Here is a 72,089-nt window from a genome sequence, read left to right on the forward strand (position 1 = left end):
TTCATGAAACTTGACATCTCTGGTATAATAATTTTCTTGGTGTGTAAATGAAGAAGTTTGTAGGCTTTTTGATGTGGGGGGTATCCAATGAAAAGACAAGGTTCAGATCTTGTATCAAACTTTGTTCTACCTTGTTTGATGGTAGAAACAAAGCAAAGACAGGCAAAAACCCTTAAATGGTCTAATGAAGGAGATTTGTGAAAAAGTTTTTTCATAAGGAGAAATATAGGAAAGAACTTTCAAGGGTGATATGTTAATAATGTGTACAACACACAAGATACACTGTCCCCAATAACTAGGTGGAACATGGGACCGAAAGAATAGAGTCCTAACAACCTCCAAAAGATGCATGTGCTTTCTTTCCACAAACCCATTATGTTGTGGAGTTTCAGCACAACTCTTTTGATGAAGAATGCCATGTTGAAGAAAATATTGCATCATCTTGCCTTCACAAATTTCCTTTGCATTATCAGACCTCACACATTCAACCAAACAATGAAACTGAGTGTGAGCATATGCAAAGAAATCTTGGAATATTTGAACAACATGTGGTTTATGTTTAAGCATATAAACCCATGTATGCCTGCTGAAAACATCTACAATGGTTACAAACATCTTACAACCATTATGAGTGGATACTTTGTAAGGCCCCCACAAATCTACATGGATCAATTGAAATGATTTAGAAGTTTTTATTGAACTGTTGGTAAATGGGAGTATAGTTTGCCTTGCTGCAGGGCAAATTTGACATATACAGTAAGATATATCTCCTAAATCAAGACTAAGACAAGCATTTTTGATAGCATGAAATGGTAAATGACCTAATATGAGATGTCATAATTTGGCTTGTCCAGTACATGTATTGACAGAAGAAGAAATTGAAGCAGAAGCTATATGAGCAGTTGAACTTGAAGCATTGAAAGAAGACTTAGATTGTTGAGGAAGGTTGGTACAATATGAGCCATGCTGCAAGTTACGAAGAACCAGAGGATGGGTCAAGGTAGGTCCCTGAAGAATACAAGAAGTAGATGTGAAACTCACAGAACAATTCATATCTTGACAAAGTTTAGGTATAGAAATCAGGTTGAACTGGAAATGAGGGACATGTAAAACATCTTGTAGAATTATTTCTGAGGAAATATTGATTGTGCCTTTGTTCATGATTTTTATCTTTCTTCCATCAAGAACAGTGATAGTATTATCAGTTTTATCAATGTTTGCAATAACATAATAAGTATCAAACATATCCAAATTGTGATAGATATGATCAGTGGCACCACTGTCTAATACCCATGACAAACCAGTACTAGACATGAGGCAGAATTTGCCTGTCATAAAAGCATTTCCATGATCATGAGATGTAGGTGGAGGAGGATCAAAAGACTGAGATTGTTGTTTGCTCAACATGGACATCAGTTGATTATATTGTATGTTCGACAGAGATGGTTTTAGCTTCTGTGTACTCAGAATCATCAGAATCAAGTTCAGTGTTTGTTTGCGCTAGCAAGATTGACAGTTTTCTTGTCTTTATGTCCACTGAGATGTGAAGGTAATCCATGTAGTTTGTAACAACGACCAATGCCATGACCAGGTTTGTTGTAGTTGTCATAGAACCAACAAATGATCTCTTATTACCAGACAAAGGTGGTTGAGATTGTTGCTTGTAAAGAGATTGATTTCTCTGAGCAGTCTTATCATATTGCCTTCTTCTATCATAGGCAACAAATGCCATAGTTTCATGTGTAGCCACCGCATTTCTTACTTCTTGATGCCTCTCCTCTTGTACCAGAAGCCTATAGGTTGTACTTAGTTTAGGCAAAGGCTGCATCATTAGTATATTTGTCCTGGCTTGAATATAATCCTCATTCAGCTTCATAAAAAACATTATTAATCTTTGATCTTGTTGAGTCATCAATATCTTCTTAGTCCGAGTGCAAGAACAATTAGCACCACAAATACACACAAGTAAAGGATCCATATCATCCAACTCATCCCACAAAGCTTTCATATTAGAGAAAATTAAAGAAATAGATGTTTTCCCTTGTTGCATTTCAAAAATTTGTTATTGTAATGAAAACAACCGAGTACCTGATGCCTGTCCAAATATGTCTTCAAGATCTTTCCATAGATCTTTTGCTTTCTTGCAGTACCAAACACTTTTGGTAATATGTTTTTCAAGTGAAAACAACAACCAACCAGTTACCAAGTCATTGCACCTATGCCAGGCTTTGTAACTTGCATGAGTCATAGCAGGTTCTTCCAAAGTTCCATCAATAAAGCATAACTTGTTCCTAGATGACAACACTAGCATCATGGAACGCTTCTAATATCCATAATTGCTACCAGAAAATAGATCATTTATTAGTTTTGTGTTTGAAGAATTAGAGGGATGGATATAGTAAACACTCCCTAGACAGTAGTAGGTTCAGGTGTTTGTGTTTGTATTTCTCTTTCAGACATTTTAACCAACTTAAGAAGATCAACAACAAATATTCTCAATGAATAATCACCAATAATCACAACACAGTAACACAACAAGAATCAAGCAACAACAACAATGATTCAATCAATCAAGAAAAACTTCAACACCTTTGAAGTTTTCATAAATTCCAAAATTCTCAACAATTTCTCCAGATTTCGAAGAAATTTTCTTCACACTTTCTTCGAATTTTCAATAGAAATTGACAACATTCAATCACGATCTTCAAAAACAATCAATTACTAATTTCAAGAACTCACAATTTTGAAAAAGAAGGAAAATCAAGAACAACACACCTGGATTTAGGCATGACCAGATTAACAATTGTACGAAATTAAGCTTTAAAGCTCTGATACCATGTTAACACTTTCAGTTTGAAAGTAAAGAAAGTAAACAACTCATAGAAGAGAGAAAGTAGAGAAAGAGCAGTATGCTTCACTTTATTATTTTTGAATGAATATGAAATACAATCAGCTGAGTAGTATTTATAGCTGTAGTAATAGTAGGATAAACCCACGTGCTGTAAGAGAAAGATTAGTTATTCTATTATAACAGAATAACTAATTTATAACAGAATATTTGGAAGCTTAAGACCTCAACTTATTTCATTATTATTACCATTATGCATGAAATAACTCCAAGTGTAGTTGAGAGGAACAACTGTTAAGATAACAATTGTTCAAGGGCTTGAATTTAGGAATTCAAGTTGTGGCGGCCCCGAGTAAAATTAGATTGTAACAAAGTTGTTTGACCTAATTAGTGAAAGAGTTGAGTTTAAAATCCCTAAGGGTCGAAGTTGTTTCTTCTTGTTGGGTCCAATAAATTTTTCCTCGTAAAAATCTCTCGTATTCCTTTAGCTTGTTTTAGTTTTATAATTCCGCAAAAAGCATGTTTGTTTCTACACAGTCACCACAAGTAGCCCCTGATTCCCTCCTCGATCGCTTGTTACTCTTTCAAGGTCAGATTTTCAATTTGAGTTAGGGTTCACTAGTAGAAAAAGTACGATTTGCGTCGGACCTGGGACCCCTATTTGCGCCGGACATAGGTCCGACGGCACAGGTCTCGACGCAAATTACAGATAGAGGATGTGCGTGGGATGGGGATCCGACGCAAATCGTAAATCATTTTCGTCGCATGTGATGTTGTCCTACGCACATGGCTTATACAAAAACCCAAAAAAAGGAAGATTTGCGTCGGATATAGTACTACATCCAACACTGTTGAACCCTAGTTTTGATAATGACAAAGAAACAAAGGAACAAACTAAGTAGTGAACTAATGAGTTATTTAAGTGTATGGTGTTTAAGGTATCAAGGAACTGGGAGAATACGAAGTCAAGGAAGAAGTCAAGAGAGGATTTCAAAGGCTAAGTAAAGAAGTTTCTATGTTGATACTGGAGCAAGCATTGGATCAAGAAGAATAGAAGCTAGGTTTTATTTTCTAGTTCCAATGTAAAGGAACAAAGAAAGAATGGTAAGGAACAGTGGCAGTCTATTTGAGAATGAGAGTTTGTTTCTTGGAACAAACTAAGTGGCACTAAACGAATATGTTAAAGGAACTTAGTTAATAAAAGGAACTAGACTTAGGCGTGCAACATATAACGGTTAAAAATATATTGAGTAAGTCATGCCTAAATTATAGGAAATTAGTTATATCTAATTTCAAATGATAAAATCAGTTTTAAAAAAAGTTTTTTGAAAAAAGATTTTATTTTTCGGAAAATTGAAAAACGGTTGTTAAAAGATTTGTTTAAGTTTATTTTAAAGATTAAAAATTCAGTTTTAAAGATAAAAAGGTTTTTAAATGATTTTCGGATAAGCTGGATCCTATTATTAGGAGTAATGGCGATTCCACTTCTTATAGTTCATGGGATCATGGGACATGATGTAAACGTGTTCCTTAGGGGAAGGAACATCATGGGTTAATGGACTAAACATGTACTCTAGTTTAATCCCACGTTCTTATGATTAACACTATAAATAGAATCTGATAAGTTCAATTGTGTCTGACTAAGTAATTAAGTGAGTTTAACTAATTAAGTGTCAGTGCCTTCATTCTCTCATAATAGCCATTTGTTCTTTGCCTTCTTACTCTAATTCCACTAAGCTTATTTCGATCAATTGTATTTTGGTTTTTGGGGTAAGGGAACTTTGAGTGAAGTTCTGTAAGAGAGGCTTTGAGTGAAGCTTGTATGTGTAGAAAACTTCGAGTGAAGTTGAGAGGAACTGCTGTTAAGGGAACAGTGGCTCAGGAACTTGAGTTTAGGAACGTGTGGCTCGAGTTAGAATTAGGTTGTAACAAGTTGTTTGGCCTAATTAGTGAAAGTGTTGAGTTTAAAATCCCTAGTGGTCGAGGTTGTTTCTTCTTGTTGGGCCCAAGAAGTTTTTCCTCGTAAAAATCCCTTGTGTTCCTTTAGCTTGTTTATTCGTTTAAGTTTTAATTTCCGCAAAAATTACGTTTATTTCTACACCTACAATTCACCCCCCTCTTGTAGTGTTCCTAGGGAAATAACAATTGGTATCAGAGCTAGAACTCACGTAAGATAGGAAACCCTATTGAGAAAAAAATCCAAGGAACAATGAATACCACCGAGAAACTTGAAGAAGGTTATTCCACTCAAAGGCCTCCTATGTTCAATGGGAAGTACTACAACTATTGGAAGAACCGCATGGAGATATTCATCAAAGCTGAAAACTATCAGGTATGGAGAGTCATTGAAGTTGGTGATTTCGAAGTCACAACTACAAATGACAAAAATGAGGTAACTCTTAAACCCCTCTCTGATTATGACAAATCTGATTTTGAAAAAATGGAAGTAAATGCCATGGCTATTAAACTTTGCATTGTGGACTTGGACCCCATGAACATAATAGGATCATGGGATGCAAATCCGCAAAGCAAATATGGGATTTACTAGAAGTAACCCACGAAGGAACTAATGAAGTTAAAAGATCGAAAATTGATTTACTTATGAATCAATATGAACTGTTCTGCATGAAATCCAAAGAAAGCATCCGAGACATGTTTACTCGTTTTACTAACATTATAATGAGTTGGCTTCTCTTGGAAAGTTTATTTCATCTGAGGAACAGGTTCGAAAGGTTCTTAGGAGTCTTCCTAAGGACAGATGGATGGCTAAAGTCACTGCTCTTCAAGAAACAAAAGACTTCACTAAGTTCAACTTAGAACAGCTGGCAGGGTCACTTATGACTCATGAGCTTCACCTTGATACTGAATATGGTGAAAGCTCCAAATCAAAATCAATTGCTCTCAAAGCAGATGATGAAGATGATTCGGACTCAGAAGAAGAAGAAGCAGCCCTCATGGTTCGAAAATTTCGAAAGATGTACAGGAACATGAAGAATGGAAACTTCAAAGGTAAAACTAAGAAATTTTCTAACAAAGCTGCTTGTCATAAATGTGGGAGTACAGATCACTTCATCAAGGAATGTCCTCTTTGGGAAAATGACAAAACCAAAGAAAGGAACAAGGAACGCTTTGCTGAAAGGAACAAAGAATCAAAAGCACCTTTCTCTAAGGCAAATGTGCGCAAAGCTATGATAGCTGCTTGGGGAGATTCAGAGACGGAAGAAGAAGAGGAACAACCAACTGAAGAAACAGCAAACCTTTGCCTCATGGCAAACACTGACGAAAAAGAAGATGAAGAAAAATTGAGGTAAGTCAACATGGACTTGAGTCAGAACTAGATGGTAAAACTAGGCTGAAATATATGATCTTCTTTATGATGCAATTCTTGAATGTAGAGATGAACGTGAAAAACGTGAACAAACGGAACAAGCCTTACAAGTTTGCAAGGAACACATAGAATGGCTTAAGAAAATGAGAACAGATGTTGAAACAAGATTCTTTGATTTATTTGATAAAAACTTAAAAATCAAAGAATGTTATGAAAGTTTGAAAAATGAAAATTATCTAATTAATTTAGAGATTTCACACTTGAAGGAATTTGTCCCTGTTCTGAGTTCCTTTGATATAAGATCAACCCCTTTGAAAGGATACAGATCTGAGATTGAAAAAATGAATAAAGAGAAAAATTATTTTAAAGGAACAGATCTGTAATCTTAAAAAGGAACTGGTTGTCGCAAGGAACAGAGGCAAAATCATGAAAGTTCCTAAGTGGATTGAGAAACCACAGACCAAAGGAAGGAAGGTCTTGGTTTTGAAAACTACAAGAAAAGGAACAAGACAAAGAAATATGTTGATCTACCTAGTGATAAGTTTGTATGTATTGTGGCAAGGTAGGTCATTACATAAATTAATGTCAATTAAAGTCTGAAATGATTGGGAAAAAGTGACAATAAGTAAGAAAAAATGGGTTGTCAAAACAAATCCTAGTCAAGAACAGGAACCCACGAAAGATGGGGTTCCTTCAACTAACAACTAGTTGATTTTTGCAGGTTGGAGTGAGGGGGAACAACACATGGTATCTCGATAGTGGTTGTTCCAAGCACATGACAGGAGACAAAACGAAGTTTCTCTCACTCACAACCTATGAAGGTGGAAGTGTAACATTTGGTGATAATAAGAAAGGTAACATAGTTGCTATGGGTAAGGTCGGTAAGTCACCACTACACTCCATTGAAAATGTATTTTTAGTTGAAGGTCTAAAACATAATCTATTAAGCATTTCTCAATTCTGTGACAAAGGAAATACTGTAAAATTTGATAAAGAAAATGCTTAATGCTATCATCAACATTAAAACTAAGAAGGTTATCTTGGAAGGAACAAGGAAAGGGAACACATACATTGTGGATCTAGACCTTGTTCCTCAAATCAATTTAACTTGTCTTAGTGTTATTGAAGATGATTCACTTCTATGGCACAAGCGTCTAGGACATGCTAGCTTTTCATTACTTGAGAAACTTAGATCAAAAGACCTTGTTTTAGGATTACCATCCATAAAATTTCATATTGATCAAGTTTGTGATGCATGTGCACGAGGTAAGCAAGTAAGATCCTCTTTCAAATCTAAAACGATTGTAAGTACCACTAAACCATTAGATTAATTCATATGGACTTATGTGGACCCATGAGAATTCAAAGCAGAAGTGGAAAGAGGTATGTACTTGTGATTGTAGATGACTACTCTAGGTAACTTGGGTTATTTTTCTCACTAGTAAAGATGAAACTTATGATGAGTTCCTTGTCTTTGCTAAAAGAGTTCAAAACCTAAGTGGACATAAAATAATGCACATTAGATCAGATCATGGCAAGGAATTCGAAAATTATAAATTTGATGACTTAAGCAGAGATAATGGCCTAGATCATAATTTTTCTGCCCCTAGAACACCACAACAAAATGGTGTTGTAGAAAGGAAAAATAGAACTTTGGAGGAAATGTCTAGAACCATGTTAATTGCTAGTGAACTTCCAAGGAACTTTTGGGCTGAAGCTGTTAATACTGCTTGTCACATAATTAATCGTGCCATGATGAGACCTATCATTAATAAAACTCCTTATGAACTTTATTTGGAAAGAAACCAAAACATCACCTATTTTAGAACATTTGGTGCAAATGTTATGTGCATAATAATGGAAAAGATAATCTTGGAAAATTTGATGCAAGGAGTGATGAAGCAACATTTTTAGGATACTCCTCACATAGTAAAGCTTATAGAGTATATAACAAGAGAACTATGTGTGTTGAAGAAAGCATTCATGTAATCTTTGATGAATCTGACAAAAATAATCCAAGCATACAGGTTGATGACTATGAGATAGGGTTAGCACAACCAAGTACAAGGAACACAGATTCACAAGAAGAAGAAGAAGTGAAAGAGGAAAGGAACGAGGAATTTGAAAATAATGACATCAATGATGTTCCTGTTCCTCAAGGAGGAGAAGATGTCCTGTTCCCCTAAATGAAGGAACTGAGTCCACCGAGGCTAACAGAGGAACAACTGAGCAGAGTTCCTCATCTACTCAAGGAACTCATGAGGAACAACATGTTCCTATAAGAGAGTTTCAACCAAAACCTTGGAGATTAAAAAAGTCACATCCTGTGGAACTCATAATCAGCGACATATCCAAAGGTACGCAAACTAGATCTCAGTTAAGGAACTTTTGTGCATTTCATGCGTTCCTATCAATGATGGAACCAAGAAATCATGAAGAAGCCTTAACTGACTCTGATTGGATTACTGCAATGCAAGCTGAATTAAATGAGTTTGAAAGAAACAAGGTATGGCATCTAGTTCCTTCATCTAAACAACAAAAAGTAATTGGCTTAAAATGGGTGTTTAGAAACAAACTAGATGAATATGGAACCATTGTAAGAAACAAAGCTAGACTTGTAGTAAAAGGTTATAACAACAAGAAGGAATTGATTATGAAGAAACCTTTGCTCCTGTAGCTAGATTAGAAGCCATTAGAATTTTAATTGCATTTGCTGCTTACATGGGATTTAAATTATATCAAATGGATGTTAAGTGTGCATTTTTAAATGGCTATCTAAACGAAGATGTATATGTTGAACAACCCCCTGGTTTGAAAATAATAATCTCCCAAATCATGTCTACAAGCTTGATAAAGCTCTTTATGGGTTAAAACAAGCACCTAGATCATGGTATGAGAGATTATCAAAGTTCCTTTTAGAAAACAATTTTAAAAGAGGAAAGGTTGATAAAACCTTGTTCCTAAAATCTAAAGGAACTGATATTTTGCTTGTTCAAATATATGTTGATGACATCATATTCGGAGCTACTAATGAAACATTGTGCAAAGAATTCTCAAGTCTCATGAGCAATGAATTTGAAATGAGTATGATGGGTGAGTTAAATTTCTTTCTTGGACTACAAATCAAACAAACTGAAAAAGGATAATTGTTCACCAACAAAAATACATAAAGGAACTATTAAAGAAATATGGCCTCGAAAATTCAAAGATAAATCACACTCCTATGGGAACTTCAACTAGATTAGATGAAGACTCCATAGGAACAAGTGTTGATCAAACAAAATATAGAGGAATGATTGGTTCACTTTTGTATCTAACTGCTAGTCGTCCAGACATAGCTTTCAGTGTTGGTTTGTGTGCTAGATTTCAAGCAAATCCAAAGGAGTCTCACCTCACTGCTGTGAAGAGAATTCTTAGATATCTTAAAGGAACAGATGATCTTGGACTCTACTATCCAAGAAGTGATACATTCGAACTAAAAGGATATGCAGATGCAGATTATGCTGGAGATCTTGTAAATAGGAAAAGCACCTCAGGTATGGCACAATTCCTTGGTCATAGTTTAGTTTCTTGGAGTACCAAGAAACAAAACACAGTTGCTTTATCCACTGCTGAAGCAGAATATGTAGAAGCTGCTGCATGTTGCTCTCAAATGCTTTGGATAAAACAACAACTTAGTGACTATGGAATAAACTTTGAATGTGTTCCTATTTATTGTGACAATACAAGTGCTATAGTATATCTAAAGATCCAGTGCATCATTCTAGAGTAAAGCATATACATATAGACATCACTTTTTAAGAGAAAATGTTGAAAAAGGTTTGATTAAACTTGAGTTTTGTCAAACTGATTATCAGATTGCTGATATCTAACTAAGCCTTTGCAAAGGATAGATATGAAAAATTAAGGCTTGAGTTAGGGTTAATAAAAATTAAGTGATTGTTCCTATGTCATTCCCCCATGTTTGAATCAATTTGAGTGACTTTGTGTGCTAAAAATAATTGTGTTTAATTGCCTAAGACCATTGCAAATTGGAATGTTGCAAAACATAAACATGAATTCAAAGAAATTAAACAACTCACAAATGTCACATAATACTCCCCTTACTGTTCCTAAGGTAAGAAACATGCATGATATGAAGGCATTGATATGTAGCATTAGTTGTTCCTATAGCACAAGTTCCTTAGCATTTATTTTCTTTCAAAAATTAAAATTCATAAAAATCCGAAAAATCCGAAAAATCCGAAAAATAAGGGAACAGTTTAATTAAATCTTGGTTCTTATTTATCTTTTCGTTTTCTTCTTTTTATTTTTATTTTATTTTTTGCTTTATTTCTTTCCCGCGTGTCATAATTACTATTACATGCAAAACTTCCTTCTTAATTCATCTAAGAAACCGTGTTCCTCTCAACTCTTCATCTTCACCATAGCCGAAACCTCATCACACCCTTTGATACTCCATAAAAACCTCCAAACCTTCACAAATCATGGCAAAAACTTCAAGAAACTCTCCTTTTCCAACATCAAAAACAACCCACTTCAAAAATGGAAATCTTCATCTCCAACCAAAACCCTTGAAACCGACATAATTCAAGAAAACCCCATGAGGAACAGCAATTAGAATCTCCTAGAAGGAGCATGCGAGAAGAAATTATTGGGGAAGATGATGAAGAAGAAACCCCGGAACAATCTCAGGGGGAAGAAGAAGAAATCACCTGTTCCTTCCAAAGGAACTGTTTCTTCGTCTTCCAAGAAAGGGTCGAACGAAGTGAATCTAGGTATGTTTGGGTTTTTGCGTCGATTTAGAATGGGCAATAAATAGAATTTCTAGAATTAACCTCCATTCTAAAGGAACAAGGCATGGAATTCTTGTTTGAATTCGCCTTTAATAATGCTCTTGTTCCTCTAGCTATGGATGATTTGTGCAAATTTGTTAATACTAATGGAACTTGCACAACTGAGGTTAGAGGAAAGAAAATAAGGTTTAATCAAGCACTTGGGCAAAGTATGGGAAGTTCCTTGCAAAGGAACTGATTTGTATTTTAAACGGAAAGGAACTGTCTCCTTTCCGAATTTTCCTCAAGACAAAATCTTAGAATATTTTGGAGGAACAGCTGGCCAAAACAAACTTAACCATAACCTACTCTCTCCCCTTCACAAAGTCTATTTAATTGGTTTGGAGAGCACTCATTCCTCGAACTGAAAAGAGGAATGAAGTGGGTCTCTTGGATATGTGTTACATGTTTTGCTTGGACCACCACATACAAATCAATTTCCCTTCCCTCTTCATTCAACATTTAACCACTGTATTGAGAAACATTGTGTATTGGGTACGGTGCCTTGATAACTTCTTACTTCATCACTTTGAAGTAAGACTTACGGTTGGACCACAATAGGAGTCAAACAAGGGAACATCTTGAATGAGAAGACCCTAAATGGACTTGGCTTGTCTGTCCAAGAAGGTGTTCTCATTCAAGGAGAATGGCTTCCAGTTCCTCAGAAAAAGAAAACTGCCTAAACTGACTTAGAAGAAGATAATGATGTTATCTTGGATAACCCTGTTCCTAACCGGAGGAACCGAAACCTAAGAGGCGCAAACACATTGCCATAAGCCTAAACCCTCTGTTCTCTGAGAGTGAGAAAAGCACTCGTGAAAAATTGCTCCATGTTCCTGTTCCTTCCAACAGGACTCTCCTTAGTCCTTTCGGATAATGAGGAACAGGACCCTCCTCTCAAGGAACCTACTCCACCACCATCTCCAAACTCTCTGTTCCTTTCACAAAATACCCTCCATTTCACCTTCATCCTTCTCTGTTCCTTCCAGTTTTGAGCAGTTGAAGGATGAAATAAAAGGCCAAATCCTTTTGCTTCCACCTCCACAACTCTTCCACCCACACCACCATTTCTTCCTCCCATTTATCACCCTTCACCTTCTGTTTCCATTCCGGAACAGATGAGCCTTCCATCAAACCTCCAGTTCCTTCACAAATCCCCATCTGCCTCAGTTCCAAGGGTAAGGAACAGGAAACTCCGGATGATGCAACTGGGTTAATGAAGTTGCTTCCTGCCAACATATGATAAAATTTTAAATCATCTTCATTGGACTTTGGATGCCAAAACTGATACTATGTAAGTCTTATGAAGACTTGAGTGATACGTGGTTGCGCAACAAAAGAAGATGGACTCTATGGCCGTGCCTTGGAGGAGCTGAAGGAACAGGTTGGACTCAACATGGGGTGGTGATGAAAAATTGAGGATGTGGTTGAAGAAGAAGTTGTAGAGGAACACCATTCCCCTTCCCTTTCTTAGTTTTTTTGTTTTGTTGTTCCTGTTTCTTATCAAGGAACACAACTTTTGTTTAATCCTTTTCTTTTTCTTTCTTTGTTTTGTTATAGAACAAGTGCTATATAATCAATGACTTTTGCTATTATGTCTATGTTCCTAAATGATTTGCATAATTTCTTCCTTGGAATGGCTAGTATTATGTGATTGATGTTTGAGCAAGTTTACTCTTTGATTTTCTAACTTAACCACAATGGTGCTTGTATATTGGTCTTAAGGTGTTAAATCAATTCATCAATACATGCAGAGTCTATTCTTTTTGAGGATGACAAAGGGGGAAAAGATTTAAGGAACAAACTGTACATAAACTTGAAAAATTAAAAAAAAATTAAAATAAGGTAAATGAAAAATCAAAAAATAAGGTAAATGAAAAATCAAAATTCAGTTACTTACATAATTGTGTTTTATTTTTCATTTTCTTCTTTATGTTTTTATTAATATTCACTTATATTATTTGTTATTTTCCTTAGTTTGTACCTTTGTTGTCATCATCAAAAAGGGGGAAATTGTTGAACCCTAGTTTTGATAATGACAAAGAAACAAAGGAACAAACTAAGTAGTGAACTAATGATTTATTTAAGTGTATGGTGTTTAAGGTATCAATGAAGGAACTGGGAGAATACGAAGTCAAGAAGAAGTCAAGAGAGGATTTCAAAGGCTAAGTAAAGAAGTTTCTATGTTGATACTGGAGCAAGCATTGGATCAAGAAAATAGAAGCTAGGCGTTTTATTTTCTAGTTCCAATGTAAAGGAACAAAGAAAGAATGGTAAGGAACGTGGCAGTTATTTGAGAATGAGTTTGTTTCTTGGAACAAACTAAGTGGCACTAACGAATATGTTAAAGGAACTAGTTAATAAAAGGAACTAGACTTAGGCGTGAAATATAACGGTTAAAAATATTGAGTAAGTCATGCCTAAATTATAGGAAATTAGTTATTCAATTTCAAATGATAAAATCAGTTTTAAAAAAAAAATCTGTTTAGAAAAAGATTTTATTTTTCGGAAAATAAGAAAAAAATTCCGGTTGTTAGAAAGATTTTTTTAAAAGATATTATTTTCTTAAAGATTAAAATTCAGTTTAAAGATAAAAAGGTTTTATAAAAATGATTTTCGGATAAAGCTCAAGGAACCTCCTATTACTTAGAAGTAATGCTGAAAAATATCAGTTCATTTATAGTTCATGGGATCATGGGACATGATGTGAAACGTGTTCCTTAGGGGAAGGAACATCATGGGTTAATGGACTAAACATGTACTCTAGTTTTAATCCCACATTCTTCTTGATTAACACTATAAATATAGAAGTCTAGATAAGTTCCAAATTGTGTCTGACTAAGTAATTAAGTGAGTTTAACTAATTAAGTGTCAGTGCCTTCATTCTCTCATAATAGCCATTTGTTCTTTGTCTTCTTACTCTAATTCCACTAAGCTTATTCCGATCAATTGTATTTTGGTTTTTGGGGTAAGGGAACTTTGAGTGAAGTTCTGTAAGAGAGAGGCTTTGAGTGAAGCTTGTATGTGTGAGAAAACTTCGAGTGAAGTTGAGAGGAACTGCTGTTAAGGGAACAGTGGCTCAGGAACTTGAGTTTAGGAACTCAAGGTGTGGCTCGAGTTAGAATTAGGTTGTAACAAAGTTGTTTGGCCTAATTAGTGAAAGTGTTGAGTTTAAAATCCCTAGTGGTCGAGGTTGTTTCTTCTTGTTGGACCCAAGAAGTTTTTCCTCGTAAAAATCCCTTGTGTTCCTTTAGCTTGTTTATTCGTTTAAGTTTTAATTTCCGCAAAAAGTTACGTTTATTTCTACACCTACAATTCACCCCCCCTCTTGTAGTGTTCCTAGGGAAATAACAAACACAAATTGATTTTTTTTCAAAAAAAAAACATCATTTGCGTCGGATGAGGCTCAATACACGACACAAATTTGCGATTTTTTAACAAAAAAAATAAATTTCGTTGAACTGAACACACCAAACAGATATAGATACTAAACTAAAACAGAATAGATACAACAAGATGGATAGTCACACCAACATCATCAATTCTAAATTTCTACACTTAAAAGGCGAAAAAAATATATAAAAAATGATAAGCTAAAAAATATGTTGAGCAGATACATAAACAACTGAAAATTTGACATAATATGTACAAAATGAAGAATAAACAACAACAAAAAATTGAGAAAAGAAGCTTGCAGATCTGAAAAAATGTAGAAATACAACACGAATTGATGCACAATTCGTTAATTTAAAAAAATGCTCTAAAAATCCTGAAAAACAAATCTCCCAAATTACAACAACTGAAAATCCTAAAAACCTGAGATCTGAAAATACAACAACACGAACCAGCGCCGACGAACCAGCGCCGACGAACCAGCACCGACGAACCAACGCCGACGAACCACCGCGACGAACCACAACGACGAGGAGAGAGAAGAAAGTGCCCACGAACCAGCGCGACGAAGAGAGAGAAAGGAACCAGATGCAGCGAGGCAGCAGTTAGAAAGGAGAGTGAGGAACTTAGGAGGGAGAGAGGATATTGAAGGGAGCGACGTTAAGTCAGAGAAGGAGAGAGAGAGAGGGTGAGAGACGCGTATAGTTTTAGGGTTTGGGGGGAGGGTGAGAGACGCGTATAGTTTTAGGGTTTGGGGGGAGGGTGAGCTGAAATTTAAAAGGCGCTAGTTTGGGCTTTTGGCTGATGTGCGTCGGATGGTCCAAGGGGTCCGACGCACAGGAGCCTTTTGCAACGCACATTGCTAAAGTGCAACGCAGATAGGACTTAAAAATTTGTCAGCTTAATACAGGGACGTGCGTCGGATGGGCCTCAATGTCCGACACACATGAGCTATATGCAACGCACATCAATAGGGTACGACGCATATAGCTCGTATGCAATGATGTTTTGCGGCGCATGCTGCATATCATGCGACACAAATTATGGTTTTGTGTCGTTTTGCCTTTTATGCAATGCAAATGGGGGGACGCAAATCCTCATTTTTCTACTAGTGGTTCCTTTCATGAACTTCCTTACAAATGGAGTTCGAAGTCAAGAACTCCACTTCATTGTTTTCATGACATCATAACGCATAAAGCACTACTAGTAATTAATACACCTTGCAAACATTATCAACACAAGCAATACTAAGTCAAGAATGTGATTACAATTTACATATCTCACTTCAGAGGCCACTCCTAGTACACATGTTACATATATAGCTTGTCAGAAGCAGTCAATTCCATCGATATAGCCCATCACGAAAGCACCTTAATAATTCATCATACGCACCATTGCATTTTGGTATTTGAAAGGTGGAAGATATTAGTAGTCATACACTTCAACTAGCATAATTAAGAGGATGGGAAATCCTGAAGTTTACATGGAACCCAATAAAAGTATTAGATAAGGTAAAAGTAGAAAGTTGAAGTCCTAAAAAATAAATAGCAATATTCATAAGAATAATCCATATTATGGACGGTTTTTTCATAATAGTCTAAAATAATTCCAATTATGGAGGAGTGCATTCTCACGATGATCCCAAGTGACCAATAACATGTTTAATTAGTTGTTTTTATTGTTTGATTTTTCTAGTTTTTCTAGTTTCACTTTTGCAAATTTGTACCTCTATCTAGTCTCAACTAAGGTTTAACAAATCATTATATGACCTTCTAAATCAGTCTTTTCAGGTCACTGATTTAAGAAGACACTACCCATAGTTGGGATATTTTTGAGAAAATCAGTCATATTTCAAATTATTTGTCAGGTAAAATTGTTTTCCTAAAAAAAAGAAAAATATAGTCTCCATCTTTGGAGCAGAAAATTATATCTTACCTTTTTCAAGAGAACTCCGATAGATTCGAGGTTACCAGTATAGTGCCTTCCAAAAACACCAACAATAGGGTCGTCATTTAGAAGCGGCGATGTAAATTCACGTATATTATTGACATTCGATCCTAATCCATATGGGCCATATCCTGTCGGGCGTAAATTGGTGTGCATCTTCAATGTGGCGATAACTACTTGCTTTTGATCTCCATCATATCCATATGTCCCACTAATTCTTGTTACGAACTCACGAGCCTTGAATATAATCTATATATGAATATGCATTGGACGTAAAAAGGGGAAAAACTGAATCATTAATTCAAAATAGGCAATTAAAGTAGGAAAAAATTGTTTTAAATAAGTCAACTTTTGCACACGATCTTACCTTTATAAGTCTACCTTTTGATTACCACTGATTGAGTTAAACTTGTATGTTTGTTTTCTTCTTTGAGTTTTAACTTGTTTGTTACTTGTTTAGTAAGTTACTTATGATACGTGTTACAATGTCCCACCCCCACCCTTGCTTGTTTTAGAAGAAGGAACATTGTAACACGTATCATAAGTAACTTACTAAACAAGTAACAAACAGGTTCATACTCAAAGAAGAAAACAGACATACAAACCTAACTCAATCATGGATAATCAGAAGGTAAACTTATAAAGAGAAGACCGCACACATAAAGGTTGACTTATTTAAAATAATTTTTCTATTAAAATATTAATCTCCAAAAAAATTAAGATTTACGGTGTATATTAACCTTAGATTCCTGTTGCCCATTGCCACCAAAGTTCACAGTAGTGGAACCCACTTGTGGCTTATCTATTACAAATCCAATTGCGTTCACAATATATCCATGCGTTAATCTTACTTCACTGATACGTTCATCACCTCTAAGCTGCATGCGATAATTTTGAAGCATCTGAGAACCATACGGCCCGTACGAATCGATCACTTGCCCCTGTGAGCAAACAATACAATTATAGATAAATAATATTAATGCGAAGATTACAACTTACAAGAGGGTGAAATTGACTAATTGAGAAACCGAGTGTATTGTTGGGAAAAGACTATATCTATTGAAAACATTCTTAAACAGAATCATAAAGGTAGCAGCATAATGTCTCTCTTTCATACATTCTTCGTTAACCTTTATTACAACCTTTACTGAGCCTTATATAGACATCAGCACACTAGGGAAACTTCCTAGGAAACAGCCAAGAACAACATCTATAAAGCTGAGCTGGAGGTTTTAATTACAAGGAGACAAAATAACGATATCCTAGTACATAGTACACTGACAGTTAGTACTAGGCACAACTGCATAGGTAGTGGAGGCATTTCATTTTGTGCCAAGGAAGGCAGTCATTCCTTGCACGCATTCCTTGGTGCTTTTCACTCCCCCTTAAGCTAGGAGTGAGGGAGGAGGTTGAACTCCTAGGTTGGACAATAGAAACTGATGTTGTTCTATAGTCAATACCTTAGTGAGAACATCAACAATTTGTTGACATGTAGACACATAGGTGGGATTGATTTGACCTTCAGCCACCTTCTCCTTAATGAAATGACAATCAATCCCAACATGCTTTGTCTTCTCATGGTGTACAGGATTGGCAGCAATGGCCAAGGCTGCTTGATTGTCACAAAAAATTGGTGTGCTTCCCCACTCTTTGATTCCAAGCTCTTTCAGCAGTTGTTTTACCCCGATTACTTCACAGATAGTCATTGCTAGAGATCTGTATTCAGCTTCAGCTGTAGATCTTGCAACCACAGTTTGTTTTTTAGACTTCCAAGCTATTGGAGACTGGCCTAGGAGAATGCAAAACCCTGTAGTGGATCTTCTAGTGTTAGGACAGCCTGCCCAGTCACTATCACAGTAGGCTTGAAGCTTAGCAGCAGACTTAGAAGCCAGAAGTATGCCTTGATCTAGGGAGCCAGCCAGATATCTTAACACTCTTTTTGCAGCCTGGTGATGAACTGAAGTAGGGCTATGCATAAATTGACTCAAGACATGCACAGTATATGCTATATCTGGTCTGGTGAGTGTTAAATAAATCAGCTTCCCAATTAACCTTTGATATGTTTCAGGTTGTGTCAAAGGTTCACCACAGGTAGAGAGTAGTTTAACATGAGTGTCCATAGGCAACTTGAGTGGTCTACACTGAGTGAGTTTATATTCTTCTAGCATATCTTGGACATACTTTCTTTGTGAAAGGAAGATGCCTTGAGAGCTTCTGTCTACTTCAATTCCAAGGAAATACCTTAGTTCACCCATGTCCTTCATCTTGAATTCTATGTTGAGAAACTCTTTTGCTTTCTTTATACACCCTAGATTGTTTCCAGTCACAATCAAATCATCTACATATGCCAGAATAGCATTGAATGAGGTTGCTTCTTGCTTCCATCAGCCTTCAATACAGAACTTAGTTTTGCAAACCACTGTCTAGGGGCTTGCTTGAGACCATAAAGAGGTTTCAAGAGTTTGCATACTCTTGTCTTTTCATCATTGTGAGTGTGAATTTCCTTTGTCAACCCTGTGTCAAATCTGAATCCTTCTCCTTCATATCCAGGAGGGAAGGTCATGAACACAGTTTCTTCTAACTCACCATGTAAAAAAGCATTTTTTACATCCATTTGGTGAGTATACCATCCTTGTATTGCAGCAACAGCCAATAGTGACCTTATGGTTGTCATCTTTGCAACTAGAGCAAAGGTCTCTCTGTAGTCAATACCATACTGTTGTCTGTTATTCAGAATGACCAGCCTTGATTTGTACCTCGTACTCTCTCTGTGTGGATCACACTTAGTTGTATACAGCCACTTGCACCCTATTGCCTTCTTTCCTGGTGGCAGATGAGTGATCAACCAAGTATTGTTTCCTTCAAGTGCTTCCAATTCTTCATTCATAGCTTGTAGCCAGTGATTGTGCTTCACAGCTTGTTTAAAATGTCTAGGATCAGGTGCTTTGCCCACATTACTTAGTAGACAAGTGTATTGACTACTAACAGCAGTCACACCTACCTTTTGCACACAATTAGCACTAACTTGATAATCTGAGTGCCATGTAGGAGCTTTATGGTCTCTTGTGGACCTTCTCTGAACAACCTGAGTGTGTTATTCTTCTCCAGTTTGCTCTGTCACTTGTTCTTCAACTTCTTCTCTCCTGGTTAACACAGGTTCACCTTCATCACTCTCATTCCATGTTTGAGCTCTACCTGACTCTTCATTTGGTTGAGATGATACTGAGTGAAATATGTGATATGGATATACAGATTCATAGAATCTTACATCCCTTGATACAAATGACACTCCTGTGAGAAGATTGTGCATTTTGTAGCCCTTCTGAGTATGAGAGAACCCAATAAAGATACAGGGAACACCTTTAGCTTGAAACTTGTCTTTTCTTCTCTTAGGATTGTAAGAAAAGGTTAAGCACCCAAAACACTTCATAAAGGTGTAGTTAGGAGCCTTTCCATAGAGGACTTTTTCCTCTGTTTACATCAGCTGGCAGTCTGTTTGTAATGTAAGTAGCTGTCATAACACAGTCCCCCCAAAATTGTAGAGGTAGGCCAGCTTGAAATCTTAAGGCTCTTGCCATTTCAAGAACATGTCTGTGTCTCCTTTCAGCCCTCCCATTTTGCTGTGGTCTATCAGGACAAGAAGTTTGATGGATTATACCCAGTTTGTCAAAGAATGGCTTGCATTTCTTATCTTCAAACTCTAGGGCATTATCAGATCTTATGATCTTTACACTTTTATTGAACTGAGTTCTAGCCATGTTTACAAACCTTTGTATGGCATCAAATGCATCAGATTTCAGTTTCAACAAGTGTATCCATGTTACTCTTGACTTATCATCCACCAAAGTGAGAAAATATCTAAATTTCCCTTTATAACTTACCTTATATGGCCCCCAAGTATCCATATGTATAAGTTCAAACACATCTTCTTCTCTAGAGTTACTTATTCCATAAGGCAACTTGGTGAATTTTGCCAATGGACAAGTCATACACACTTCTCCCTTCTTTCTTCTTACATCAAGATTCTCAATTAGAGCAATCCTTTTCATTGGAGCATGTCCAAGCCTATGATGCCACAATGTTGCTTTACTAAGCTTTGGGACATCTCTTAACACACTAGGCACTTCAGAGCATGTGTGAACATTCATGGTTGTCTTTGCTTTTTGAGCACTCACAATGTTAAGACTCTGGTCTTTAAACTTCTTTAGAGTGCTAGCAACAGGCTCATTAATAAGATAGTAGAGACCATTCTCCCCCTTTCCCACACCCTTTACTTCATTGCTTTCACAATCATGTATTATACAGTACTTGTCAAAGAATACAACTTTGCAGTTCATGTTTTCACACAACTTATTTATAGATAACAAGTTGTGTTTAAAGGCAGGGATGAATAGAACATGTTTAAGACTCACACCATTCAAGAGTAAAACAGTTCCAATATGAGAGATTTTAGAAGTCTCACCTATGGGTAAGTTTATGAGTGATGTACTTCTGCATTCATGAGCACTTTCTAAAAGAGAATAGGTGCCAGTCATATGGTCTGAGGCCCCAGAATCCAAGATCCACTCATTTTTTCTTGAATTAGCAAAGCAACATGAGACCATGCCTGAAAAACCATAATCCATCTCTTCATCTGTATCTCCTCCTTTAGATGGAGGTGGGAGTAATCTTAAGAGTTGTTCCAGCTGTTGTGCTGTGATGGTGGTGGATGAGCTTGCTGTAGACACTGCATCCTGTTGAGCAGTAGCAGCAACTTGTACCCCACTTTGTTTTCCTCCTTTGTTCCATTTCTGCTGCCCAGTTGCTTTAAACCTTCCTTTACCTGCACCTTGATACTTCATTTTATTAGGTTTTGCAGGAAAGCCTATTACAAACCAGCAACCATCCTTAGTGTGTCCTATTTTTCCACACACTGTACACTGATTGAGGAGCTGAGTATTGTTAATGGCTCCCCCTGTGCCTTTAGAGAACATGGCAACAGTGTCATTTTCTTCCTTAACCTGTCCCAATACTTCTCTCTGAGCTTCTTCTTGCTCCAGATAACTACATGTTGTTTCAACATTAGGTAAGGTACCCATCATGAGTAAATTACTCCTTTGTGTTCCATAGGACTCATCAAGTCCATTCAGAAACTGAAAAAGTTTTTGTTCTTCTTGTTGCTGAGTCAGGACTTCCATAAACTTTGTGATTTCTACACTCACATTTGTTATGGGTGGTAACGTATTGAGAGCTTCAAGCTCTTCCCAGTAGCATTTCATATGAGTGTAATACTCACTGATCTCTCTTCCTTGCTGCTTGGTTTCATAAATCTCTTTATAGAGCTTATATTTTCTAGTGCCATTTGTAAGAGAGAATCTCTTCTCAAGTTAGTTCCATATTTCTCTTGAATCACTAACAAACATGATGGACTTTTTGATTGATTCATTCAGAGAACCAAGAATCCAATATATAATCATGTTGTTACATGTGTCCCAGGCATCTTGCGTAACTATATCTTTCTTATCTCTTTTTATAACTCCTGTAATAAACCCTAACTTCCTTTTGGAAGCTAATGTTATTTCCATAGAACGTTTCCAAGATCTGTAATTTGAAGATCCTTGGAATTTATCTATGAATGTGAAGTTGTTCCCATCTGAGGGATGAAGGTATAAAGGATTTGTTTGTTCTATTACAGTAGGAGTAGATGAAGCCATAATTTAAGGAATCAGATTTTAGTTAAAACAAGAAAAAATTTGTGATGTGTTTGAGAAGAAGAATGTAATGTGAGTGAGATTTAAAGAGCTGTGACCATGTTAAATTTCATATTATATGAAAATGGGCCTGGGTAACCCAATAAGGAGGAGGAGAGTTTAGCCCACTTACAAGCTAGGAGGTTCCATCATAAAACCAATTGGTGATAGGAGGAGTAACTCCTAATCTTATAAAGTGGTTTATTCTCTCCTCTTTCTCCAATGTGGGAAACTCACAAGTGGTCATTTAATGGGTTTTAACACACACCCCTCACTTGTGAGTGTCTTTAGATTTTTTTTTTTTTAGAGCTAACTGGAAAGGTAATCAGAAATAATCCTCTTAGGGGCTAGACATCCTGTTGAGGTAAACCCTTACCCAGTTGCTTGATTAGAAGCCCAGTTTAGAAGAGACCCACAACCCGGGCTCTGATACCATGAAAACATTCTTAAACAGAATCATAAAGGTAGCAGCATAATGTCTCTCTTTCATTCATTCTTCGTTAACCTTTCTTACAACCTTTACTGAGCCTTATATAGACATCAGCACACTAGGGAAACTTCCTAGGAAACAACCAAGAACAACAGCTATAAAGCTGAGCTGGAGGTTTTAATTACAAGGAGACAAAATAACGATATCCTAGTACATAGTACACTGACAGTTAGTACTAGGCACAGCTGCATAGGTAGTGGAGGCATTTCTTTTTTGTGCCAAGGAAGGCAGTCATTCCTTGGTTCTTTTCATCTATACATCGTATCAGCTAGTTTACTATAATAATATTTCAAGTAACCAGTCCAGCACATTTGTTTTTGTTGAAACCCATTAAGTGCCCACTTGTGAGTGTCCCACATTGGAGAAAGAGGAGAGAATAAACCACTTTATACCTCCTAGCTTGTAAGTGGGCTAAACTCTCCTCCTCCTCTTTATTGGGTTACCCAGACCCATTTCATTTAATCTGAAAATTAACATGGTATTAGAGCCCGAGTTGTGGGTCTCTTCTAAACTGGGCTTCTAATCAAGCAACTGGGTAAGGATTTACCTCGACAGGATTTCTAGCCCCTAAGAGGATTATTTCTGATTACCTTTCCAGTTAGCTCTAAATTCTAAAGACACTCACAAGTGAGGGGGTGTGTTGAAACTCATTAAGTGCCTACTTGTGAGTGTCCCACATTAGAGAAAGAGGAGAGAATAAACAACTTTATAAGATTAGGAGTTACTCCTCCTATCTAGGGATGGCAATTGGGCGGGGCGGGTGCGGAGGATGGTACCCCCACACCCGCACCCGCATTAAATTCTCATCCCCATCCCCGCCCCACCACCCATTGCGGGGAAAGATTCCATCCCCATCCCGCCCCACCACCCATTGCGGGGGGAAATTCTAGACCCACCCCGCCCCACCCCACACCCGCGTCGTCCCGCATCATCCCCGCAAAAAATCCACCATAAGCCCATTATAGTTGTCTACTTCACAAAATCACAATATAATATAGTAAAAGAAAAGTTAAAATACATTAACAAATGCAAATATTTTATTACATTTCAGAAGTGTCTTCAAATACGATAGTAATATATGTATATAAATAGAATTTTAATAATAAATATGCGGGGCGGGTGTGGGGCGGGCGGGGGTGGGGCGGGGCGGGCGGGGATGGGGCGGGTATAACATAAAATCCACACCCGCTCCACCACCCATTGCGGGTACAATTTCAATCCCCATCCCCGCCCCATCCCCGCCAAACCTAGACCCATCCCCGCCCCAATTGGGCGGGGATGGGGCGGGTCTCCTACTTGACCCGCCCCACTGCCATCCCTACTCCTATCACCAATTAGTTTTAGGATGGAACCTCCTAACTTATAAGTGGGCTAAACTCTCCTCGTCCTTATTGGGTTACCCAGGCCCATTTCATCTAATCTGAAAATTAACAGTTTTCTTCTTAATTAAAGGTTTAGAAACTAGATTGCAAGTATATGTTTACTCTTAGAATTTTTTTTTCTTTTTTTTGAGGAGATGTTTACTCTTAGAAATTAATGTATTAAATTTTGATTGAAAAGACTAAAAGATAGAGGAATGATGTAAATACATGTCATAATTCTTGATTTGCCTCGGATAAAAGCTACAATAGAATGATTGAGCATATATTAGAGGGTTTGACCCATTTCATAGAATCGACCAATGAAATCCTCTAATGTTGGTTTTTGGTAAATTAAACAAAATATTGGGAAAGTTGGTTGGACCCAAAAATAGCTTTAATATATATTGAAAGGATGAGCTTTTTGAGGTGAGCGAGGATCGGGAAGGTTGAAGTGATCAAGTGAATGCTAATTATGTAAATGTTGAAGAGTAGAAGCAGTGTGTGCTGCCGCCACTGCTGTACAATGAGAGTGATGTAGCCACTACCTCTCTTAGTGATGTCATTAAGAGTTTTGTTTTACTCTCTTTAAAGCAACAGGTGTCCAATTATGTATTGTGGTTCCTGACTTTTATTTTCCAGCTTTTATCCTTTTTTCTCTCATCTGTACTGGTGGTTAGGATACCTAGGAGGATCCTCCACTATTTAAGGACCAGAGGTCCCATTGTAGCTATTATGACTGAATGAAAGAAATACAACACTAAAAAGGTTTTGCTGGAACTTTGTGTGCTATGTGATTCTGTATGTTTACTTCAAATGAAATAACTCATATGTTATCAATAAAAATGTAATCAGTTATATATCATCTATTTATTAAAGTATAATACAAACAACTAATACAAACATCAAGTCAAAAAACAAGGACAAAAACTTAAAATAATTGGCAAAGATCATATGGGGTAAGAAAAACACGAGTTTAGAGTGAATCATTTCTCACCTTTTTGTAGAGAAGTCCAATGGACTCTATAACAGTGTTTGCTCTTCCAAAAACTCCGATAATAGGACCATCAATTAGATGTGGCGATGAAAAATCAACTTCAGTTTTAACATCGTCCAATCCTGATCCATATGGTCCATATCCTGCCGGACATATATTGGTGTGTATCTTGAGTGTGGCAATACATTCTATATCTCTTTCTTTATCGTATCCATATGTACCACTAATTCTTGTTAAGAACTCAACATCCTTGAGTACGATCTATGTACAGGCGTGGGAAGTATAAAGTGCAGGGTAGAATGTTAGAGCAATCGAATATGTATATTGTTTAGACCATGAAAAAGCACCAAACTAATAGCTTCTGGTAAAAATAAAGATCTATTAACCTTGGATTTGTCTTCGCCATTGTCTCCGAATATTACAGTAGTGGCATCCTCTCCTGGCTTAGCTATCACAAACTCTATTGCCTTTATAATCTGTGCATGCGTTATGCTTACTTCTTTTATACGGTCACCATCTTCAAGTTGCATGCAATAGTTTTTTTGCAACTTAGGACCATAAGGCCCATACGACTCAATCACTTGCCCCTATGATAAAGTAAACAAAACAATAGACATAGGGATTAAATCATTAAAAGCTACTCCATTCGATCTTTATTAGTTTACCCCTTTATTTTGCACAAAATTTTAGGAGAACTTATGTTATTGTGGGTTATAGAAAGAAAGATAAACTATTATTTTATATTAAAGTTGAATATATGAGTGACGAAAAGTTAGTGGTCCCATTCCAAAAATAAAAACAAAAGGAAGGGGTAAACTAATAAGGGACATCCCAAAAAGGAATACGAGTAATAAACTAATAAAGACCGGAGGGACTATATATTATGCAATGTAGGGATGGCAGTGGGGCGGGTCAAGTAGGAGACCCGCCCCATCCCCACCCAATTGGGGCGAGGATGGGTCTAGGTTTGGCGGGGATGGGGATTAAAATTGTACCCGTAATGGGTGGTGGAGCGGGTGTGGATTTTATGGTATACCCGCCCCATCCCCGCCCCGCATATTTATTATTAAAATTCTATTTATATACATATATTACTAATGTATTTGAAGACATTTTTGAAATGTAATTGCCTTTGTTAATGTGTTTTAACATTTCTTTTAGTATATTATATTGTGATTTTGTGAAGTAGACAACTATAATGGGTTTATGACTAGGGATGGCAGTGGGGCGGGTCAAGTAGGAGACCCGCCCCATCCCCGCCCAATTGGGACGGGGATGGGTCTAGGTTTGGTGGGGATGGGGTGGGGATGGAGATTAAAATTATACCCGCATTGGGTGGTGGAGCGGGCGTGGATTTTATGTTATACCCGCCCCATCCCCGCCCGCCCCGCCCCACTCCCGCCCGCCCCACCCCGAATATTTATTATTAAAATTCTATTTATATACATATATTACTAATATATTTAAAGACACTTTTGAAATGTAATAAAACATCTGACTTTGTTAATGTATTTTAACTTTTCTTTTGCTATATTATATTGTGATTTTGTGAAGTAGACAACTATAATGGGCTTATGACAGATTTTTAGGTGGATTTTTTGCGAGGATGAAGTGGGTATGATGCGGGTACGACGCGGGTGCGGGGGTGGGGCGGGGGTGGGTCTAGAATTTCCCCCCGCAATGGGTGGTGGGGCGGGGATGGGGATGGAATCTTCCCCCGCAATGGGGTGTGGGGCGGGGATGGGGATGAGAATTTAATGCGGGTGCGGGTGTGGGGTTACCATCCTCCGCACCCGCCCCGCCCAATTGTCATCCCTACTTATGACAGATTTTTTTGGTGGATTTTTTTGCGGGAATGAAGTGGGTATGACGCGGGTACGACGCGCGTGCGGGGGTGGGTCTAGAATTTCCCCCCGCAATGGGTGGTGGGGCGGGGATGGGATGGAATCTTTCCCCGCAATGGGTGGTGGGGCGGGGATGGGGATGAAAATTTAATGCGGGTGCGGGTGTGGGGGTACCATCCTTCGCACCCGCCCCGCCCAATTGCCATCATAAAAAAAAGAAACCCTAAGAAATTTATGCCAAGGTCTCTTCATTTGTGTTCCTAAAATTCTAACTGTGCTAATGAAGCTTGAAAATGGCTTTAATATGAGAAAATTGATTTCAAAATCTCTTCGTTATCAAAACTCCATCTGTTTCCATGCTACATAGATTTGCACATGGTGCTCATTGCTTAGAAATTTGATGAAATCTTACCTTACTCACAACTCCTAAAGACTCCAGATAATTGTTGTATCTTCCGAAAATTCCGACAATAGGACCTTCAGGTGGGAGCGGAGATGAAAAATCAATCAAATTATCAACCTCTCTTCCTAATCCATATGGTCCATATCCCGTAGGACATATATTGGTGTGTATCTTTAACATGGCAACCATGCATTGTTTGGAGTCTTTGTCGCATCCATGTTTTCCACTAAATCTTGTTAGGTACTCACCATCCTTAAGTACAATCTATAAATAATCATGGAAAGTAGAAAAGGGAAAATGTTAGAGGATTCAATGCAAAATCAATAAAGTAGTTAGTTATATATAACAGTGTTATTATATATATTACTCCCTCCATCCCAACATATAGTTCTCATTTCTCTTTTTTCACGGTAATTTATGAAAGTAGAATCTAAGAGGGATAATATTAACCTTTGATTCCTCTCCGCCATCACCACCAAAAATCTTAGTTGTGGTACCCCCACCTAGCTTAGCAATCAGGAACCCGATTGCATCCACAACGAACCCATGTCTTATTATAACTTCTCTGACACACTCACCATCTTCAAGTTGCATATCATAGTTTTGTGGCAACTGAGAACCATAAGGTCCATTTACTTCAGTAACTTGCTTCTGTCAATACAAACAAAACAAAGGACAAGTATGATACAAATCAAAGAAAAAAAAAGTTAACGTACATATATGTAAAGAGATACTTAGTAGTTGGTAAATGATTTGGAAACTATGCATACAAAAGGAGGGAGATTAGAGAATAGTATTTGAACATGTATGTCGAAGTTTCAGTTAAAGATATGCAAACTTTATCTGTTGCAATATGAAGTTTATGTAGCCTTTATATCACGAAAGGATATACGATGGTGAGTGACAGCTGTAGGGATGGCAATCCAATCCGAATCCGACCCTAGTCCGCTCTGATCCGAAAGAAAAAATCCGAGTTGACTCCGACAAAAAATTAATCCGACTCCGACTCCGACTCCGTTTAAAAAATCCGACTCCGAGTCGGAGGAGGGTCGGAGATGGATCTCATAAAATAATCCGACATCCGAATCCGACTCCGACTTTGAGTCAATCAATCCTTTTTTCTTATTTATGTAATGTATTATTTATGTATAATCTGACTTCGACTTTCAGCCAATTATATTATATAGGATTTTCCCATAGAAAAAATGATTGTTAAAAATAATAGTAATAATTAGATTATTTGTACTATATAAGATTTCCATATGATGATTAGAATAAATTGCAATGATTAAATTATTGTATTATAGAAGACTATTCTATTATAAAAAATTGGAAGATAAATAATTCGGATCAGTTTCGGAGTCGGATGTTCGGGTTTTAAGTCTTGTGTTCGGATTTTAAGTCGGATGTTCGGATTTTAAATCAGGTCGGGTCTCGGAGTCGGATGTTCGGATTTTAAGTCGGGTCGGATTTGGATTTTCAAAGTCGGATGTCGGAGTCGGACTCAGATTTAAAATCCGACTTTATGTAGGGTCGGAGTCGGATTATGCATAATCCGGTCCAAGTCCAATCCATCGTCATTTCTAGACAGCTGTGACACCACTCCAACTAATCCAAGTCTTCAGTTGCTAATATATACCTCCTCCGTTTTTTTTCCCTATTACATCATTTTCCTTTTTATCAATTTTGCATATTAATTGCATGATATACGTGTTCAAAAGTTTCTATCTTGCCCTTTATTAAGTAATAGTCGTGGTCCCCTTTCTCTACTACTTTTATGTTCTTAAAAATTGTGCGCAACCCACAAGATACAATAGCAAAAAGAAATCGAATAAGTATTTGATTTATTAATATAGTAATGATGATTGGAAGTCTAAGTATCATATATGCAAGTTAGGCTATGTTCACTTCACCTTATTTTTGCTTATTTCAGATCTAATCAGATTAGATCAGAAAAAATAAGTTTAGATCAGATCAGATCAATCAGTTTTAAAAACTCATTTTTACTATTAAATATCTTTCATTACATATTAGTAAAAATTATAATAATTGAATATTAATAAAGTACTCATTGAGACGAATCAAACAAGACCCCACATGATTATATTTTTTCTTATATATTGAGAGAAATCTAAAAGATAAGATCTTGTAATCAGATCAATTCAAAAAAAATAAGTTTAGATCAGATCAGAAAAAATAAGTTCAGATCAGATCAGAAAAAAATAAGTTCAGATCAAAAAATTTCAGGTAACTAAACATAACCTTAGGTTATGTTTATTTACCTGAAATTTTTTGATCTGAACTTATTTTTTCTGATCTGATCTGAACTTATTTTTTCTGAACTGATCTGATTACAAGATCTTATCTTTTAGATTTCTCTCAATATATAAGAAAAAATATAGTCATGTGGGGTCTTGTTTGATGCGTCTCAATGAGTACTTTATTAATATTCAATTATTATAAGTTTTACTAATATGTAATGAAAGATTTTTAATAGTAAAAATGAGTTTTTAAAACTGACAGATCTGATCTGATCTGAACTTATTTTTCTGATCTGATCTGATCTGATCTGATCTGAAATAAGCAAAAATAAGGTGAACTGAACATAGCCTTAGTGATCAAGCTTAAGAATCGAATATTACCTTTTCCAAAATAACTCCAATGGACAAGAGATAGTTGTTGTACGTTCCAAAAAATCCGACAATAAGGCTATCACTAAGGTCCGGTGATGAAAATTTATATTCATGTTCAATTTCCCATGATTGTCCATATGTTCCATACCCACCTTTACATAAATTGGTGTATATCTTCAAAGACGCAATTGTGTCTTGCTTTAGACCTTTACAATATCCATATGTCCCAGTAATTCTTGTTAGGGACTCACCATCAAGCAATTCAATCTGTATATGTGTAAGGAGAAGTAATTCAAGAGGTTTAATATGTGAAGAGCAATTCATGCAAAAGTATATACTTCATCCGTTTCAATTTAGTTGTGACACTTTTAAAATCACGGATTCCTAGACAATTTTTGGAAAGGAGAGAGATAGAGAAAGAAAATAAAAGGATCCTATATGATAGGAGAGAGATAAAGAGAAGTTATTACCCAAAATGAAAGTGTCACAACTAAATTGAAACTTTTTAAAATAGATTGTGTCACAACTAAATTGAAATGGAGGAAGTATAACAAATTTAAAGTTGTATATTGACCGTAGACTCGTGGCCGCCATTTCCACCAAGCTTCTCAAAGGTGGTATCCCCGTGTGGCATAGCTATGACAAACTCTATTCCGTCGACAATGCAATTATGCCTTATTATTATTTTTGTGATACGTTCACCATCTTTAAGCTGCATGTAACGATAGTCCTTTCCAGGCATTTGAGAGCCATAAGAACCATACAACTCAATCACTTTCCCCTGAGATGGTAAACAAAACATCACTACAACTATAGGGATATATGCTAACACAAGGAAGAAAATGATACTTGATTGATTATAGAAGTGGCAAATGGATTTAAATCAATTATATGAAGATCTTGTTTTGCCCAATAAAATAAATATGCAAGGGATAGACATTAGACAAAGAGTAAGAGAAATTGGACATTGCTACATCGACCCACTATCTACTCGCTACTAATAGATAATATCCCTCCGTTTTTTTTAGATGTAACATATTGACTTTGGACACTATTCATCCAATACACTTTGACCATTAATTGTTATTTATACATAAGAAAAAATATAGTCATGTGGGATCTTGTTTGATTCGTCACGGTATACACGTTCCAAATATATATTTTTTATAATTTTTACTTATATACAACTAGAGATATTATCGGTCAAAGTTGTGCCTCGACAAATGTGAAAAGTCCAATGTTACATCTAAAAAAACGGAGGGATTAGTATTTAAGTCTAGTTGGATTCCACTATCATAATTACCACAATCTTATATAATGGGGTGGGTAGTCTACCCGGTGGGTTAACAAGTTTTTTCCAGAGAAATTCACTAGAAAGACAACTGGTTCACTTATTAAGGTTAGACGGTTATGGCTAGGGTACCTTCATAATTCTGAATTTTTTTAATTAATTACTTCCTCTGTCCTAGAATAGACTGACACTTTTCTTTTATGTTTGTCCCAAATTAGTTTGAACTATACCTGATTAAAGTGAGTCCGGCTCGGCCCGAATAATGCAAGGGCTTGGGCAAATTTTTTGGGCCAAAATTCGGGCCCGAGCCACCTAGAATTTTTTGGTTTGGGACGCGTTTTGGGAAACCTAAAAACATAATTTTGGCTCGGCCCGATTTTGACCCGAAAAAGTGGGATTTGGGAATGTTTTTGTCCATAAATTAAGGATGCTGAGGTGTGCTGAGTAGGAGTGGGCCCCAAGAGCGTTGATCTGAGCTAATTATTCGTACACCGAAAACTTGCAAAACAAGGTTAGACTACCCGGGGGTTGTTTCGGGATCGCTCCTTCAACGCCCAAGTCAGTTGATGATCGAGGTAGATTAGAGAAAGTCTAGATACAAATGCTCCAGTTTGTTAGGTGAGAACTCAATATTCGTTCATTGATGAAGTTGTTGGTATTTATTGTGTTGGGGTCAATTAACTATTTCGGCTCTTTAGTGGATCTCCAAACTGTTGATTAGGTCAACTTAGTGGTGGGATCAAACCCTATATTATGTAATTTCTTAATTTTTTAATACATGGATTACATGAACTACAACTTCCTAGGAAGAGCGCCACGTATCACAGTTTCTTATATTCGCACGCCTTTTAATATATTTATATAAATATTAATGTAATTTTATGTTTTAAATTTTTTTTTTTCACAAAAACCACTCTTCCCCCTCCACCCCTTTCCTCCCTTTCCCAAGAACTCAACTCCTACTCCACCAACAATGCAACATCTGACGACTCACACCATCACAAAACTCCCAATCTTTCCTATTACCAATGAATCCCACATGACCCACAACCTTCCCCTCTTAGAACACCCAAAACACTTAACAATCTCATTTTCAGACCCTAAGCTAACCAAAACTCTCTCTTGATCACAATTAATGGAAATCAGAATTAAGCACAAAAATAAAAAAAAACAAATACCACCTCCTATCATAAACTTCTTAGCATAAAACGATCTTACCTCACCACCACTCTATCACCTCAGTTTTTTTATCTTCTCTTTATCTCTCTCCTAATCACATGGGTCCCACTTTAGATCTATCTCTATTTTTGTCCTCTTCATGTGGCTTTCTTGAATGATGTGCCAAGAGATGATGTTGCGGTAATAATGAAAAGGATAGAGTATAAGTTTTCTAACACTTGAGTTTGTCTAGGCAACCAACCTGATAACAATGTGATACCAATACCAGGTTATAATGGTACCAATGTTGCGGCAATTTGGTCATTTTAAGCCTTGAAAAATTTCACGCGCGTGTTGTTTAGTACCAATGCTAGGTTATATTGGTACCATTGTCCGAAAATTTTGATACCAAAGTAAGGTTGTTTGGTACCAATCCTGATAACAATGTGATACCAATACCAGGTTATAATGGTACCAATGTGTAACTTTTTGAGTGTTTGAGTCTTTTTTGGACTAAACCAGTTGGTTACCAAGGCTTTCTCGTAGCCTGTTGGTGTGACTTGTGAGCGTAATTTCAGAAAAATAGTACAGATTTTTTTTTTTCAAAATTTGAGGCCCTTTAGAATGGGAGGCCCTGTTTTAAGTCCCATTTTGGACCGGTACAGGGCTGGATGTTGGTATCTGGTAAAAAAGAATTGGAAGAGTAGTTTGGACCAAAATGCTATATTTGCAAAAGTGGCTCCTGGCGAGGGAATTTTTTTGATAAGAAAAACATGTTAAGAGGTCTAGACCATCTCCCTCGCGGATGGACCCGGCTTCCTTGTTTCATCTTAGACATGTGCCATGAAATTTAACAACAAAAAATGCAATCGCTCACATTCAAAGTAACGCCTAAACAACCAAAAAGCGTTTGAATGCGACTCGAAGTCACCTTAGAATTAAACTCGAAGTCACCTCCTTGTTTCAGCATTTGACTTGTTAAGAACTCGCGAGTGAGTCACAAAGAGACAGTGATGAAGTTGGAGGAAAATGAATGTAATAGAAGCAATTGAATATCACACACTATACTAAAAGTAATTAAGCAAGTCAAAGGCCAAAAATTTGACTTTTTCACCGAAAATAGTGTTTTTGGTACCTTTTAACAAAATTTAAATTTAAGTTGGTATATTCACACAAAAAAAATTTAGTAAGGTATATCCCCACAAAATGCCCTATTACCCTGGTATATCCGCAAAAAACTCTTTCCAAATTGTAAGAAAAAAGAGACTTGTATACGAGAAACTACATGTGTTGAATAACGAGAAAGTATAGTCCTATACTCGGTATGGGACAACTTTTCCCATATCAGTTACTTGATATGATTAGATGTATCTCATATATGATTTAATAAATAACTGATATGATTTAATGTAGACCAGATATGATTTAGATTTCAACTAACAAGCCCCAAAAAAAAAATATGAGAAAAGAAAAATTTATAATTTTATAATATTATTTTTGTCATAAAGTTTACATAAATGCCATGATATTGACACATACCGAATATGGGGATATCATTGCTTGTTGAATAACCCATCAAAGACAATAACATATAGCAATATTGCCAATATAGCATCTCGAATCTCAATTAAGAGGGAAAAAGAAAACATTACCATGTATAGAGTTCGGATCTGCAATTGTCTCAAACGACTGAAAGACCTTGCCTTTGTTGCACTCTTTTAACTTCTTGAATTTTTCCCCACTCTATAGCATTTATTGTGCTGTTACAATAGTCTCCAAAGTATCCTGTATTTATATTAATTTCAATGATATTTCAGAATTTCTGGAGCGCCAAAAAGTAATTTCGTTTAGTGCTTCCAAAAGTCAAACATGAAGAAAGTTTGGGCCAAATCTGAGATAGAGGAGGCTTATGTTATGTAGCAGACTAGAAGTAGCATTGGTGCAAATGCTAGGAAAACATGTGCACCACGGAATCTTTTTTTAGTAATTTAATAACAAGTGAAGACTAATGGGCAATGGCAATGTAATTAGAGGTGTCAATTCAGTTCAACAGTTCAGTTATGGTTATAACCAAACAGTTCAGTTGATAACAGTTCAGTTTGTATCAGTTGAAATAATTAACAGTTCAGTTCAGTTCAGTTAACAAACTTTTCAGTTCAGTTTAATTCAGTTTTTTTCCTTTCCATTTTCAGTTCAGTTCAGTTGCAGTTTAAATCAGTTTTATCCAAACAGTTAAACCAACCAACAGTTGAATCCATGTCAGTTAAAATTTGTTGCGGTTATTTTCAGTTTCGTTTCGGTTTATTTCAGTTATTGACGAAAACCACATAACTTCGCCGATAATCGCATCGGTTCGGGTAGAAGTTAATCACATTCTTGTATTTGTTCGGGGAAAATTGAGCTTCATGTCGGGTTTTGACCAAGTGATTTTCGGGTCCGGTTAAAAATTAATGCAACAATTAAGTGTTGTCGGCACTTCCGCAAATGCCTCGAAAAAAATAGTTGTACTTCATAAAAACGTGTATGAAATTGACATCGGTAAAAGTGTATTTTATTACTGATATATATGATTTGGAATAAGACAGTTTTATATAAGTCGATATTGAAACTTTTAGTTGTATGCAAATCATGTCATATTTGGTTTAAAAAGGACGTCTCATATCAGCATAAATTCTTATAAACTTCCTCGAAGGATGAGTTAGACATTCTTAGAAAGCTCATTATATTAATGTCTTGCTTTTTAACTATAAGGGCTTACTATAAGTCTATAATTATACTAGTCATTGAAGCTATATGCATCTGAAAACGGAAAAACATATGATCGACGTAAAATAATAAGTTAATACTATATCATATCAAGGTATCTATGTGTGACAGTAAAGTAATTGAAAATAACTTTGCTTAATTTAAAGTAAGATTAAGTTGTATCCATTTTGATTTTAAAACATAATATTTGAGTGAACCAAATAGATATTGGATTACAACGAATCTCGAACTATAACGAATAATTTTATAAACTAACTCTGTAGTCTTAGTGAATGAATTAATTAAACTATTCACTAAAGAGATTAAACTAGTCACTAAATAGATTAATTAATGTGAGAACCAAATGGATTGAACTGGTCACTAATTAGATTTAACTAGCCATTATATTAAGAAAGACGGTTTGTACTTTTCTTAATATTGAGATTGAACCGTTGCCTAATTTTAAATTAAAAGTATGCGGTCTCTTACAAGACCAACTGATTGAAGATAACATTGATACTGGATTATATAATATATCAATGTAAGCTTACAAGGTAAATGAAAAAGACAATGATCTATCAAAATGAACCTTGATTAATCTTTATATGTTGCAAATTAAAAACATATTACTAAAGCAAAACAAGTTAATAAGTGAAGTTGTTATTAACTTATTCGATTAGACGTTATATATGTGAATACATCTAAACACATAAACAAATTGAAACAATTTGTTATTGCATAAGACTAATGTATACTGATATTGGATTAGATCTATATATTGATATAAGGCGATAAGTTAATTGGCGTATATGATTTACGTGGACAGTTTATGTTAAAGATACTTTGTATTATGATATAATATGTATTATGTTTACATTGACCCTTTATGTTAAAGATACTTTGTACTTTGATATACTCTGTATTCTCTATTGAACATAACAATAGTCTATATAATTTGATCGTTTAAAGTCAATGAACTCATTAAAGTTATATAATTAAATGAAACAATATGTTATCAAATAATATCAATTCATTAATGTAAGTCAAAAGTTTAATTAAATAATTCAAAACACCATTTAAATCTCCATGTAAAATTAATTTTGTAGCAAAAATATTTAATTTAATTCATGGTTTGCAACAACTAATAAATTGTAAGACCTAGACAAGAAGTAGTAGTATAGTAGTAGTGACTTGTGATTGGCCAAATAAAAAAAACACGGATCGTCATCTACCACCGTTGATTTGCTTCACCCACCTTCCACAACCATTGATTTACAAAAGGAAGGATCACCACATTATTTAACCCTAACCTTCATCTCTCTCCATCCCGCCTCCATCATCTCCTCACCCGCCTCCATCTTCTCTTCCTCACCCTCTTATTTCTTCTCTCTTTTAGCAAAATGCACTGTCAATTTTTTTTCTTTTCATAAATTCATCTTGGCCGGTGAGATTTGATATTATGTGAAGAACATTGCTTCATTCCTCCTTCGCTCGTTAACAAATGACGAAGTGCCATAAAAGTGGCGATAAATTTCTTGTGGGTGAGTACTTTACCTGATTGTGTTTGTTTATGTTTTTAGATCTAATTTTTTACTGGCCTTGATTCTTTTCCATAAAACTTGAATCTAAATTGCTAGTAATTGCTTCAATCATTTTTATCTTCATCCCTTATGTTTTTATTGTTCTTCATACCTTTTCTCATGAAAACGAATTGTAGATCTGAAATAACTGATACTAGGCTTTTTTTTTAATTCGATTTTTATTTCAATTAGGTATCTTTCGTTTTACTGTCATTTAAAGGATATCATTCAAGAATCTATTAGTCCGAATTTGTTGAATCCATCCAATTTTTTTTATTATGCCGCTGATATTTAGAAAATAACATTTGAGATCTCTGTTTTTTTTTTCTGTTTCCTTACCGGCAATATTTTTTTTCCTTACAGGCAATATTTAGAAAATGGAATAAGCAATTGATGATGGGTTGCAAGTGGCGGATCAAGGGAGACGATCTACAAGAGTAGCATAGTTATAAAATGTAATTATAATTTTTTCAGTGTTAACAGATCTGGAGGTTGGAACGAGTATAATTATTTTGTAATTGTGGTGGTGCAAATAAATTGGTATTTTTTTTTTTAATAAAGGAGCCTACATGCTTATTACTTTGTAATTTATTACGTTTTTGTTTTTTTATGGTTAGATTAGTTTTGTAAAATATGAATATTGGAGAATGATAAATAAAAATGGCAATTTTGTCCTAATTTTCTCTATTTATTGATATGATTTTCAATAGAGTACTTTTAGTTGCAGTATTAGTATGTGATACAGTATTCTTATGTGTCCTAACTTTGTTTTACCAATGAGATTTGTTGATGTAAATCTACTTATTTCATCAACATATAGAACTGTAGAAATATAATTTCACAAGAAGCAGCAAATCTGTGGGTGCCGAATACAATGCCCAATTTTCTTTCTAGACATAGAAAATGTGGGTGACGAATACATAAAAAAACTAATATGAACCCGGTGCACACTAATTTAGTGTGCACCCGATCCATATCACGTGAATTTATGATAGTGTATGTTAAAATGATATAGTGTATATTAAAATGATATAGTGTATGTTACAGTGATATAGTGTATGTTAAAGTGATATAGTGTATGTTAAAGTGATATAGTGTATGTTAAAATGATATAGTGTATGTTAAAGTGATATAGTGTGTGTTAAAATGATATAGTGTATTCTGGTGTCCCCTTTTCACAAAAAAAAAAAAAAATGATATAGTGTGTGTTAAAATGATATAGTGTGTGTTAAAGTGATATAGTGTAAGTTAAAGTGATATAGTGTATGTTAAAGTGATATAGTGTATGTTATAATGATATAGTGTCACGTGCCTGGGCCTGGTCCACACTATTTTTAGTGTGAACCGGGTCCACGCAAGTCGGATTGACGAATACAATGCTCAATTTTATTTCTAGACATAGAAAATTTGTATTGGGTATTAATTTTGAGGAGTTATGTATATATAACAAAAGATAAAATTAAAAAATTTCAATTTTATATAGTTATAATGTCATAAATTCATATACTAATAAATTGTCATGATAAATCTTCATGTAAGAGTATGTCATAAAGTTGAGTAAAATATAAATTGACTTTAGAGTTATGAATTGGGAGTAAAATATCATGACATAGTTGAAAATTATCAAAAAATTAAGTTATATGTCATAAATTCAAGTACTAATAAAAAAATTATCATGATAAAAAATTGTATGTGAATTGGAGTACTATCATGGATTTGGATAATATGTGAATTCAGTTTGGGTATAGTTAAAAAATCACTTTGAAATAATTTCAGTTTAAATTGGTTTTAGTTCAGTTCAGTTTCAGTTTGAATCAGTTCAGTTAATTCAGTTATATATTCAGTTTAGTTCAGTTCAGTTGATCGATCAACTTTTCAGTTTTTCACAGTTATTTTCAGTTACAGTTTATTTCAGTTCAGTTGCAGTTCAGTTTTGGTTTTTCATTTACAGTTTATTTCAGTTTCAGTTCATCATTTTTCAGTTTATTTCAGTTACAGTTACTCCTAATTCAGTTTAATTCAGTTCGAATTTCAGTTGTTTCAGTTCAACCAACAGTTTATCAACCAAACTGACAGCTCTAAATGTAATAGCCTAAGTTAGGGTGGAAGCCGAGTTAAGAGGACGCAAAAAAGGGGTGATCATAATCGGGTATCTGGCAGAATTTCTTATACCCGAACTCAAATTCGGACCCAGTGGGTATTAAAAATCTGAAATTGAAATTAGAACTGGTCCAATCGGGTCCTAATTTTTGGATTCGGACCCGGAACTGCTGGATACCAGGTCCAGAAGTGGATACCCGGTTGTAAGTTTAAGAACATACTAAGATGGACCAATTAAGCTATAAAATTAAAAAAAAAATTAAATGGGCCTAAAGGCCTACTAAGTACTAACTTTTTACTTAACAACTATTATCCTATTAGAAACATATTCTTATTCTATCAAATATCATTCATCTCCATTCTCCCAATTCAGCACCTCACTGCTCAGATATGACAAAAATCCAATTCTAAGTATCGGATACCCAAACCCAAACCCGCTCCCACCGGGTACCCAAATTCGGAACCGGTCAAACCGGGTACCCACCAGATACTGTATTCGACAAAATTCAACCCAGAATTGGAACCTGATGCAACCAGGTCCCTTTTTTGGACCCATACCCGGGCCCAGATTCGGTAGGTCCATACCGAGTCTAGGTATGGGTACCCGAAATTTATGCTCACCCCTAACGCAAACCTTGCTTCTAAATGCATTTTCTCGAAGTCCATCCACAAAAATCACGTTACAAAGTTTAAATATGGTTCCCCAGTATGGAAGAGTGTAGGGAAATGTTGGGATCCCCTAGAGAAAAATAGTGCTTGGGGTTTTGGAAACGACAAGTCCATCAATGTTTAGAATTGGAAGGTCCTGTCTAGATCACATCCATTGTCATCTCTAGTTGAGACAAATAAAAAGAAACAAAAAGAAGTATGACAACATACGCTTTTGAAATAACAATAAAGAAAACAACTTATGTCATTGAACCTCTACGACCAATTTTGGTTCATGTAGTCACAACTTTTAGGCCTTGTTCTTTTGGATTTATTTTCAGTTCAATTCAGTAAATTTCAGTTCAGTAGTTTCATCTCACAATTTTCATTGAGTTCAGCCCAGTTCAGTCCAAAAGAACAGCGCATTAGTTAATTATACTTGGAATGGTCACAACTTATGAGGTACTCCCTCTATTTTTTTTATCATTCTTACTTAATTGTGCACGTGTTCCAATACACGTTTTTAAACTCAAATATCTTTCATTATATATTAGTAGTAAAAATTATAACGATTGAATATTAATAAAGTATTAATTGAGACGAATCAAACAAGACCCCACATGACTATGTTTTTTCTTATAACTTGAGAACATTTGAGAAGATTCTTTCTAAACATGAATAGTGTCAAAATTTCAAGCGAGAAAGATAATAAAAAAAAAAAGTATCTAGCCTAACGGTCCAGGACCTGAATAGACTTGCTAAGCTGGTTAAAAATATCATATGGAAACCATTTTATTCATTGTCAAGAAAAAAAAAATTTAATCGCTGGTTACTAGTGTGGAAGGGGGAATTGTTGATTTTATTCCAAAATAATCAAGAGACAAATAGAAAGCGTACCTCGTGGCTCATGATACTTTCTAGTCTATTTGATTGGTTAATCTAAGGATCTGTTCTCCCCAACTTATTTTCAGTTCAGTTCAGTTCAACTCCAATCAGTTCAGTTTAGTTCACTTCAGTTCAGCTCCAATCAGATCAATTCAGTTCAGTTCAGTTCAATTCAGCTCCATTCTTTTATAACCATTTTGTTAAATATTATTATTATGTTGGCATAATTTATTTTACTAATTACTCTTATTATTTTTATTATTATTATTATTTAAATATATGTCATTACTATTAAGTATTATTATTATTATTATTATTGTTTCATTATATTATTTTGTTTATTATAGTTTTACTCATTATTATTACTATTATTATTAGGAGGAACATGGTTTAGGGAATTTTTTCCTTGAATAATGCCAAAAAGGGGATTAATTCCCAAAATGTGTCACAAAATATTTTATTTCCCTGCGTACCGTTCACGTAGGACGGCACGCGAATTTTTTTTTTTTTTAAAACTGCAGTAAAATCGCTACTCAGAGTAGCAGTTAATGCATAAAAACCACTACTCAGAGTAGCGGTTATATTTAAAATTAACCGCTACTTGGAGTAGCGGTTTTCTTTAATGAACCGCTACTCTGAGTAGCGGTTTACAAGATTTTGGACCCGTTGTAAACCAATCTTGTGAATGAGTTTATTTCTCCTGCTTCGTCTCCCCACATACCATCCACATTCCATCTTGACACTCTACATCAAAATGATGTTGATTTTTTGGGAAACGAGGAGGAGCATGTGGATTCTGATAGGGATGAGGATGATGATGCAAGAGAATTAGCTGACAAAGCAATAAAGGCTGGTGTTCCTTCACAAGATTGGCTTAGAGTTGACGAAGTTGATCAAAGGTTAATAGATTCATGGATGACTTGGAATGTCACTGGTTCATTAACTGTGGCTTCTGAATTTGAGATAGGACAAGAGTTCGCCTCATTGCAGCAATTAAAGAATTTTGTGAAAGCATGGTCGATCTCTAGAAACCAGATGTTTCGGGTGTTAGAGTCAGAGCCCACAAAGTATGTCATTGAATGTGCCAGAAAGGAAGTGTGTCACTGTCCATGGAGGTTGCGTGCAATCACGACTAAGTCGTTCTCATTCAAAATTGTACGATATGTTGGTCCACATGCAAGCAATTGTTTAGGAGACATAACATGTGGAGACCATCCTCTCATTTCATCAGATTTCGTTGCTGATCTTATCGAGGATTTCATTAGGACTGATCCTTCATTCAAAGTTCAGTCCATCCTTACTTTTGTGAAGAACCAATATCAATTTTCAATAACATATAAGAGAGCTTGGTTAGCAAAACAAAAGGCAATCAGCAATATTTTTGGTGATTGGGAGAAGTCGTATCAAGAGTTACCGAGGTACTTGCAAGCCTTGAAAGAGTCCAATCGAGGCACTGTCGTTTACTGGAGTACGATCCCAACACAAGATCCTACTACGCACATCTTTAGGAGGGTCTTCTGGGCCTTTAAACCCTCCATTTCCGGATTCCGTCATTGTCGCCTCTTATCACTATAGATGGTACTCACTTGTACGGGAAATACAAAGGCAAATTATTGATTGCTATGGGAACAGATGCTAATTTCCAGCTATTCCCACTGCCTTTGCTGTTGTGGAGGAAGAAAGCACGGAGGACTGGTCTTGGTTTTTAGCTTGCATTAGACGTTCCGTCACAGATAGAAAGATCTGTGTGTCATCTCTGATCGTCATAGGGGTATCCTTGCAGCTATGAATGAGCCTGGTAGTGGATGGGAGGAACCATATGCACATCACCGCTTTTGTGTGCGTCATCTTGCTTCGAACTTGAATTCGAAGTATAAGAATGCTGCCATCAAGAACCTATTCGGAAAAGCTGCATATGCTAGGCAGAAAAGGAAGTTTTTGTACTATATGGATCGAATTGGCTCCATTAATGTCGAGGCAGCTAGATATCTGTTGGACATTCCCCTTCATCTATGGTCTCTACATCATGATGGTGGGTGTAGATATGGTGTGCAAACCACCAACATGTCTGAAGTGTTTAATGGTGTCCTAAAAGGAGCAAGATGTCTACCGATCACTGCTTTGGTAAGAATGACATTTTATCGTGTCAATTCTTATTTTGCTACAAGGAGAGAATTAGGTAGAAAAAGACTTGAGGAAGGCCATGATTATAGCCCGAAGGCGACTACCATCATTGAAAAGAACATGGAGAAGGCAGGTGCTCATGAGGTGATTGTGTTTGATTATGAACGAGGGCTATTTGAGGTCACTACTGGTCGTGGAGACCGTATTGCAGGGAAAGGTGGAAAGAAACACACGGTTAACTTAATGCAGAAGACATGTACATGTGAGAAAGTCATAATATATAAGTTGTCGTGTTCTCATGTCCTTGCGATATGTCGTCACCTTGTCATATAGTGGTTTTTGGACGCTTCATTTCTGACTAGCTCGTATCGATCTACTTATATGTCCTTTTTCAAGCCTGTGCCTGATATGCATAATTGTTCTCCATATGATGGTCCGAGAATTATAGCTGATGAGAGGCTAAAAGTGGAGCTGGACGTCCACGGTCCACTCGAATACAAAATGAAATGGATGCAGCTGATAGGTCTGGCAAATATAGATGTAGCATTTGTAAGGTTTCAGGACACAATAAGCAAAGATGTCCTAATAAGAACGGTGAAGGAACATCTGGGTAAATGTTTTCATATTTTGTTAAATTTCAAAAATTTATATTATTTTCATAGTCCTCATTGTGTTACTAACCGGTATATATATATTTTTTTCTTATTAGGTCTGATGGCGCAGTCCATCTTTCCCGGCCCCACTGATCGCAGCGTTCTCACCCTCCAGGACCAGCATCGGAGTGAGGATGTCTGGAGGGGAGTAGCGGACACGGTACTATCGTCGGTTGCATCATCACAGTCTCTATCTTGACTGGGAGATTCACGAGAGGGTTCTTCGGTATGTCGAGCGTGCTGGTTTTCTCGGCATATCATCGTTTGGTAGGGGGAGGTTTGGAGATTGATAGACCACTTCTGACGGATTAGTGGAGCGATGGAGGCAGGAGACCCATACATTTCATTTGACTGTTGGGGAGGCGACGATTACTTTGGAGGATGTCGCTGTTATCCTTGGACTTAGAGTGCACGGGGCACCTGTTACTGGTAGGCGAGGGTAACTGGGCTGCATTAGTTTTGAGTTGTTGGGGATTTGGCCCAACACACCGGAGAACGAGCCCAAAGTTCTCCAGGGTTTGTCTTTGAGATTGACATGGCTTCGGCAACATTTTTTCTTGTTGCTGAATGATGCTGATGAGGTGACTGTACAGCGATTTGCCCGGGCTTACATTCTTGCATTGATGGGGTCCATTCTTTTTGCCGACAAGAGTGGAGATGCAGTCCAGGTTCTTTATCTCCACTTTTAGCTGATCTCGACGTAGCAGGCATATAGTTGGGGTAGTGCGACCCTTGCATACCTGTTCGGCAGCTATGTCGGGCATCACAAGGGGTGCGAGGGAGTTAGGTGGCCCTGTGTTGTTGTTACAAATTTGGGCATGGGAGCACATACACATTGGCAGACCTCGGATTTCGAGGGTGCGGGACCCACCTCCACAGTTTGACGAGGTCGTTCCTATTTTAGGCTCCCAGCATGTTCCGGGGATTGACCCCTTAGCTGTCAGGTAATATTCAATGTCTCACATTTGTTGACATTCTTTAGTTTCATTTTTCTCATGGATAATAACGTATATTTCTTTTCAGTTGGCTTCGAGTACACATCACTAGGTCCCACACAGCAGGTGGGCTTCCTTACTACAGGGATGCACTTGACCATCAGACGGACGAGCAGGTACATAGGCTCGTACTTGCCTAACTTATATACATTGGTAGACTCTTCTTTTGCCTAATATTTGTAAGATTCATTTTTTGTAGATGACTTGGCAGCCATATACTGATGCGAGACTGGCGTTGTTACCTGCTATATGTCGAGCTGATCGACATGTATGGCGCACAGTGGCCCCACTTATCTGTTTCGACATTGTAGAGTTCCATTTCCCTGGTCGAGTTATGCGCCAGTTTGGATTCGAGCAGACGATTCCCGCACCTTCTGATACGAGCACAACCCTTCATGCCATAGATCGGAGGTCGAAGAACAAGAACTATCCGCTCAGACATCGACCTTACATTGCACATTGGGATGAGGCCGAGGGACACATAGTTCAGGGCACTCCTTTTAGTGGTCGTACTCATGCCTTTGACGAGTATATGATATGGTTTCGTCGCATCACGAGGTTACGCCTGACGAATCCATCGAGGCGACCACCTTCTACACATTATCAGCCTGCGTCTGCAGATATAGTACTGGTAAGTTCACTGATTTTTAGTTGCACTTTTATTTATTTATACAACTATATAATATGTATTTTTTCTTTCTATTCAGGCACATACTTTATCTGATATTGCTCATAGGTGCGGTACTGTACTAGAGGCTTCTGAGTCATTGCCTCCAGATATGGTGCGTGAGTTGTATGCGCAGACATTGCAGACTATGAGGCGACTGTGTGTTGATGTTGTTGGCCGAGCTGGACATGGCTACATCGTACAGGGCGTGCCTACTTCTGCTGGATATACATCGACTTCTACATCTTCTACGTCTGCTGCCCATATATCTACCACGACAGCTTTGCTTTCACCTCCAGTCACTCAGAGGGCCTATCGACGACGTTCTGACACTACTCCCCTTTCTCTTGATGCCATTGCAGAGACTCATGAGACCACACCTAGCTCATCTACACCTTCACAAAAGAAGAAGAGAGGGTTTTAGAAGTTTCATTTATTGTTTATGTAGTTAGTTAACATTATTTTCTCACTCTAACTTGTAACTAAAATTTTTTCCATACATTTGAATGTGTATGAACTTGGTGATGAGTGATCAATGTGTGGCTTATATTTGGTGTTCTTGAATGGAATTTGGTGCTGGAATTACAGGTTGGATAATGTTGAAATTGGAGGTTGGATAATTGTTTGGAATTGCAGGTTGGATAATGTTGAAATTGGAGGTTGGATAATTATTTGGAATTGCTGGAATTGCAGGTTGGATGCTTGTTTGGGATTGCTGGAATTTTTTTGGCTTTCTGGCACTTGGCCAGTTATGTGGAAACACTGCAGTGAGTTGTGTAATGGGTACAAAACCGCTACTCCGAGTAGCGGTTTTAATGAATGAACCGCTACTCGGAGTAGCGGTTTACCCGAGGGGAAAAACCGCTACTCCGAGTAGCGGTTCATTCATTAAAACCGCTACTCTGAGTAGCGGTTTATGTAAATGAACCGCTACTCGGAGTAGCGGTTTTGTTTGAAGTAAACCGCTACTCCGAGTAGCGGTTTACCTCCGTTAAAACAAAAAAAAACTTTTTTTCGCGTGCCGTCCTACGTGGACGGTACGCAGGAAAATAAAATTTTTTGTGGCACATTTTGGGAATTAATCCCCTTTTTGACATTATTGAAGGAAAAAATTCTGGTTTAGGTCAAAGCACAAATAGACCCACTTTTTTTAGCTCATAAACCAATCAAATCGCGTCAAGACGGTTTATGATGTAATTTTCACGGTCCAACCCAATCATTATTTTTATTACTAAATATTTTTATATTATTTAATCTAATTATTAAAATAGTAATATTAATTTACTTCTTAGATATTATTGTTATTATATATCATTATCAAGTACTAATATATTAATACAAATAATATAAAATAATTATTATTAATTATCATTATTATCATTAATTATTATTATTAATTTATGATTATTAATATTATTTATTTATAACTATCATTTAAAAATATCAAAAATACTATATTATTATTCATTATTATTACTTATCATTATAATTATTATTTAATATTCATATTATTATTGTTTAAAATATTATTTATATATTTATTACATTCAGTTTAATTTAATTCAATTCAATTCAATTCAATTCAGTTCAATTCAGTTCAATTCAGTTCAGTTCAGCTACAATAAGTTCATTTCAGTTCAACTGTTTTATGCCGAAGAGAACATGCCCTAAGTTGAAAAACTTTATTTGTCCATCTAGTGGTTTTGATTGAATAAACATTAATAATTATTAGAGATCAACTTAGTAATGTTAATAATATTTTAATATTGATTTTTAAGTTAATAATCTTTTAGTTGTCCAATTTTAATAAGTAATTTACTGATTTATCAAATACGTAAGTAATATATATCTTTGAAAATTTTTACACAAGACCAATCCAAAAGCACAAACACTTAAAAAGAAGGGGAAATAATTAAAGGAATCCTCCTCTAGCTACATATCTCTGCTTACTTAATAAATTTTATTTCAAACCTCTAACTTTGATGTTATGAGGTAAAATCTCCACCAAATCAGATAATATTCTCTCCAAATTGCTTTATAAAGATACCTTAGAACTTGTGACAAAGTGATAATAGCATGGGAAAAGTTGATCTCTTCTCATTCATGAACTGAGTATATAATACAATAGGATCCCCATACAAAGGAGATAATCAAGGAGAATAAATAAATTCCCTAAACAATAGGAAAGAATATCTACAAGAATAAGTAAAGATTCCTAAGATATCTCTAACACCCCCCCTCAAGTTGGAGCATGTAGGGAGCTAATGCCCAACTTGGACATGAGAAGATCAAACTGGGTTTTGCCGAGAGCTTTAGTGAACACGTCGGCCAACTGGTCAGTCGTAGGAACGTAGGAAGGAGCTATCAATCCATCGTTGATTGCATCACGAACGAAATGACAATCAACCTCAATATGCTTTGTGCGCTCATGGAAGACAGGATTTTGAGCAATATGAAGAGCCGACTGACTGTCACAAAAAAGAGGAATAGCCTTGGGATGATGAACTCCAAGACTAAGCAAAAGACCCTTGAGCCACTTAAGCTTACAAGTGATAGCCGTCATCGAACGATACTCAGCCTCGGCCGAAGATAAGGAAACAGTGTGCTGCTTCTTTGTCTTCCAAGAAATAGGAGAGTGACCCAAGAAAACCAACCAACCGGAAAGAGAGCGTCGAGTAATGGGACAAGCCGCCCAATCAGAGTCACACCAACCCTGCAATGTAAGGTCACTCGCGGAGCTAAGAAAAATACCCTGACCTGGAGTACCCTTGAGGTACCGAACGACACGCAAAGCAGCTTCCCAATGAGCAATGTGGGGAGCCTGAAGAAACTGAGAAAGAATGTGAACAGAATATGCCTGATCAGGACGGGTGACCGCAAGATAAATCAAACGTCCAACAAGACGCCTGTACTTCTCAGGGGCGTCGAAAAAATCACTAGTATCATGGCCAAGTCGATGATTCTGCTCCATGGGAAAACCACTCGGCTTGGCACCCAACAATCCTGCCTCGGAAATAATATCCAGAGTATACTTCCGCTGACAGAGAAACAAGCCAGAGGCACTACGAGCTACCTCTATGCCCAAGAAATATTTCAGAGAGCCCAAATCCTTCATTTTGAAACAGTCACTCAGATAAGCTTTGAATAAGGCGATGGCAGCAGTGTCATTACCGGAAATGATAAGATCATCTACGTACACCAAAACATTAAGCTGCGTAGAACCCTTCGTATAAGTGAACAAAGAGTAATCAGAATAGGACTGTAAGAAACCATACCCTTTCAAAGCAGTGACCAATTTGGCAAATCAGCACCGGGGAGCCTGCTTTAAACCAGATAAAGATTTGCGGAGCCGACAGACAAGAGCCGAATCAGGGCGAGAAAAACCGGGCGGAAGCCTCATGTAAACTTCTTCCTCAAGATCACCATGAAAAAAGGCATTATGGACATCCATTTGATGAAGCTCCCAATTTTTGGAAGCAGCAATAGCCAAAAATGCACGAACAATAGTCATTTTGGCAACGGGAGCAAAAGTCTCATTATAATCAAGGCCAGCCTGTTGATGATTCCCAAAAACAACCAAGCGAGACTTGAGACGTTCAACACTGCTATCCGAGTGATATTTGATACGATAAACCCACTGACTCCCAAGAGCTCGTTTACCAGGTGGAAGAGGTTCAAGAGTCCATGTCCCGTTTTCCTCAAGAGCACGAATCTCAGACTGCATAGAGGCACACCAACCAGCATCCTGCATAGCCTCTTTAAATGATCTGGGTTCCTGTGTAGAAATAAGAGCTGCAAGAAACTTTCGATAATTTGCTGAAAAATTGTCACAATTTATATAGTGAGCCAAGGGATAGGGAGTACCTGAAGAAGAGGATGAAGCGGGGGTAGATGAGCCGGAATCCACACTTGGGGTAGTAACACTGTCCGTGATAAAGTCGCGCAGACGGGTGGAGGGGAGTTTGAGCCGCTGCCCACGACCCAAATTATCATTAGGCAAAGAAATAGGGGCCTCGGTGGACGCGGGTTTAGAGGAGCAGGTAGCTGGGTCCGGAGAAGGACTATCGGGGCTGAGCACTTTTGTGGGGGAAGATGGGCTAGTGGAAGAAGAAAGGGACGCTGAAGAAATGGGGTTAGAATCAGTAGGAGCTGGGCCGGTTTGGCCTGTGGATTGTTTGGAGGCTGGGCGAGATTTTTGTGGAGCTGGGCGAGATTTGTGTGGGTCTGGGCCGGAGTTTAGTGGAGCGGGGCCAGATATTTGTGGAGCTGGAGAAAAAATGTGGGACGCGGGAGTAGAGGAGGGAGAAACTGGGTCGGTATGTGATGAAGCGGAAGCAGAGGAGGGAGAAGCAGGCCCAGAAGGAGAGGCCGGGAGATTTGTGGGTAGAATAGAGGGAGAAGTAGGGGAGAACTCAATGGGATAATCATCAAAATCATAATGAATGTCGTGAGAAGAGGATAGTAAGAGATCAGGAGAAACATCAACTTGAGAGGGAGAAAGGTAGGGAAAAATATGCGCAACAAATTTTACATCCCTAGACACAAAAAAAACCTTTTTCTCAAGATCATACAATTTCCACCCCTTTTTGCCAAAAGGATACCCAATAAAAATACATTTGCGACTACGACTAGCAAACTTATCGCCAAGAGTTTTTTTGATTATGAGCATAAGCAAGACACCCAATGACCCGAAGAGCTTCATAAGAAGGGGTATGACCAAATAAGCATTCAAATGGGGACTTGCCGTGAAGAATTAGGGAGGGAGTATGATTAATGAGATGTGCAGCGGCCAAAACACATTCCCCCCAAAAGTAGATAGGTAAATGGGCTTGAAATCGTAAGGCACGGGCAACATTAAGAATGTGTTGGTGTTTACGTTCTACCCGCCCAATTTGTTCAGGAGTTCCCACACAAGAAGTTTGAAATAAGATGCCAGTAGAAGCAAAATAATCAAGTAAACATGTAAATTCAGTGCCATTATCACTTTGAACAATTTGGATATTTTGAGAGAATTGACGTTGAACCATGGCAACAAAGGACATGAACATAGAAAATACTTCTAGCTTATCAACTAAAAGATATGTCCAGACAGCTCTAGAAAAATCATCCACAATAGTTAAAAAAAAACGAGCACCACTAGAAGAAACATGGCGATAAGGTCCCCATAAATCAACATGAATCTTTTCAAACACACGAGAAGTTTTAGTAGTACTAGAAGAAAACTTAGTACGAGTATGTTTGGAGCGAAAGCAAATCTCACAATTAGGATCTAAATGTCCTTTATGATTGCAGAGAGGAGGAATAAGTTTAACAATCTTCTCAGACGGATGACCCAGACGTTGGTGCCACAAATCCAAGAGAGAGGAGGAAGAAGAAACCGCAACATGATGAACAGTGTTATTGCCCTGAAAGTAGTAGAGACCTGCTTGCCTAGTCCCCGTTCCAATCCGCTCCTTCATGGGGCCCTGAATGACACACATAGAATTAGTAAATTGGACAAAACACTGCAAATCATCACATAGATGAGAAACATAAAGTAAATTGCAGCTCAAATTAGGAACATAAAGAACATTCTTAAGAGTGATGGTAGGAGATAAACAAACCGAGCCCACCATGGTAGATAAAACAGATGCACCGTTGGGAAGCCCAACAGGACAATCAAAAGCCTGAGAATCAAGTAACCAAGAAGCAATACCCGTAACATGGTGAGTGGCCCCTGTATCAATAATCCATAAATTTTTATCAAACTCACCATTCAGACGAGTTTTCGGAACCGGTGCATTACCAAATAGCCCAGCAAGGGCTTTCCACTGCTCGGCGGAAGATAGAGAAGAGGAGGAGGAAGTGTCGCTAGTACTGTCGGAAGGAGTGACGGCAGCATTGGCGCGAGCTGTAGGGGGAGGGCGGCCACGCCCGGTGGAACCCTTGACTTTATCCGGATACCCATGAAGAGAATAACAGTGATCAATACCATGCCCCTTTTTGTGACAGTGGGAGCACGTGAGATGCGCCCAGCAGGAAGCCGAATCATGACCTGTTTTATGACATTTACCACACACCAACCGAGAACCAGACGAAGGTGAGCCACGACCAGGAGGTCCCTGAGCCCGGACGGAGAAGCCGAGAACTTCGGCTGGACTCGAAGAGTCCACGGCTGAGATGTGCGAGAGTCGCACACGTTCATCTTGCACAACAAGATGATAGGCACGGTCCAAGGAGGGTAAAGGATCAGAGGATAAGATGTTGGTCCGAAGATGAGAATAATATTCAGAATAAAGTCCCATCAAAAATTCATGTAATTTGGCCGTTTCACAACGTTGAGAGTATAAATCAGACACAATACAATTGGAACAACATGAACAACATATAGGGGGTTCAAGAAGAGAAAGTTCCTCCCACAAGGCATTCAATTTTCCATAATAGGTGGACACAAGCATAGTTTTAGTTTGTTCACAACGAGCAATAGAAGATTTAATTTGTTGAATTCGAGGACCATTAACAATGGAGAAACGATGTTTTAAATGAGCCCACAAACGACTAGCCTCACGATATTTAGTTAATGTACTCTTTACCTCGGGAGTGATGGTGTTGGTAATCCAGGAAACAAGCATAGCATTGATGGTGAGCCAATCTGATTCGGTGCAAGGAGGAAGAAGAGAAGTAATGGTGCCATCCACAAAGGAGAACTTGCGCCGAGCAACAAGAGCCAATTGAATATCCGCGGCCCAGTCCGCGTAATTGTCGTGCGTGAGTCTGGTTGGTGTTATGAAGTCACCGGGTCGGTCCTGTGGACCGAGAAAGAATGGTGATGAAGGATCAATTTTAGCCGGAGGCGTAACAAGGGGAAGGTCATCGCCAGCCATGGCGGAAGAAAGAAAAAAAAATTTAGGTTTTTATGAACCTGCTCTTGATACCATGACAAAGTGATAATAGCACGGGAAAAGTTGATCTCTTCTCATTCATGAACTGAGTATATAATACAATAGGATCCCCATACAAAGGAGATAATCAAGGAGAATAAATAACTTCCCTAAACAATAGGAAAAAATATCTACAAGAATAAGTAAAGATTCCTAAGATATCTCTAAAAGCTTGGAACCATATCAAACAAATGAACAATCTTGAGCTAATCAAATTGAGATTTTTTTCATTAGACCGGAAAATGATAAATACAACTTTAAATACTGCACTTAAGAACTTAAAAGAGAAAATTCTAAATAACATCTAAATATTAATTACATTGATTGTTGCGTGATTGTAAAATAAATTAACAACTAGACAAGGAATCATCATCTAGTCTTTGTTTTGTTGTTTGTACTTGCTGCAAAGCAAAAAAAGTAATTGTGCACGCTATTGCCATTTGCCAACTAGCTAGGCCACTAGTCTTTTGGACCGTTGACTTTTTTTACAAAATACTTGTATGTAGACTTGTCGTTTACCATCGTTCACCTGTTCCCTTTCCTTCGGCCCCACCAATGAGGCAATGACTACCCAAACTAATTATTTAAATTTAATTTAAACAAATGTAATTAAGCATTAAGAAATCATGATTGATGTACATGTCACATCTGTCACTCACTTTTTTTTTTCGGAAATTCTATATGATGGCTCCTATTTTAGGTTATTTTACTTGATGGCGCGTCAAAAAAAAAATTATATCAAGTGACCTCTTATTTTAGGTAATTATACCTAGTGACCTTAATTCAATTAAAACGCAACTAGTCCATCATTTAAAAAAGATTTACTAACTTACCCCTCTACTTAATTATAATTTTTAATTAAAAAACCCCATTCTCTCATAATCCCATCTTACCTGATCAACTGTTTTTAAGAGGGAAGACAACAAAAAGATAGAACTAGCAAATGCTATTGTGGCCAAATTCTTACACGAGGAACAAAGATTCTAAAAAAGAACCTACATCATTTCGATAATCCCATGATCTCTATAATGAACCCAAAAAATAATAAAATTAAATAAAAAAGTTTCAAGCTTTCTTCGCTGTTGAATGTTCATCAATGGAGGTTTTTCGAGCCACTAATCTTTTGTCTTGGACTACTTCCATCTCTAAGCCCCATTCCTTTCAATTCTCCCCCGATTCCCAGGTTTAATTTTTTTTTAATACTATCTCTGAAATTCACACAGTTCCAAGCCTTTTCTTGTTTTAATTTTGTCAAATTTTTACATAGTTTTGAGGCTAGAAAATCAGTCTATTATGTCTCAGTAAAATGGATCTAACCCTTCGTCTAAGGTGCTGCATTTCTTATAAATCTTCAATCACAAGTTAATAATTTTATTTAAACGACATTCTGTATGAATTTTGGTTAAGTTTATAGAGAAAAGTACTTTTTTTTTTTGTTTTACTGCTTGTTCATAGGACAATCGCATGGTTGTATCAATAATGGGGGATACTGGGTGTATTGGTTAGAAGTGAAGAAGATGAAACAAAAAGGGGAGTCTGATGCCTCATTTTATTTGCATCAATAATTGATGATGATAATCCGACGACAAAACTTGATCTTAATGATATTGGAAGGAGGGAAATGAATCCTTGATTAAACCGAAAAGAGTTTAGAAGTGAAGAAGATGAAACAAAAAGGGGAACATTTGATGCCTGATTTTATTTGCTTATACTCGTGATGAATTGTTTGATATTGTTAGAATTAGGGTAATTAACTAGAGATAGGTTAGTAAATTTACTTTAAATGATGGGTTAGTTATGTTTAAGGCCACTAAGTATAATTAGTTAAAATAGGAGGTCGCTTGGTAAAAAAATTTTTTTTTGGCTGCCACTAACTCTTAATAATTGCACTTACGGCCGACATTGTGTATGTAAGACAAGCTTCAATTAATATACTAATACCATAGTTTAGTCAGATGTATAGATAATCCTATGAGTTGAGAAAAATATTAACAAATATATAATCAACTGTTCTAGTGTTCTTTGCTTGTAAGGCTCAACTTCATCATATTATAGCGATGCAACCCATATAAAGAAAGACCAATTGGATGTTCTTCAATGTTATTGTACTTCTTCGATCACCCATCAAGGTATAAATTTAATTTTGTCCGTAATTAAATCATGCTACTAAAATAAATCAAATTGTTTCTTTGAATAATGCAAAAGTGGGTTTTAATTCTCAAAATATGCCTCAAAAAAAAAAAAAAAATCACTGCGTACCGTCCATGTATGATGGCACGCGAGAAACTGTTTTTTTTTTTTGCCAACGAAAACCGCTACTCACAGTAACAGTTTATTTTAAAATAAACCGCTACTTAAAGTAGCGGTTTATACACATAAAACGCTATCTCAAGTAGCGGTTTATAAATATAAACCAGTAGCGATTTACCTGGGCAAAATGTTGCAAGCACATATCAAACTCTGGAGTTGGGGATTTTAGTAAACCGCTACTTGATTAATGAACCGCTACTTGAAGTAGCGGTTTACACAAAATATATATTTTTTTTTTGTAAACCGCTACTTCAAGTAGCGGTTTTACTTAAGTTGAAAAAAAAATAATTCTTGCGTGCCGTCCTACGTGGACGGTACAGGGATTTTTTTTTTGGGGGCATATTTTGGGAATTAAAACCCACTTTTGCATTATTCAAGGAAAAAATTTTTTTTTTTTTTTTGAGGGGGAAAAAATTCCTTTTTAATGGTATGACATCCTCATAAATTCTAATTTATATACTTACACGAGACCAAAGATTAATTTATGACAAAGATAAGAGAATAAATTGTTAAATGTGTTGTAGTAGTTCACTCCTTAACCCCAAAAATAAAAGAAATCAACCACCTATTTTGGCATGATATTTGGTTGGGCCACCCCCTGAAGATAAGCTTTCCTCGCTTATTTTCTATTGCACCCCTCCCCTTTGCAAACATTGCTTCGTTGGGCTTTTGGTGCGGCCCAGTTTGGAATTGGAATTTTGCATGGAGTAGGCCTTTTAGGCCAAGGGACGTTGATGAATGGGGAAATCTGCAAGCCCTTTTAAAGGAGGTATGCCTATCATCCTCAAGTGAAGACTCGCTAGTGTGGACCCCCAGCAAAATTGGTGCGTTTTCAATCAAATCAATCTCCCTAGAATTATCAAAGCCTCTGATTCAGAAGCAACTAGCAATTGTGGATGAAGGGTTGGGAAATCTCTTTCCCTTACTCAATTGAAGTACTCCAGCAACTAGTGTGTCTATCTTGGCACTCAACTCCTGCTACGGTAGTTTCCAAGCTCGTGAATATTCCCAAGCAATTGTGGTCCCCTCCTAGTCCGGGGCTTATTAAATGGAATGACGATGCCTCTGTTAATGCTGGAAGATCGAAATCTGCAATTGGGGGGGTGCTGCGCAACAGTCAAGGTCTGTTTATGTGCTTATTCTCATCACCCATCCCCCCTATGGAGATCAACTCGGCTGAAATTTTGGCCATATTCCGGGTAGCGCAGATTTCTATGGCATTCGAGCACTTGAGGCAGCAGCATATAATCATTGAATATGATTCATCCAACGCTGTCAAGTGGTGTAATGACAAAGAAGGTGGGCCCTGGAACCTAAACTTTCAGTTAAACTATATTAGAAATGCGTGGAAGGAGTGGATGAATTTATCTATAGTGCATAAGGGGAGAAGTTCCAATGTTGTAGCTGATGCTCTTGCAAAACAAGGTTTAATAATGATTTCTGTTTATTTAGAACTGATGATTTATTTATTTATTTTCAATTGTTTTGTTGCTATGTTTTTCTTACTGAAATTCAGGAGAGAAAAAAAGTTGAAATATTTTGTTTTTTCATGTTGAAACAACATTTTACGTTCCTGCCAAAAATCGAGCTAAGTTTTGGTAGGCAAAATTGCGTCATAATGTTTAAAGTTCCGTACAGCTCTTAATAACAAATTTAAACTTGAGAAAACTCACAAGATTTTAATGCAGGTACTCAACAGATTATGGAATGTTCCATTTCTGTATAGCAGATACATAGCATGACTGGAGGGCAGGTAGTGAGCATGAGCAATACAAGTTCCTTGAAAAATGTCTTGCATCAGCAAATAGACACAAGCAACCTTGGTTGATCTTTGCTGGTCATCGACCTCTCGGATATTCGTCTAATAAATGGTTTGGAGAGGAGGGGTCATTTGAAGAGCCAATGGTAGGGCGTAAATTAAGTTTTGGTGCATGGGATTCCAGAAAATCTGATGTCCTTATAACATTTAAGGAATATGTTCATATGGATATATTAATTTACCTTAATTTTAATTGCATTGTTATTTATTTGTACTATATCTTGAATTTATGAACAAAAATATTAGAAATGAAACTTTTATCTATATGTAAATGATTGTCCATCAATTTAGGATGAAAAAAGCCAATTTTTTTTTTTTTTAAATTTTAGGGGCTCAAATGCTCCGGTTTTATCTTAAAAACTGGAGCATTTGTAACATAAATGCTCCGATTTTTAAGATAAAACCAGAGCATTTGTGTTACAACTGCTTCAGTTACAACCGGGGCATTTGTAAAAGTCCCAAATGCTCGGACGACGTCTGCTACGCGTCAAATACGGAGCATTTGTGGCCTAAAAAACCGGAGCATTTGAGGTTTTTTCTACTAGTGTGCGGTCAAAAAGTGGCCTATTGCGGCGATTTTGACCGCGCAACAATTAAGGGGGCAGCAATAGGTAATTAATATATTGCTGCGGTTTTTAACTGTGGCAATAGGTCAAGATATTGCTACGGTTTCTACCCAAAACCGCAGCAATAAAGATATTGTTGCGGTTTCTACCCAAAATCGCAGCAATATATTTTTTTTAAAATTAAAAATACAGGTCTATTGCTGCGGTTTCTTCCCAAAACCGCAGTAATAGACACAAGACAGGTAAATTTTTTTTTTTTTCATTTTTGTAGACATTGATATTTATAATATAAACATAGTTACAACAATCCACTGTTAATTACAAATCTAAGAAAAACAAACTAAAAAAATTAAAAGAGACACAATCTATTACTTACTTTTCACACTTGTAAAAAAAAAACTTCTACTAGTAAAGCCAAATATACCAATAAAACAAAATCACAATACCAAAAAGTCGTCCTTAACAAAGAGAATGAAACCTTAATATTATATTAATTCTTCAAAAAAAAAAAATTAAAAAAACACAAAAAAATAAATAAAATAACTGTGAGCCTGAAATTCGCTAAAAAATATGGGAGATTCGCGTCGGAGAGTGAGATGGCCGGAGACTTGTCGCGCGTCGTCGGTGGATCGCGCCTCGTCCAGATCTGCGTTGTTAGCAGACCCGGCGCTGGATCGTCCGAACAAAATCGCATGTTTCTGATGTCGATGAACGCCGGTCGTTTTTGTCGTCGATGATAGCCGATCGTTTTGTCGATGAAAGCCAGTCGTTTTGTCGATGAACGCCGATCATTTTTGTCGATGAACGCCGGTCGCGGTTCTCTTCAAAATCAAAATCGACTTTTTTTATTGTCAATGAACGCTGGTCGCCGATGGAGGAGAGGAAGAGAGAAGATAAAACTTATGAGAGGAGAGGGATGAGGCAGCAGTAGGCGTGAGAGGAGAAGAGGAGGAGATAGGGAGGAGAAGAGGAGGAGAGAGAATAAGCCGCGTGAGAGGAGAAGAGGAAGAGAGAGAGTAGGCAGAGAGGCAGTATAAGCGTGAGGCTTGAGAGAACTTATGATGGGAAGAGTGAAACCCTAGATAGTTTCTTTTAATATTAATACTAAAAGCTTATTGCTGCGGTTTTTGATAGGAACCGCAGCAATATGTCCAAATAATATTTTTTTATATTATTTTAATATATTGCTGCGGTTTCTGTTAGAAACCGCAGCAATATATTTGGTCAAATGGTAAAAAAATTTCAAAAAAAAATCTATTGAAACCATATTGCTACGGTTTTCGACCGAACCGCAACAATATGCTTATTTTATATTTTTCTTTTTCTTTTTTTGTGATATATTGTTGCGTATGGGTAAAATCGCAGCAATATCACCGCAGCAATAAATAAATATTCTACTAGTGTCACTAGGTAAATCCACATATTTTTTTTTCTTTTTCACATGGCTTTTCTTGTAAGGAAAACTTAGACCTTCTGTTCTTTTTATTTTAGCATCAGTTTTCCATCGAGTTATATTGAGGGACTGTTTATTAGACTTAGCTATAGCTAGTTCCCTTTTTAACTTCTCATTTTGTTCATTAGCAGTAGTCAATTCGTTGTTAATTTTTCTAGATCCACATTAAAGATTCCCATACTTATCTCATCAGTAGATTTTGTAGGATCTAGACTTAAACTTACCAACTTGTATTGACTTAGCTCCACTTTAAGCAGAATGTTTTCATTTATAACTCTTTCAAAGGACTCATTAAGAGAAGTGTTCCTGTCAAGCAAATCAAAGAACCTACTTTGTACATCTGATCTAACATTACTTAAGTAGGCCATATGTTTCTTACTTAGTTCCACAGCCTTATCACTTTGGCTTTTCAAAATTCCAAGTTTCTTGTTGTCATCTAGTGTTTCCAACATTAATTCAATTAGTTTGGTTTTTGACAGATATTGAAGAGTAGTAGAGTTTACCTCATTAGATGGAACTTTGTCATCTTCATTCGTTTTTGCCATGAGACAAGGATTGGCAGTCTCTTCAAGATGTTGTTTCTCTTCATCTTCAGAATCTGTTTCTCCCCACGCAACAATCATGGCCTTCTTGAAGTTAGTTTTGGCAAAGGTTGACTTGTTGTATCTATCTTTGGCTAGTTCCTTGCCTTTGCCTTTTCCTTTCTCATTTTCCCAAAGAGGACAATCTCTAGTTTCTCGGTACTTGTAGCAGCCATTCTCAGTTTTGGAACTCATTGGTTTTTTGACTGAGTTCCTTCCTTTATGGTTTCCAGGATTGTAGTTCCAGTATAACCTTTTCATTTTTCTTACAAGCATAGCAGCTTCTTCTTCATCAGGTTCTGACTCCTCTTCATCTTTAAGAGCCAACCCTCGATTTTTGGAACTCTCCGGTAGTACCGCGGTTCCAAGATGCAATTCGTGGGTGATTAGTGATCCTGCCAATTGTTCAATATTGAACTTTGTAAAGTCCTTTGTTTCGAATAATGTAGTGACCTTTGTTCTCCAACGATCATTCTGAGGCATGCTCAGAATTTTCCTGGCCTGTTCACCAGTGGGAATAATTCTTCCAAGAGAAACTAATTCATTAGTGATGTTAGTAAATCGTGTAAACATATTTGAATTGTTTCTTTTGGTTGCATTTCAAAACGTTCATATTTTGACATCAAAAGATCGATTTTGGAACGCCTAACCTCATTAGTTCCTTCATGGGTGACTTGAAGGAGATCCCAAATTTGCTTTGCGCTCTTACACCCCATGACCCTATTATGCTCATGAGGTCCAAGACCACAATGCAATATTTTGACAGCCATGACATTGATTTCATATGTTTTAAAATCTTCTTTTGAAAATTCAGTCATTGGTTTAGGAACTACCTCGATTTCGGCATTAGTGGTTGTTACCACGAAGTCACCAACTTCGATAACCCTCCAAACTTGGCAGTTCTCTGCCTTGATAAAAATTTCCATATGATTTTTCCAATACGTATAAAATTTTTCATTAAACATTGGAGGCCTTTGTGTGGAGTAGCCTTTGTGTCGAGTTTCTCGTGCGTATCCATCTTATTCAGGAACATAACTCAACAGGGTTGCCTGTATTTCGTGAGCTCAGGCTCTGATATCAATTGATACTTCAATGGAACACGTACAGGGGGGGGGGGTGAATTGTACTTTGTAACTTTTGGCAAAGTTTCTTGTGGAATTATAAAAATATAAAGGAACAGTGATATGAGAGACAGAGAAATATAAAATTGAGGAAACTTCTTGACACTAATCAAGAAGTGAACCTCAAAAACTTTATTATTGCAATGACTCTATTACAACAACACTCTACAACTCGAGTTCCTCTCGAACTCAAGTTTCCACAGTAATCCCCTCTGATTACTGGAACTCTCCTCTCTCTTGCTTTTACTCTGAAGGCTCTACTCACTGACTTAACTCTAAGTCGTTACAAGAGTCACTCAACCCTTTTCCCCAAAATACAACTCAAATTGTGTGAAAACATTAGTAATTACGTTGAACTCAAATACTTAAGGAACTTTGGAACTTTTATGGAATGCAACCGACTTTTTGAAAACTCTTAAGATATAAACGTAGACAAATATGTTTTCAGTTGGTAGATTACAATGAGGCAGACTTCTATTTTTATAGTGAAGTCTTCTCATGCCACTTCCACTTGTTCCTCCACTAAGTGTTAAGCAGTAATCCACAAAGAATTATTTTTCCACGTTCACACTTCTTGAGGAACAAGTAAAATAATGGACAATCCACTAACGGTACGTGGTTTTAAATAGTTGAGAGAAATAAGGAACTTATTTAAGAAATCCATTTTTATTTGTTCTGTGTCAAAGAAAGGATTTCTATTTAAAATAAAAACTATTTTATTTATTAACAATATTTCCTAAAAACTCTCAATTAAATACTTTTTAAAACCACTGTTGCATTAATTAAATTCCATGTAGTTCCTTAGTATTAAGCAACGTAAATTACTTACATAAATCCTAAGTACATACTCTTGAACTTAGACTTCATGTCGTCCCTTTAAATCTTCAACTTTGAAGATCCATACGTCCCATCTCAGGAACAGCAGACAGTTCCTTAAAGGAACTGTAAAACACGAATGCATCTGTCAAGGAACAACAGGTAGTTCCTGAGGAACTATGAAACACAAATGCATCTGGGAAGGAATTGCAGACAGTTCCTTGAGGAACTATGGATAGGAACTTGAATCATAAATCATCATTTGAAAGTTTAAGTCTCGTTGTTGTGTTTATATTGCTTTGCCTTGATTATGAGTGTCATGCCATCCATGATTCCAACTCTGGAACTCGCTTAGATAACAAAGTTCCTACTCCGGAACCAAAACACTATTTATCAAAACAATCCAATATGAAGTTTGCAATGCAGTCATCATCCAAAACTAAGGAACAACAGTATCTTATTGGTAAGATAATGTCATTATAAAGTAGGAGGTTACGAGATCAAAACTTTATAGGCTAATTTTTTTTTATCATTTTTAAGTGGAAATGTCTGTTCTATAGCTCATTAAATCATACATTATTCAAATATACCTAGGGCGAAGTACTATATAACAAATTAACAACTACTTTATCTTCTATGATAACAGATATCGCTTGTTGATCCATGACCTTCTTTTTTTTTTTTTTTTGGTTAAAATGGCATAGAGAAAAACTTAACCAGAGTTTTGGCCTGGAAGCCTACAACAATCCGTCAATAATAAGTTCATACACTCAGTAGGGGAAGGGGTAAATCCCTAACAACATTTAGATTTCTAACATTTCTTCTACAATCACGGGCAAGAAAGTCCGCAACCTTGTTCTTCTCACGCTTCACGAATTTGAACTGAATGTCCTTGAATTCCTGTTTGCATGCCCTACATTTTTTAAGCACATTACAATACACATCATTAAATATTTTATCGCAAGAGATAAGGTTAATGGCCTGCAAACTGTCCGACAAAATTAGCACATAGTCAAAACCTCCACGTTTGGCCAACGCTAGGCCTTCGATTATGCCCAAGAGTTCCGCCATTAGAACATCAACGCTAGGCCTTCGATCCATGACCTTCTTGCTTGCTTGTTTTGGTACGAACATTGACTGATTTCTGAGTTCGGGCCCTAAGTTTGTGTTGTACAATGGTCGATTCATGGCGCTTGAGTTTCATTCTTATCGAACTTTTCCTTAAACTCAATTTGTTCTTCTCATGGACCTACACTACCTAATCAAGTAATCATCAACCAAAATTCTGAATGTTGATTTAGTTGCATTTTAGACAACTATTTGCATTCCGGTATAGACAACCTTTTCCCTGCATTTGCCAGTACATCAAAAAAGATTCATGCATCAATACCCATGATTTTGCATCTTCAACATCTAGTAAATGAAAATCTTCAAATATTAACAATTGTTTGGAATGAAACAAACATGTACATAGTCCAGCCTGCTATCAAAAGCATGTTCGACCAAGGATCAGATGTACATGCAAAAATGTCCAATCTTATGCAACTCGTCTTATACTAAACATATTACTTCACTAAAGCTCCGTTTGGTAGAATGTAAAACATTTTCATTGTAAAATGATTTTCATGGAAAACAATTTACAATGACACAATTCCAAAATTAGTTTTCTGTTGTTTGGTTCCATGTAAGAAAAATGATGAAATGAAAGGAAAAGTAAGAAAGTAATGAGAGGAATGTACAAGAGAGATAAGGAAAATAGTTTTTCCTTCATTTTGAAAGGAAAATGGTTTTCCATCATTGTGAGTGTAATTTTACCCCAAGGGAAAATGATTTTACACTCCTTTGCCAACCAAACAATGTAAAACTGAAAATAGAGGAAAACAGTTTTCCAGGAAAACAGTTTTCTAAGAAAACGTTTTACGCCCTACTAAACGGAGCCTAATTGAAACTCAAGTTGATGAAACCACAAATGTATTGTACAGCTATAGGCTATGCAAATGGAAGAAATTCATTCAAACATAGGAGGGATTAGAGAGCTTACCAGTTCCACCAAATGGCATGGATCCCCGCACTCCTTATTTACAGAAGGGATTAACTTTTCAAGAATTTTATACAACAGAGTCCTGTTTGCTGAAAATCCAATAAGAGAGCACATAACAATAATAACAATAGTCGGCCACAAACATTGGGGAGATATGACAACATAAACTCCAGCCATAAACGCGACTAAGGTAGAGTAAAGCGCTATCAGGAGCAACATCATGCTTCGATCAATCAAGAACAACGATTTATTTGAATCATAGACCATGGACCAGATGAGGCAAATGAGCACCAACATGGAACAACACATGGCCAATGTATCAGACAACAGAAACACTAAAAACGCTACCTTCTTTCTCAGAATTGCTTCTCCAGTGTTCTGATCAAATCCACCAGGAAGAGTGAATCCAGCAGTGAATGTGATGGTTGCTAGTAAAGCCGCCACCACAGATAATGTGTTTCTTACGTCTAACAAATTTGTCCCGCGTTCGAAGTATGTTGTTTTCATCCTTGGATCAAATCCAATATTTTTGCACATTTGGTCCTGTGATGAATCACAATGCAATAGGGTGAGTAATGTGATTTATTGTAAAAGTACTAACGAACTTCTGCACAAATAGGATCCTATATATGAACTTTAAAATACAAAACCAACAAGTGCTAGCTATTGTAAGTTGGTAGAATTTAATTCAGACAAGTTTAGGAAAGAAAACATACCCATTCCTGATTACCTTTGCATTTTTGTTCCAACAAACCTCTGGCAGTTTCATATGGATAAAGATCATCCCTGATGTTATACATTATTTTATCCATATTGAGTAATGCTTCTGTCAAAAATATGTTTCCACTTCGGATTGCTTGATGTAAAGGTGTTGCCCCTTGAGAATCTCGAAGATTGATTAGGTCCTTCATCCGTGGAATCTTAAGAAACTCTTCATACTCAGTTAAATTTGAGAGACTCTGAATATGATGCAAAGGCGAATCCTTATGTTTAATACAATGATCTTTAAAATATCCCGGGAAATTGTCAATGAAGGCACGAATAGTCGAGATGTGACCTTTCTTACATGCTTTAACCCAAGCCAAAGGAGCCTTAGTAAAAGCTGAAGGATCATTTTTTAGCATTGCCTGTATAATCCATGCAGCACCAACATCAGACGCTTCATCTAGTGGTGTTTTTATTTTACTTTTGTCTGATTCGGTGATGAATTCTGATGCTTCTTTAACCAGCCATATCGCAAAATCTTTGTCTGATTTCACATAAGATACGTTGTAGTAAGCAAACAATATTGATAGAGTATAAATCTATTCCTGGAACCTCAACCATCAGCTGAAGCTTTTGGTTGAGTTGGTCCTTTGACAAATATATATACTCTCGGTTTAGAACTATGGACTGAGGGAGTACTTCACCGTTCTTTAATACATACAACATTGCCTTGTTAAGATTGTTTCACTCGGCTTGTTTGACCAACAAATATTATTAGTACTTTGTAGTAGTTGTTGCCTTCTCAACATGAATATTTAAAGAACAGGATACAAAAATAAGTGTAATCTCACCTGTGCAATTTGGAGCAAGATGCAAGATATTCCGCCCATCAGATGAATCTATCAGATATTTGTTCCAATCCCCCCTATCTAATCTGTTCGATATCACTTCGGCTACTTGATTGCACTGCTTCTCTATAGCAAGAAACAAAATTTTTTGCTCTGGCTCATAATAATCGAGTAATGCGTGAAGATGACCATTGTATAGGGACAATATATATAATGCAAGATTTTCATGTTGATTTCGTATGGCCAAGTTCAGAGCTCCTTCTTTAGCTTTATTCTTCTCTAACCATGGTAATGAATGTTCAGCAACAGATCGCCAACTTGGATATTCTTCTCTGTAAGCTTCTATGAGAAACTTTACAATTTCATCTGTTGCTTCATGTCTGGCAGTTGCTGCAACATGAAGAGGGTTGTTTTGGTCCTTGTAATCAAGATAAGAAATGAGTTTGATGAAATGGCTTTTCCATTTCTGATCAATTTCTGTGCTCTCAAGAATGTATTTGAATGGCCATATTTCACCTGTTTTTACCCAACTATGTAATACAGTTATTCCCTCGTCGTCAACTGCTTCCAGTGACTCTGGATGCTGCTTAAGCACCCATTCTAAGAAATATTCTGCATTCAGACAATTAACAGAGTTTTATTGTCAAATAGACGTGTATAAGGCTCTGTTTGGTGGACGGAAAATATTTTATTTTCAAATGGAATAGTAAAACTTCATTTACCAAAAAAAAAAAAAAGCGAGAGAAGGATGAGAAAGGGGTTGTTTGGCTTTTGGCTAGTTTAGTTGGCTTGTTTGACTGGCTGAAAGTATTGGCTGTATGTATTTGTTTTTTAAGTTGGTTGTTTAAGCCAACTGTTTGCAAAAGTGTTTGGCAAAATTAATTGTGGTTGTTGGCTGTTTATTAGAGAGTTTGTGTTTCAATAAGTCAAAAGTCAATCCAAAAAGCTGCTCGAGGCAGCTTTTTCATTTTGGCCTAAAATCCAGCTTTTCAGCCAACCAAAAAGCCAACAACACACTTTTTTTGGCTGTTTAACTAAATTGAAAACCAAAAGCCAATGAAAAAACCATTTACCAAACATGGCCAAAGTATTAGTCTGTCACAATCCAGCCAATACCCTCTAACATGTACTCCCTCCGTTTCCAAAAGATCTTCCCTCTTTTGCTTTATTCCTTATTAGGCAAAACAAATTTCCCTATCTACCCTCTCATGTCACTATCATATGGTCCACCACTACATTACTCACACCATGCCCCACACAACTTGATTTTCCTTGGTATCTATAGAAACAATAAGTGGGAAGATCTTTAGAAAACGGAGGGAGTAAATTACTAGTTATTTTGTAGGATATTGTGCAGGATTGTCGATTGTCCAATACTTATTACAAATTTATCAGTACTCTAAAGAGTGGGGTTGAGACTTTAGCCAAAACTTGTACTCACTTTTGCATAATGGTGCAAGATGCAAGGCATTAGTAAGAAGTTGAGTCCATTGTTGCTTATCCACTATCTCCATAATCAAGTCGACCACTTCATGACATCGTTCCTCAATAGCCAAGCATAGAACATTTGTAGGACACATTAGAAGTGCATTGTTATCCTCTACCAAGATATATATTGCCAAATTTTGATGCCCATGCTTTATTGCCTCGGACAGAGGTGTCCCGCCTTGCTTATCCTGTACTAACCAGGGACATGCATCTGCTGACATGCTTAACGCTTGTGCTGATGCTGCCTGTTTGTAAGCATCTATAAAGAGTTTTGCGATTAGGACTGCATCCAAATCACTGCCAGTAGTTCCAGCCAGGACATGTAGAGGGTTGTAACCCTCTTTCACACTAGTTGCACAGATTAAGTCCACAAAAATCCTCCTTACATCAGGGATGACATCGGTGCTCCTTAAAAGACGTTCAAATAATGGCCATAGTTTACCTTCCTTTGCCCAGGAATGGAACACAGAAAATCCATCTCTAGATATTTGTTCAATTAGCTTTGGCTCTCTTTTAAGCAGCAGTCGGCCATTATTTGAAACACAGAAAATCCTTCTGTAATCAAAGTATGCGAATAGCCTATTTTTTTGGAAGCATAACTAAGATGGAATATTCCAGGAACGAAGAAATTATGAATTCCATCAATAGTTTGCTTGCCAACAGTATTCCAATGAATTTTGAAGAACGCTGAAGTGATACCATCAGGACCACGAGAGGAGTCAGAATCCATGGCAAACATGTGAGATTTGATTTCTAAAAGGAACAGACAAAAGTTTGGAGCATTGTTCCTCAAAGAGACGAGGAAGGTCCATCTTATTGAGAACACTATTTATATCTCTAATTAAGGCTTGACTATGATCCGGAGAGTAAATAGATTGTAAATTAGAAACAACTAGAGACAACAAATCTTCTTGAGTAGAAACCCAAATGTCCATATTATCTTTTAGAGCCAAAATTAGATTACCCTTGCTTCGTATTTTCACTCTGGTGTAACAAACTTTGGCAGAGGTATCAGCCGACTTAAGCCAAACGTCTTTTACTCTTTGTTTCCAATAAGTGAAGGTAGTATTAACAATGTCTAGCACGGAATGGGAGAGATAGAGGAACCAGCCAATAAGATTAATGTCCGAGAAGGAGGCTTCATTTGAAAGAGAATCAATGATCCATTTCCAGTCAATTCCATTGAATCTTTTATGTGATAAACACCATTTTTGAAGTTCATGTATATATATTGTTTTTGCTTATTTAGGAGAAAGAACTAAACTAGAAGAACCCATAAGAGGAGGAGTCCAAATATTTTTAATGATGGTGGAAACTTCAGTAAAATTCAAACACCAGTAATCGAGCTGGTAAGGCCTTCTCATTAAGACAGTGTGGGAAATATTAGAGTAGATGATGGTCGAGTCATTAGAACATAGTATTGGCTGATTTGAGATTATACTAAAAGGAAATTGTAACAACCAAGAGGAAGACATGTAACCTCGATCTAGTCTTTCAAAGATGGCGAATGGAAGGAGACTTTTACTTGTCCAAGTGTAAGGGGAACCTAAGAAAGGAATATCCAAAAGTTGTGAATCTATCTTCCAGTTTATAAATTCTTGCCAACCCTAATACAACTCGCACCCCCCAGTTTGTTATCAAACACATCAAGTTGGTTAAAATCACCAATACCCAAAAAAAATCGACAGGGAAGAAAGTAAAGACTTGAACTTATTCCAGACTAAAGGACGCTGAAAAAGACGAGGAGCACCGTACACAAACAGAACATTCCATTCTGAGTTATAGACATCAAAAACCTTACAACCTATAATATTTTCCGAGACAAAAGTGCAATTGATAGGAAGGGAACTCCAACTAACTACTAAGAAGCCTCCTTTAGTCCCTAGGGCATCACAACCTACAACAAAAGAGGGAGGCGCTGAAATTTACAACTAGCTAAGACATCCATAAACTTCATTTTTGTTTCATTAAGGAATAAAAACATAGGTATGTCAGTAAGCACGAGCCAGTTAACATAGGAACTTAGGGGAATATATTATGTCTTTCACTCTCATAACACATAAAGATTCTTTTATGCTTACTCTATCTCTCTGTTCTTTTTATTTTGGTTCACATTTTAAAATTATTACTAGTTTTAAGCTGGGTTATATCCCGGATAATCAAAATTTTCACTTAATAGTATTTCACTTGAAAATTATAAAACCAAACATTACTTAGTTTAGTAGTTAGGACTTTAGTATACAAGCTTGAGATCATGAGTTCAAATCTTATACCATGCATTTTCTAATTTATTTTATTATGTATATAGTACATGAAGTCAACACTCTAAGTGATAGCGCCACGTAAGAGAGAGAATGTTTAGAGAGAGAGAGCGTGAGAGAGAGTCCTGCGAGAGAGAGAAACCATTCGAGAAATCAGAATATGAAACATGGATCAAGGTATCAAGAAGGAAACCCAGAAACCATCTCCCTCCTCCACCCATTAGCATCGAAAACTATCTTCATATCCCTCCTACCATAGCACCCTAGTTTCGGACATAAAAAATTTGTTCATGAAATTCGAGAAATCTCCGACATTATAATCCCTCCCATACAAAAAGCCAACCCCAAATACAGATATGCTTTTATCAAGTATAAAACACATCAATCCCAAACTAATGCAATTGCTGCCATGGATGGATTGAAACTAGAAGGTAGGATTTTGAAAGTCCAACCTGCCAAATTTGACAAACCCTCTAGTCCTCTCACCAAAATCTCCAACCACAAACCCCCACCCAGCAAGATTAATATCCACCATCCAAAATCCTCCCTTAGAGACCACAAATTATAGGTGGGATTCTCTACATCCAAACACCAAACTCAACCCTTTCCTCGACCTAACCCGGAAATAATTACCCAGACTCAAACACCAGAAAAACCCCCACCCAAAATCTCTTTATCGCAACTCCAAGAACTTGACCCATCACCAGAACAATTCCTCAAAAACCCATCAAAAGCTAGGATTGCTAGCACAAAAATTCTAGGAGAAGCCACGGAAGAGGCTCGTGAACACATAAAAGCTGAGAACATTGATGATGAAATCTGCCTTGTGATAAGTGGTTCAAGATATTTGGATAATTTAGAATTATTCAACAGAAGTCTAGTAGCGGTGGCACTATCGTCTTTTTCTTCCAATGAAATTCTTCAATGCATCATGGCAGAAGGAATTTTCAACCTCACAATCAAACCCTTGGGGGGTTTTTTGCACTTAATAATCCTCGAAACAATGGAAGAGAAAATTGCAATGATGGAAAGTAGGTGGCTTGAAAACTGGTTTGTGGAATTTAGACAAATTACTGATTCCATTTTAACCCAATGCGTGAAATCTCTTTAAACATCTATGGTGTTCCACTCACTGCTTGGAACTATGATAATTTCCATGAAATTGGAAGTGTCTTTGTAAGTGCTATCTATTGATTATTCAAATTTCGACAAAACCAAGATTGGATGATTACTGATTGCCTATTCAGAATAATTGAAAATAAGACTTGACATTGGGGACAAATAAAGATATCCATATTGTCCTCAATCATAAAAAGGAGCAATTTCACCATCTCAAATACTGAAAGACAATAAAGTAGTGCCACCTCAAGCACCTCCTCCATGGGCTGACAACCCTTGCATGGAGGACTCAGAACATTCTGAAGATGACATCATGAATGACGCAAAAAAGCATAATATGGAATGATGTTTCGTTTCTCAAGTCAACCACAGAAAAAGAGCCCGTTGTAATTCCAATACAACACATCAAACGAGGTAACCTTAATAACTCAGAAAACCTTCCCTCTCCCATGCATTTGGAACAGCAAGATACGTCAAACCACAATACTTGCGTCCTAACAAATCAACAAAACCATCTGACACCAAATAAAAACCCCCAATACAAAATAAATCCACCTATCAAGTTCCCTAGCCCAACACAAAAACCTCCCATAAAAGCCCAAGCCAAAAAAAAACCTCCTTTAAGCCCAAAAAGAATTACCCTAGTCTCCCCAAAAAAAAGCAATCAACCTCCCTCAGATCCCCATTGCTAACAATTTTGGGCCTCTTTCTTGGACCAAATTACCATCTCCACTCTCCTCTTTTGACTTGGGCCCACTTTTCCCTCCTGGTTTTGAGGAAAAAATACCAAATCAGGTAAAATCAGCCCACGAAAAAAGAAGACTAAAGAAATCAAAGAAAAAGCAAATGAGAAGACAAAAATCCCTAAAACAGTCTTTATCTAACCACATGTCATCTCCTACAACATCCACCACAAGCAAAAAAACTAGTCTATCCTCTATCACTCCTGAAGACATTCTTGATTTTGGGAAAAAAAAATTGGCTTGATATTCAATGGCTCACATGAAGACTTGCGCAACAGAATACAAAACATCCTTGACAAACAGAAAAAGATTGGTTATCAAACCAATAGTGCCTCCACCCCATTATCACACCCCCTCTCTTTATGATGATCATTGCTTCATGGAATGTCAGAGGCATGGGAGCAAAAATCAAAAGAAGCTCCCTCCGAAAAATCGTAAACTCAAAAAAACCAAACTTCATTTTTATCCAAGAAACAAAATTAGAAACCATTGATCATAGAACTATCCGAACTTGCTGGCCACAAAATTCATTTGAATGGATTTTCTCCCCCTCAATTGGAAAATCTTGTGGCATCCTATCATCATGGGATCCGAAATTCTTCATCAAAGACTCAATAAAAATCGAGAGGAATTAGATTGCAATATGCGGGGGAATTCCCTCAAAAAACTTCAAATGTATGCTAATCAATGTGTACAATCCCTGCCAAGTTGAACTTCGGATGGAAGTATGGATTGAAATCGAAAAATTTTGGAATGAAATGAGCATTCCCTGTCTTATGATGGGCGACTTTAATGAAGTCACTTCAGCCCTAGAAAGAGGAAGCCAACAATCAGCTAATATAGGAATATCTGCCTTAATTATTTCATTCAAAAAACCAGCACCTGGACATCCCACCATCAAACGAGAAATTTTCATGGTTCCGCAGCAATTCAAAAAGCCGTCTGGACCGAATTCTAATCAATCCCGAATGGCTAACCATATTCCAAAACCTCACATCCTCCCTCCTAAATAGATCCATATCAGATTATTGCCCCCTTCTAGCCTCTACCTCTGATCGGAATTGGGGTCCCAAACCATTCCATTTTTTGAATTGCTGGCTTTCTCATCCCTCCTGCAAAAAAAATCATCCTAGAATCTTGGTCCGCATCCCCGTCACTCACTGTCCCAGAAAAACTCAAAACAGTGAAAAATGCCTTGAAAAGTGGAACTTGAATGAATTTGGCATAATTGAAAAAAGAATCGCACAATATGAATCCACTATTGAACAACTCGATGAAATTGCAAATCATCGAAATCTGGATGAGACGGAACTTAATGACAGGAAAAAGCCCAACTAGATCTCTGGGAATGGCTCAAAAGAAAAGAAGTTTTCTGGGCTCAAAAATCTCGGGCCCAATGGCTTAAGGAGGGGGATAAAAATACGAGTTTCTTCCACACCACTGCCTCAATCCGGAAAAACCGTAACTGCATTGATTCCATCAAAATAAATGGATCAATTTTGGAAAAACCCAACCAAATCCAAAAAGCCGCCATAGCTCACTTCAAAGCCATCTTCACAGAAAAATTTCCCTCTCGATCTTCCTTTGAAAACCTCAATTTCAAACCTTAAATCCTGAGCAAAAAAAAAATCCCTCATATCCCCCATTCACTGAATTATAAATCGACGAAGCAGTAAACTCTTGTGCATCGGATAAGGGTCCGGGGCCCGATGGATTTAATTTCCAATTCATCAAAAGTGTCTGGGAAACTATAAGACTAGATGTCTACAAAATTGTGTAAGAATTCTGGCCTTCGGCCAAGCTCCCCCTTGGTTGCAACATTGCTTTTGTTGCTTTGATTCCAAAGAAAGATTGTCCAGAAAATTTCAATGATTATAGGCCGATTAGTATGGTCGGCAACCTGTACAAAATCATTTCAAAAATCCTTGCTAGAAGGCTTCAAATGGTCATTGATTCTGTGATTAGCCCTTTTCAAACATCCTTCATCAAGGGGCGCCAAATTTTAGATGGCGCGCTTATTGCATCTGAAATTATTGCTTCGTGCAAAAAAAGAAATATACCCGCTACCTTGCTCAAACTAGATTTTCACAAAGCCTTTGATTCAGTTTCATGGAATTTTCTTGAATGGTCTCCCTCTCAAATGGGCTTCCCAAAAGAGTGGTTAAACTGGATACATTCATGTGTGTCTTCTCCAGCAGCTTCAATTTTGGTTAATGGAATACCAACCAGGCCAATAAAATTGCAAAAAGGGTTGAGGCAGGGCGACCCATTATTGCTCTTCCTCTTCAATATTGTTGTTGAGGTGCTCCATCTTGTGATCTCAAAAGCAACATCAATGAACTTATGGGAGGGTATCGAAGCCTCGCCGGGGGGTTTAATGATATCTCATCTGCAATATGCAGATGATACTATCATTTTTTGCCCCCAAACATGGATTTCTTGGAAAACATTAAAAAAGCTCTCATTGTATTTCACCTTGCTTCCGGTTTGAAGGTAAATTTTTATAAAAGCTCAATAACGGGCATAAATGTTTCTAACACGTGGATTGATTGTGACAACGAACAGCTTTTATGCAAGAAGGGAACTTTGCCCATCATCTATTTAGGTCTGCCAATTGGTGGACTATCTTCTCGCATGGCGTCATGGC

At 36.9% G+C, this 72,089-nt stretch overlaps 3 protein-coding genes and 1 long non-coding RNA gene across 4 annotated transcripts; 2 read left to right on the forward strand and 2 right to left on the reverse strand.

Moving 5' to 3' along the window:
* Window positions 1–15,490: 15,490 nt before the first annotated feature.
* Window positions 15,491–34,152, reverse strand: LOC104891720 (hypothetical protein). The gene is made up of 10 exons (XM_010677456.3): window positions 33,907–34,152; window positions 30,380–30,586; window positions 29,815–30,072; window positions 27,623–27,823; window positions 27,182–27,436; window positions 25,312–25,512; window positions 24,926–25,186; window positions 17,092–17,292; window positions 16,340–16,600; window positions 15,491–15,876 (listed from the first exon to the last, which is right to left on the reverse strand). The coding sequence occupies exons 1-10, from the start codon at window positions 33,907–33,909 to the stop codon at window positions 15,859–15,861; spliced, it is 1,866 nt and encodes a 621-aa protein (XP_010675758.2). The 5' UTR covers window positions 33,910–34,152; the 3' UTR covers window positions 15,491–15,858.
* A 9,709-nt stretch (window positions 34,153–43,861) lies between these two features.
* LOC125496828 (uncharacterized) lies at window positions 43,862–44,447 on the forward strand. Its single transcript, XR_007273134.2, has 3 exons — window positions 43,862–43,933; window positions 44,013–44,100; window positions 44,184–44,447. It is a non-coding gene; the product is annotated as an uncharacterized LOC125496828 (long non-coding RNA).
* A 9,553-nt stretch (window positions 44,448–54,000) lies between these two features.
* On the forward strand, window positions 54,001–56,023 carry LOC104891721 (uncharacterized). The gene is made up of 2 exons (XM_048642549.2): window positions 54,001–55,306; window positions 55,570–56,023. Exons 1-2 carry the CDS (start codon window positions 54,778–54,780, stop codon window positions 55,605–55,607), a joined length of 567 nt encoding a protein of 188 aa, XP_048498506.1. The 5' UTR covers window positions 54,001–54,777; the 3' UTR covers window positions 55,608–56,023.
* Window positions 56,024–60,933: 4,910 nt separating this feature from the next.
* On the reverse strand, window positions 60,934–66,049 carry LOC104891934 (protein ACCELERATED CELL DEATH 6). Its single transcript, XM_010677721.4, has 6 exons — window positions 66,006–66,049; window positions 65,273–65,898; window positions 63,835–64,467; window positions 62,995–63,527; window positions 62,279–62,821; window positions 60,934–61,585 (listed from the first exon to the last, which is right to left on the reverse strand). The coding sequence occupies exons 1-6, from the start codon at window positions 66,047–66,049 to the stop codon at window positions 61,535–61,537; spliced, it is 2,430 nt and encodes an 809-aa protein (XP_010676023.4). The 3' UTR covers window positions 60,934–61,534.
* Between the last annotated feature and the right edge of the window lie 6,040 nt (window positions 66,050–72,089).

The sequence above is a fragment of the Beta vulgaris genome, chromosome 4, assembly GCF_026745355.1.
Source record: "Beta vulgaris subsp. vulgaris cultivar EL10 chromosome 4, EL10.2, whole genome shotgun sequence".
NCBI classification, from domain to species: domain Eukaryota; kingdom Viridiplantae; phylum Streptophyta; class Magnoliopsida; order Caryophyllales; family Amaranthaceae; genus Beta; species Beta vulgaris.

What these genes read in the sequence shown, in the direction of transcription:
- LOC104891721 (XM_048642549.2), top strand. Translation starts at nt 54,778, where the DNA reads ATGAAGGGTTGGGAAATCTCTTTCCCTTACTCAATTGAAGTACTCCAG. An exon ending in TGATGCTCTTGCAAAACAAG is followed by an intron (nt 55,307 to 55,569) that starts GTTTAATAATGA and finishes ATTTTAATGCAG; the next exon opens with GTACTCAACAGATTATGGAA.
- LOC104891720 (XM_010677456.3), bottom strand. An exon ending in ATGGCGGAGAGGAATCAAAG is followed by an intron (nt 27,437 to 27,622) that starts GTTAATATTATC and finishes GATTATTTATAG; the next exon opens with ATTGTACTTAAGGATGGTGA. An exon ending in TTGGACTTCTCTACAAAAAG is followed by an intron (nt 17,293 to 24,925) that starts GTGAGAAATGAT and finishes GTTTGCTCACAG; the next exon opens with GGGCAAGTGATCGATTCGTA.
- LOC104891934 (XM_010677721.4), bottom strand. Translation starts at nt 66,049, where the DNA reads ATGGATTCTGACTCCTCTCGTGGTCCTGATGGTATCACTTCAGC. An exon ending in TCTTGCACCATTATGCAAAA is followed by an intron (nt 64,468 to 65,272) that starts GTGAGTACAAGT and finishes TTTGACAATAAA; the next exon opens with ACTCTGTTAATTGTCTGAAT. An exon ending in TCTTGCTCCAAATTGCACAG is followed by an intron (nt 63,528 to 63,834) that starts GTGAGATTACAC and finishes ATGTGAAATCAG; the next exon opens with ACAAAGATTTTGCGATATGG.